At 44.0% G+C, this 72,089-nt stretch overlaps 1 protein-coding gene across 2 annotated transcripts; it reads right to left on the reverse strand.

Annotated features, from left to right (window-relative positions):
• Nucleotides 1-18,078: 18,078 nt before the first annotated feature.
• TIMD4 (T cell immunoglobulin and mucin domain containing 4) lies at nt 18,079-57,335 on the reverse strand. Of its 2 annotated transcripts, XM_047775068.1 has the most exons (9): nt 57,230-57,335; nt 51,547-51,885; nt 48,836-49,111; nt 46,554-46,634; nt 45,442-45,522; nt 24,154-24,200; nt 21,608-21,701; nt 19,797-19,836; nt 18,079-18,256 (listed from the first exon to the last, which is right to left on the reverse strand). In XM_047775068.1, the coding sequence occupies exons 1-9, from the start codon at nt 57,285-57,287 to the stop codon at nt 18,184-18,186; spliced, it is 1,089 nt and encodes a 362-aa protein (XP_047631024.1). In that variant the 5' UTR covers nt 57,288-57,335; the 3' UTR covers nt 18,079-18,183. The 2 variants fall into 2 exon arrangements, with proteins under 2 accessions (XP_047631024.1, XP_047631113.1); XM_047775157.1 differs by lacking the exon at nt 45,442-45,522.
• Nucleotides 57,336-72,089: the final 14,754 nt, after the last annotated feature.

The following is a 72,089-nucleotide window of genomic DNA, read 5'->3' on the forward strand; positions in this document are numbered from 1 at the left end:
ATTGCTGTGGCTCGGGCATAGGCTGGCAGCTATAGCTCCAATTAGACCCCTAGCCTGGGAACCTCCATATGCCGTGGGTGTGGCCCTAAAAGAAAAAAAAGACAAAAAAATAAAATAAAAATTAAAAAAAAACATAATACATTGACATTAGCTTTCAGGCTCTGAATATCACCATTACCAGGAAAACCAATGATAGCCATACTGTTCCACCTGCTCTCTGGAAGATTCCCTGAGAGTGTGAATCACAGATCAGCTTCCTGGTCACTTCTACCCACCTACCAGCTCTGGTTCCTCCTTACCAGAGGAAAGGGTAAGGTGCAAAGCCCCTTAGCACCCCTCTGCTTCAGCATAGGCTTCCAGCTTTTGTTCTCTACTTAAGGATCCCCAGTTCCTCCTAAGACACTGTTTAAAGTCTCTTTAGTAGGCTCACATCCCTATTAAAGGACAGCACTGGTCTTGAAATCCACATTCCGGACTTGGAAGAAAGCAGGACTCAATTATGGCTATTTTGCTGGTTCTCTGAGAAGGAAGTAAAAAGAGAGCATCGCACAGCAGGATGTTTGCTGGGGCATAGTTCATGTTTTGTTCTTCCTGTTTGTCTCACCATGCCCCCCAGACTAGGTGGTGGGACCCTTGTTCTCCCATATTCCTGGAGAAGTCTGTGTTGGCAAGTTAAGAGAAGTTGTCCTCAGAATATCCTTAACTTGTGTTTTCAAGGATCTTGTAATCACTGGCAAACTTGGAGGGTGGCAAGAAGAGCAGAGAGAGGGTAGTGCCCATGTGATGAAAAATTTGAAGCAAGAGAAAAAAAAAAAAAAAAAGAGGAGCTGCCCCAAGAATGGGCAGGAGATGGAGATAATCCACAAAGTAGTAGAGACCTCTGCTATGTGCTGTTTAATGAGGCCTGTTGTTGGAGAGGGGAACACAGCTGCCTGGAGAGACCAGGGAAGCTGGAGTCCAGTCAATGGAGATTCCGCCTGGGAACACAAATATTCCTGGAACAAGCTTGGCACAAAAGCAACTCAGCCATTTGTCTTCAAGAGACCCCACTCTCCCTACTCAGGCTTGGTAACAGAGATTTCTGGGGCAGCCATGGTAAACTGAAAATAACGGAGTATGTCCCCCACTTTCTGGCAACAACTCATGTCTCCCAAACTTAGATGTGACCCCTGGGAAAGGGAGTGGAGCCTCCAAAAATGCCTTAAATGTACTTTCCCTACAGCCTCCCAGGTTATAGGTTTAGAGTCATTTAAAGAATATGAAATACCTTGAATTTTTAACCTCTGCACTTATTGTTTAAATTTTAGTTCCATCACAACTGTACAAAGTATTGTGAAGGGACTCAAAAGAACAATTTCTTGGAGTTCCTGTTGTGGCACAGTGGTTAACAAATCCGACTAGGAACCATGAGGTTGCGGGTTCGATCCCTGGCCTTACTCTCTGGGTTAGGGATCTGTCATTGCCATGAGCTGTGGTGTAGGTTGCAGATGCGGCTCGGATCCCACGTTGCTGTGGCTCTGGCATAGGCCAGTGGCTACAGCTCCAATTTGACCCCTAGTCTGGGAACCTCCATATGCCACGAGAGCAGCCCAAGAAATGGCAAAAAGACAAAAAAAAAAAAAGAAGAAGAACGATTTCTTGCCTTAGTGCAAGTCCTATCTAATCAAGAGATAATACTTTGATTTCTTTTGATGATGAAAGGAATTATAGCCAAGTAGAAAGCAATGTGATGACTTCTCATGTCATTTTATCTCTCCGTATCTTACTTTCTTCCCCTGACAAATTGGGATAATAACATGACTTCATAAAGATTACTGGTAGAATTCTAGTTCCATATGCAGATGGCCATATTAAGTTTTTCATAACCATAGGATTTGTAGAATTTATTTAGGATATAGGTTAGAAGCTCGGGTTCCAGTATCAGAGCATCTGTCTCAGTTGAGACATAAGTTGTTTACACCCTGGCTCCATGTGAGTCTGTGTGGTTCTGCGAAAGCTAGTTACCCTCCCAACACTTCAAATTCTTCAACTATAAGATGAGAATAATAATAGCAGCTAGTTTAGAGGTAGGGGTGAGAATTAAATAATATAACCCATGTGATGTTCCTAGCAAAATGCTTGATACATGCTAAGTGTTAATTAACTATTATACATTGAGGAAATTGAGATATAACATTTTACAAAATTAAACATATCATTCAAATGTTAAGTCATCATTATTAAATACATGGCATTTCAGCTGGTTTGAAAAGAAATCTTCCCATGTTTTAAAAGAAATTAAACATCTGGACCTAAAATACATATAACTATAACAATGAAAGGAGAAAAAAAGTCCATATCTACAGAGGGGGACTATTACTTATTTAGACCTAAAAATAATGCAACACTATAACATAATTCATATCCATTTTCCATAAATACTCATGAGATGACTGAGAGTTAAAGTATAATACTCAAAACTTCTTTTTCACACATACTTCTGAATATGAAGATCTTTAAAATTAAACAGTTTTCAATGAAATATCAGAAGGATAAATTAGGGAAACAATCCCATTTACCATCACATCAAAAAGAATAAAATACTTGGGAATAAACCTACCTAAAGAGACAAAAGACTTGTACTCTGAAAACTTTAAGATGCTGATGAAAGAAATCAAAGATGACACAAAAAGATGGAAAGACATACCATGCTCCTGGATTGGAAGAATCATCATTATCAGAATGACTATACTACCCAAGGCAATCTACAGATTCAATGTAATCCCTATCAAACTACCAAGGACATTTTTCACTGAGCTAGAACAAAATCAAGTTTGTTTGGAAGCACAAAAGACCCAGAAAAGCCAAAGCCATCCTGAGAAAGAAAAATGGAGCTGAAAGAAATCAGGCTTCCTGACTTCAGACTATACTACAAAGCAACAGTCCTCAAAACCATATGGTACTGGCACATAGACAGAAATATACATCAGTGGAACAGGGTAGAAAAGCCCAGGATTAAACCCAGTGCCCTACAGTCAACTCATCTATGACAAAGGAGGTAAGAATATACAATGGAGAAAAGACAGCCCCTTCAATAAGTGGTGCTAGAAAAATTGGACAGCCACATGGAAAAGAATGAAATTAGAACACTTCCTAACACCACACACAAAAATAAACTCAAAATGGATTAAAGACCTAGATATAAGACCAGATACAATAAAACTCAGAGGAAAACATAGGCCAAACACTCTCTGACATAAACCACAGCAACATCTTCTCAGATCCACCTCTTAGAGTAATGACAATAAAAACAAAAATAAACAAATGGGATGTAAATGTTTCTGCACAGCAAAGGAAACCCTAAACAAAACAAAAACACAACCTACAGAATAGGAGGAAATATTTGCAAATGAATAGACTGACAAGGGATTAATCTCCAAAATTTATAAATACCTTTTGCAACTCAATACCAAAAAAATGAACCACCCCATCAAAAAAATGGGCAGAAGATATAAACAGACAAATTCTCCAAAGAAGACATATGGATGGTCAAAAAACACATGAAAAGATGTTCAACATCACTCATTATTAGAGAAATCCAAATCAAAACCACTACAAGATACCACCTTACACCAGCCAGAATGCCATCATCAAAACATCTACAAACAATAAATGCTGGAGAGGGTGTGAAGAAAAGGGAACCTTATTACACTGTTGGTGGGAATGTATACTGGCGCACCCACTGTGGAAAACAGTAAGGAGATTCCGCAGAAAACTAAACCATTTGATGTAGCAATCCCACTCCTGGGCTATCCAGAGAAAACCATGACTCAAAAAGACCCATGTACTCCAATGTTCATGGCAGCACTATATACAATAGCCAAGACATGGAAACAACCTAAATGTCTACCAACAGAGGAGTGGATAAAGAAGAGGTGGTACATATACACAATGGAATATTACTCAGCCATTAAAAGGAAAGAAAAAACAGCATTTCTATCAACATGGATGGACCTAGAAATTATCATGCCAAGTGAAGTCAGTCAGATGGTGAGATGCCAATATCAAATGCTATCACTTACATGTGGAATCTAAAAAAAGGACACAATGAAATTCTTTGCAGAACAGATATTGACTCACAGACTCTGAAAAACTTAGGGTTTCCTAATGAGACAGGTTGCGGGGTGGGGAGTTACACTGAGGATTTGGGATGGAAATGCTATAAAATTTGGTTGTGATGATCATTGTACAACTGTAAATGTAATAAAATTCAGTGATTAATAGAAAAAAATTAAAGTTTTCCTTCTTCTACCAGGCAGATGATACAAAGGTCTAATCAATAATTCATTTAGGCAAAGAAACTCATTATTCACCCAAGGCTATGATGAAAATCCTGTCAGGAAAACTTGTTTTGGCTAAACAAGACAACTTTATTTAGTGTAAAGTGAATAATCTAATGCTCTATCTATCATTCATTTCAGGATTAAACATTATGGATCCCTCCATTAAATATACATCCCACGCCTGGACATGTATGAACTTCTCTATTGCTTGACCCTGAGGGATGGCCAACTCAGTCTTCTTGGAGTCTCTTTGAAACTACCAGTCCAGAAGTTCGGTCGTGGCTCAGTGGTTAATGAACCTGACTAGTATCCATGAAGCCTAGTTTGATCGCTGGCCTTGCTCAGTGGGTTAAGGATCCAGCATTGCTGTGAGCTGTGGTGCAATTGCAGATTCGACTGGGATCCTGAGATGCTGTGGCTGTGTCATAGGCTGGCAGTTACGGCTCTGATTCCATCCCTAGCCTGGGAACCTCCATATGCCATGGGTGCGACCCTCAAAGGACAAAAGAAAAAAGAAAAAGAAACTACCAGCCCATTGGGTAGAACAAAAGCTAAATAAAAGAGAGTTTTGGAGAAGCCAAGAATGTGGAGATGGAAGTCCTTAAGCCAGTCTTTCACATAACCTAGGCATCCCCTCCATACTTACTCTGAAGTATGATTACTCTGTGTGAATACCACTGTTAATGGGGAGTTGACTACCCATTTTAGTTAAAACTCTTTCCGTTTCGAATGGCAGGAAACCCAATTTGAACTAACTTGAGCAAAATAGGAATTTAACTCTTCATATCATGGAGCATGAATAGTCAGTCTAAGCTCATACTTACAGTCTTGGCATAATTAAGACTCAACCAACATCACAGGGGTTTGTTCTTCATTCTCATATATGAGCTCCACTTCCTTGCGAGTAGACTACCCTGGAGGGGGCACAGTGGCAGCTGCAACATTCAATACGACTCTAAAATAATGAAACAGAGGAGAGGTATCAAAGGAATCAGTCCAAATGGAAAAGCAGAACAAATGGTTGCTACTCTTCACAATATTTGCACTGATGATTATTCTAAGTTAACCAAGTAAAGCATTCCTTTGGTTAGATAAAAATTGGTTTTTGGAATTCCCACTCCCAGTCCTAAATTTGGCTTCTAGAATCTCATAGAATAAGACCACTTCCTCTTCCCAGTGGCAGTCCTTCAAGTCTTTGTAGACAAGCATCAAATCTTATTTGGTCTACTCTCCTCCAGGTTAAATGAACATACCAGGAAATAGACTTATTGGATTGAGACTAAATAAGGTAAAGTAGATACTAGAACGTTATTGTAGAACTAAATGTAACTTGTTTCTTTATCTTTGTTTCAAAGAAAATGGTTTTACTAATAAATTTGATAATGATTAGCAGTTGGCAAGGCTATTGGGGAACAAACATTTTCAAGGACAATCAGGAGATTAGGTAATTTAAATCAACCATCCAATTGAAGACACACACACGCACACACACAAGAAACCTGAACAAAATATTTTAAAATATAAAAAAACATCAAAGATGGAGTTCCCATCGTGGCTCAGTGATTAACGAATCCGACTAGGAACCATGAGGTTGTGGGTTTGATGCCTGGCCTTGCTCAATGGGTTAAGGATCTGGCATTGCCATGAGCTATGGTGTAGGTCACAGATGTGGCTCAGACCCCATGTGGCTGTGGCTCTGGTGTAGGCCGATGGCTACAGCTCTGATTCGACCCCTAGCCTGGGAGCCTCCATATGTTGTTGGAGCAGCCCAAGAAATGGCAAAAAAGACAAAAAACAAATAAATAAAAATAATAAAATAAAAAACATTAAAGAGCTGGAGTTCCTCAGCAGTAATGAACCCAACTAGTATCCATGAGGATGTGGGTTTGATGCCTGGCCTCACTCAGTGGTTAAGGATCTGGCATTGCCTTGAGCTGTGGTATAGGTCACAGATGCAGCGTGGACCCTGCACTGCTATGGCTGTGGCATAGGCCAACTGCTACAGCTCTGATTCGACTCCTAGGTGCTACGCTAACAAAAAAAATCAGGAGATCCTGTGGTGGCTCAATGGTAACAAACCCGACTAGTATCCATGCAGCTGCAGGTTAGATCCCTGGCCTTCCTCAGTAGGTTAAGGATCCAGCATTGCTGTGAGCTGTGGTGTAGGTTGCAGACATGGCTCAGATCCCACATTGCTGTGGCTGTGGTGTAGGCAAGTAGATGTAACTCCAATTCGACCTCTAGCCTGGGAACTTCCATATGCTGCAGGTGTGACCCTAAAAAGACAAAAAAAAACAAAAAACAAAAAACAAAAAACAAAAAACCCACCACCAAATGAGGTTATTAAAAAATCACCATTAGGGGAGTTCTCCTGTGGCTCAGAGAGTTAAGTATTCAGTGTTTGTCACAGCAGGGGCTCCCATCATTGCTGTGGAGCAGTGTAATCCCTGGCCCAGGAACTTCTGAAGGCCACAGTGTGGGCAAAAAACAAAAATCAAACAAACAAAAATGCAGGTAGTAGTTTTCAACTCACTGAATCAGTACCTCTTGGGGGTTGGACCCATGTATATGCCTTTTAGTTATTATTTATTTATTTATTTATTTTTGTCTTTTGTCCTGTGTATGCCTTTTAATGTGTTCCCAGATGATTCTTAGGCTCTCTGAAGTATGAGAACTGCCAACCAGGAGATATTCAGGCAGCTTGAGATAGACCAGAAACCCCCAGGTTCAACATGAGCACCCTGGATCTATCCTCACTGGGGGCCATGCAGGTCCTTCCAGCAAGATGCAATAAACATAGAACTTGCTGGGGCTGGAGAGGGAATTACAGCAGCAGCGTCTTCCAGTCATGGAGTGCCCACCCTGTGCCAGTGCTCTCTGGTTGACACTCACTTAAGAGGAAGGTCTCAGTATCGTGTCTGATTTACAGGTGATGAAGCTGGGACTGAGAGAAGCCATGAAACTTGTCCTGGGCACCTGATCAGGCAAGAGAAGCTTGAGGTTCTGGGCATTTGATGGCAAAACTTGTGCTCTTTCCCCATATCAACATGTAGCAAGAATTTCCAACCATTGTTTTAAAAAGGTAGGGAGTGGAAAGAGATGTTGTAGCTTTAGGTGATGGTGGATCTTTGGTTAATTCAAAAACTTTTTCACCATAGCATGCCCAAGGCAGTATGGAGAAGCAAGCCTCAGCTGTCTTTCCTAATCATCTTGATTCCCTAGCCAGAAGGTATTGTCAAGTTGTGTAATCTTTTTTGCCTTTTTTTGTTTTTTTTTCCATCTCAGCAAAGAAGGGTCTGAGATTAAGTTGAGGAAGAGATTGAAAACCAAAGCTCAGAGGAACAGATTAAAATGATGCAGAGGCATCCTGAATCAATTGAGAAAAAAATGATAGGACTTTGTTGATGGAGCTGCTGAAGGAAGATAAGATGCAGAAGGCTTCTTGGAAGGAGGTGGGTGAGGGAGGAAGAGAGCGGAGCAGGGGGAGGAGAGATAAGCAGGTGGAGAACAGAGATAAGAGGCAGCAGAAGGGCAAGGCCAGGGAGGAAGACCGCAGGAAGGGGTTCTCTGCAGGCTTTCCAGGTCATTTCCTTTCTCTTTGGCTTATGACTCTCAGGGCCCATCTGCAAAGGGAGGGAGGGGGCCATATTATTGATAGACGTTACCTGTTCAACCTGCACCTGAATGCATGGCCTCATTTGGTGGTAAATCCAAAGGCAAGTCTCCTCGAGAATGTGAGACCCGGGCCCAAAGCCCACCTGGCTTCAGGTCCTTTGCACTTTCCCCACTCCCAGTTCCTTGTTGGTTGTATTCCGGCAGACCTAGCCTAGGACACCTGATCTTACTAAGGCGACTGAGAATAACCTACATGTCCCAGTGGAAGAGACCTCTCCACCTCACACACCAGCATCCCCACTGTGAGATCATCAAGGGGTCAGAGCACAGGGTTAAGGCCCTGGGCTTTGGAGCTGCTCCAGAGCTTGAACCTCGCTCAACTGCAGATTCAACTGCAGGCGAGCTGCTTTATGTATCTGCACTTCCATCTCCTCATCTAACAAACCAGACGAAAACGGACAGCTCCCTCGTGGATTGTTATGATTAAATAATACATTTAGGGTGTGTACAGTAGTGCCTGGCACACACAAGTGCTCCTATCAAGTTAGCGATGACTGCTGGCCCTGTTGGTAGGTTCATGTGCAAAGCCAGGGGGCACACAGCAGCCACCCCGTGAAATGGATATTGACCCCTTGGATCAAGGAGTCAGGACACTTGATTCCACTTATTTATTTATTTTTGGTCTTTCTGCCTTTTCTAGGGCCGCTCCCTCGGCTTATGGAGGTTCCCAGGCTAGGGGTCTAATCGGAGCTGTAGCCGCCGGCCTACACCGCAGCCACAGCAACGTGGGATCTGAGCTGCGTCTGTGACCCACACCACAGCCCATGGCAATGCTGGATCCTTAACCCGCTGAGCAAGGCCAGGGATCGAACCCGCAACCTCATGGTTCCTAGTCGGATTCGTTAACCACTGAGCCACGATGGGAACTCCAGGACACTTGATTCTAGTCCTGTCTCCCACATCAAGGGAGGAACACACACTGTACTTGACATCTCTGTGCTTCCACGGTTCTGCTTTATAAAATGGACATAAGCCCTTCCTCTGACAGAGAGTGCTATGTGTTTGAAAATGCTTAGCCAAGTATGAAAGGGCACAGAACTACAGAAGTGGTCATTTCCATTGCTCTAACCCTGCGGCTTTACAGAGCTGATGACTCTCTGTTGAGCTTACCAAATTTCACTGTAGCTTAAAGTTTTTGATGTAATTTGCCTTTATTTCTTGGGACTGAAGGTTCCCACCCCCCACCTCTGTGGATTCCTGACACTGGCATCAAAGGCAGAGTTCCTCAGCTCTGTGCCAAATTCCAAACTCTCATTCTTTGTTTAAGCCCTTCATTCTTCTTGCCTCTCAGGTACATTAGACGTGATTCAAATTTCTGTATTGTGCATTTAGCATAATAAAGATGCAAATGGCTTTGTAGACTATGAGCTGCCTGGGAAGAGGGACCAGGTCTGTCTAGTTCATCGATGACCCCAGCACCCAACAGGGCCCTCTGGCCCATAGGGGACACCCAGTGTACTTTGGCTGGATATGTGAATGCAGTAGAAATCAAGACTGTTCACCCAACAGCCATTCCTAATTTCTTGCATGCTAACTGATCCCAAGTCTTGGCTGAATGGCAATGTGCAGAGCCTTGGGGCTGAGTAATGATTCCTGTGATTTAGTCCCAGGCATCTCATTCTCCCTTGCCTGTGACCCAGTGAAATATATGGCCAAAGAAATATATGGGAAATCCTCAGGTAACTTCAATGAAATTTTTCCCTTTTTGATAAAAGGTACGAGTCATATTAGGAGAAATTTCCATTTTCCATCTACCTCTTCCTTCTCGCTTGGGATGATTTTGTGTGAGGGCATATAAGAGCTGTGGCAGCCATCTTGCGACCATGAGGAAAAAGCCAAGAAAAAAAAAAATCACAGAGACTCTAATACCTCATTTCCAACTAAAGAATGTTGCTTCCCATCCAGCTATACAAGGATCAAGTTAGGCCCCGGCAGCTGCTGTCCTTTGACACACCCTAAGAGAAGTTCAGGGTGGAGATCAGGAATGAGGCAATCTATGCTCTAGGGGAAAAGGCAGAACAGGACTTCAGATAGGCAGGTATTTTCAGGAGAAAAATTTTATGAACCTAGATTCTCTCATCTTCCCATACTTAGAAAAGCACGAAAAACATTGTTAGCCATCCTCATAACTAGCAGTGACTTTTTACAAAGATGTGTGTTTGGTTAAATGTCCTCCCTTTGCCAAAATCATACATAAATATGATCTCCCATTCTATTTATGTACCAGAGGGCAGACAACTGCCTTTTTACCAAGGTTCTTGCTCTGCAACATAGGTTTCCACTTAACCCATCCTCCATGTCTCTCTTATAATCTTCTTGCCATCTCCTCATTACCCCTCTGATGCCTCTAAACAGATTGATAACAACACTTTGACCCCTCCCAACGTTCCTTCTCTGTTTATCTTTTCGGTTTTCTCATTATCACTTTCCACAGACCAAATATCATATCTTGGTTTTTAATTACTTTAATGGGCCTCGTCCATAGTAATTGGGACATTTAGGTCATTAGCTTGTCTCCTCAGATCTTCGTGAGCAATTTTATTGATCATTTCTTTGAGCAAAATCACGTGGGGGTACTAGACCCACATAAACTTGTAACTGAGGCTAAGAGTTAGCCTGATTAATTAGCAACATTACTTCCTGGTGCAAAGCTGCCCTCCCTTTGGAATAGTGGTTTGCAAACATGGCTGAATATTAGAATTACCTGAGGTGCTTGAAAAACTCCTGATATGTAGGTCTCCCTCTTGCCAATTACACCAGGCGTTCAGGGGGGAGTTGAGTGTCAGGATTTTTAAGTTCCCCACATGAGTCCAACAGAGAGCCGAGTTTAAAAATCAGTACTTTGGACCAGGGCTTTTCAATCTTTAATGTGCATGTGAGTCACATAGAGACCTTGTTTAAATGTAGATTCTGCAGTTCCCATCATGGCTCAGCAGAAACGAATCCTACTAGTATCCATGAGGACACGGGTTTGATCCCTGGCCTTGCTCAGTGAGTTAAGGATTCGGCGTTGCCAGGAGCTGTGGTGTAGTTTGCAGGCCCAGCTCGGATCCCAAGTGCTGTGGCTGTGGTGTAGGCCAGCAGCTGTAGCTCCATTTTGGCCCCTAGCCTGCAATTTCCATATGCCACAGGTGTGGCCCTAAAAAGACAAAAAATAAAATAAATTGCAGAACACAATTCAAATATCCTTTAAAAATAAATGCAGATTCCGAGGGTCTGGATGGGGACTCCTGCATCCTTTTGCAGGTTAGGGGGGCGGCAGTGGCAGCATGCAGAAGTTCTGGGGCCAGGGATCAAAGCTGCAGCAACCCAAGCCACAGCAATGACAACACTGAATCCTTAACCCACTGCACCATTGGGGAACTCCAAATATGTTGCATTTCTAACAAGGTCCCAGATGATGGCAGTACTGGTCTGAGCCCCACATTTTCCCCAGCAAGGGTCTAGAATCTAGGGTTTATAGTCTTTTTTTTTTTTTTTTGTCTTTTTAGGTCCTCACCCATGGCATAGGCAAGTCCCCAGGCTAGGGCTCAAACTGGTGCTGGAGCTGCCGGGCTACACCACAGCCACAGCAATGCCAGATCCAAACCACGTCTGCAACCTACACCACAGCTCACGGCAACAGCAGATCCTGAACCCGCTGAGCGAGGTCAGGGATTGAACCTTCAAATTCAAGGATACTAGCCAGATTAATTACCACTGAGCCACAATGGGAACTCCTAGTAGTCTATTTTAGTGCTGGATATGACATTAAATTCCTCTTGGGTCTTTACACAGTCACAGAAAAAAAAAAAAAAAAAATCCCTGCAATAAAGTCATGAGCGAGGGCTGTGAATTATACAACTCACAAGTTGTTTTTGATCCCTAAAAAAGTTTTGGACTTGGGTTGACAAATCATCCCAGTTTGTCAGGGATGGAGGGGGATGTTGCATGCAAGGATTCTGAGTTTAAAACTGGCACAAGTTGGTCACCCCAGTTTACGGCAGCACCCCTAAGATAATATCATCCAAGCTTTGAACTTTCACACTCCAATTCCTCTTTGGGCGGGGGAAGGCATCCACCAGAGGGTCAAGTGTGCACTGGGAAAAATGAGGGAAAAAATGCTGAGTTGCCTGCCCAGCAAGAACTTCAAGAATGTGATTTCAAAAGGATAAATAATCGGCAGATCCAGGTGGAATTAGAAAATTCCAAGAACAAAAGGACGACGTGACCACGGAGCTAAGTCTAGAGTACAAGGTTGAGGTCTCTGCTCTAGTACCGCTTTCCTGTGTAGCCTGGAGTGACTTGTCCGCCTCTGGGCCTCAGTTTCATCCACTAAGAAATGGGAGTTGAAGGACACAGAGGGTTCTTTCTTGCTGTCCCAACCCCCATACTTTATGCAACACAGACAAAGGTACAACTGCAGAAGAGCACATTTTCAGTACAATTAGAAAGTGCACCCCCCAAAAAACTGCACCCACCTTCTGTTTTGCAGGCAGCCATCTCCAAGGCTCCCCAAGCTCCTTAGCAGTGGCATTAGCATTCATCATATTCCGGAAAACTTCCCTTTGCTGTCCTTTGATGCTCAGAGAGCTGAGAACTCAGAGCGCTTTTTTTTTTTATTTTTAAGACGGTAACATGTTCACAAATCTAAATGAAACTCTATTTCAAACCCAGTCTTTCGGTTACAAGTGGCTTCCTCCTTCTGCTCTGGCCTCCACCCAGGGAGCCCACATCTCAACTTTTTGTTTTCTTAAGAGAGACAAAGACTCTCCCCAACCACCCATTGCTGGATTCCTCTTAACCTTTCATTAAGCCTGCTGACAGCTGGCTTCAGCGCCTCATGAGTTAGTTCAACGCAGCCCCGTCTCAATGGGTCCCACCTGGCTTCATTAAAGCTCCTGCCAGCTTCTCCACTAGCAGCTTCCTCCGCAAATGCAAATAAGATTCTGAGTAAATAATATGGAGACAAGGGAAGATTGAGCTATAAAGGGGTTGGCATCAGAGCACCACCCAAACGCTCAGGTTGCCATGGACCTGAGTAAGCTAAAATCTGTTTCGGACCCAACACAGGTTAGTGCTTCCATTTCATAGACATGGAGCGCGCACTGTGAAATACAGGGTGTTGCTTAAAAGCACGGAGTCCTTTGGGCCTGGTTTCAGACCGGGCTCTATCACAGGGGCTAGGACTATGTGACCTTGAACAAGTGTCTTCACCTATTGCTGCTTTTTTCTCAGGAATAATTTATCCGTATCACTGGGTTGCTGTGAGGGTTCAATGAGAAACTTCCTTGACACACTTGGTAGAGCACCCAGAACATAGCAAGTGCTCCTTAAGGATTGGATGTTATCTATTTCATTTAGCCTAGAAAGGCCAAGTTCAAGGTTGCAGAATTAGATTGCTCTAAATCCTCAAAGTTCAATTGTGGTCCCACTACATAAACATCAATTATAAGAGACATGTCTCCACCAAAGTCCTTCCTTGTAGAAATAGAAACACAATGCTCATGCCATTCTACTGCATTCCCCAGGTGGGTTTTGTCTCCTTTAGATTTTTAAGCTCCTTAAGGGAAGTGGTACTCTCTTCTGGGGTCCCATGCATCCTGACTAAACAGAACGGGAAAGAGGAACCACTACCCCTCTGATCAAGGAACCTCAGTGTGATAATTATATATCCATTAAGTCGTTTTGTGAATCCTACCCCCTTCCCCACCCCCAGACCTTTGAGTCTCAAACTGGCTGCCTTGTAACAGTCTGTGGCCACCTCCGGCTTGCCGAGGACATGATTTGGCTAAGTGTGAGTTGATAGCATCTGTAGCTGGACATGCAGCATTCCCTCTCAGCACAGCTGTGTCACTTCACTCCGCTGGATCATCTGCCTGGCCACTGAGGGCACCACCCCAGCCTCAGGCAGGAACTATGGGTGCTTCTTTTAAGCCCTTATGCGTGGAAAACAGGAGACAGGAATCTCACGTCTGCATGTAGAAGTTTCCTCTGCCACCGCATGGAGAACAAATTGCAAAGGGAAAGGAATGGAATTGGTGAGTATAGTTAGAAGCTACTGTAGGAGTCCAGGCAGAGAGTAATGCTAGCTTCACTGAGGCCTGACAATGTCACCACCTGGACCTTGGCCAATGGCTGCTGGCAACTCCCGCACCTCCACACAGATACACCTATCACCACCGAGACCTGTTTAAGGGAGAGTCTTTCCTTAAAATGCCAACCCTCCTGTTAGGGATTATTGTGCTGCAATCGTTCTCAAATTCTAACATGGCTTGCGCATTGTAAACACGTGGAAGCCTTGTTAAAACATTTCTGGGCTCCAATGGGGAGTTTCTGAGTCAGTGGGTGTGGGGTGGGGATGAGAATGTATGGCTGTCAAGTTCCAGGTGATGCTGAGGCTGCTGGTCTGAAGTGCAGCAAGAGAACCATGTAGTTTCAGCAATGGTTCTCAGCCCTGGCTGGACATTAGCACAACTTGGAGCATTTAAAAAGAAAGACGGAGTTCCCGTCGTGGCGCAGTGGTTGACGAATCCGACTAGGAACCACGAGGTTGCGGGTTCGGTCCCTGCCCTCGCTCAGTGGGTTAAGGATCCGGCGTTGCCGTGAGCTGTGGTGTAGGTTGCAGACTCGGCTCGGATCCCTCATTGCTGTGGCTCTGGCGTAGGCCGGTCGGTGGCTACAGCTCCAATTTGACCCCTAGCCTGGGAACCTCCATATGCCGCGGGAGCGGCCCAAGAAATAGCAACAACAACAACAAAAGACAAAAAAAAAAAAGAAGCAGCAAAGGGGTGTATTGTTGTGGGGGAGAAAAAAAATAAAAAAATAAAAAGAAAGACATAAAAGAAAGGAATGGAAAGAAAAGAAAACCAGATGACCAGGCCATGCCCCAGGCCAATTACAAAAAATCTCTTAAACGGTGGACTCAGGAATTGATGTTTTTTTTAAAAAAATTCCTTCTTTAATTGCAGTGTTCAGCTGAGGTTGAGAGCTACTAGGCTAGAGGCCGCTAGAAGCCATTACCAGTTCTAAAATGTTACAACTATGATTGAAATGTTTCCCCATCTGACCAAGAAGTTTCAGAAATACACTTGGGGAAAGAATGAGGATGGCCTCTTGCAAAACACAAAGATAATCAATGAGCTGATATGTTCTGATCAGGAGGTATGTGCTGTCATCTTTTCCAGTCAGACCCAAGTCGGTGGTGGAAAGGTAGGAGGTAGATGGGCTCCTGGGCTGAGAATAGTGGGGACTTGTTGGGCTGAGTGCATTGGGCCTTGCTTCTCTTTGACACGTCGAGGAGAAAGTTCACGGCAGGAGCTGAGCTCTACTGTAGTAAAAATGTAAGAGGACCACTTGAATCACTCTTGGGGGTCAATGAAACCTCCCTGATTAGATGTGTGAAAGAAGACCCCTGGGGGTCAAAATAGGAGGGGACACCAGGCCCTAAAAAGTCCCATTAACCATCCCATAAGTCCTTGCTCTGGAATCCATCTTGGCCAAAAGATGCACATGCATAGGGGGAGGGCCCTGGGTCCAGTCAGGTGGGAGAAATAACACAAGATAATGGGCCAAAGGAAAACAGAGACCCTGAAGACCAGTCCCGTATAAGTGATTGAAATCACCTCACTGAGGAGCTCCCCATTCAGGAGGACTTTCCCACTCCCACTTCTCTTTGGAGTATAAATAAATAAACTTCTTCTCCGTGTGCTCTCCCTGTGTCTGTGATGATAAACTTTGCACCTGTTTTTTCAGTCTTGGCCTCCTTGAAGCATTCTTGCTTTCAACAGGGGCAAGAATAAGGGCCACTGTGCTTTTTGCCTCTAGCCTCTTGTTGGTCTAGCAGCTGGGACTCCTGGTTTTCAACCCAGCCTGGCCAGGTTCAAATGCTGAGCAGGGAATTAAGATCTTGCTTCAAGCCATTGCTCACTGATCTCTTGGAGATCAGTGGCCTTGATGGTGGTGGTTTTAGGGGAAGATGGGTAGGGAATATGAGCCAAGTTAGGGTGAAGGGTCCCACTGACTCACAAAATATTAAAACCCAACTCTATATGAGGTCATCTCGTCTCACTCCATTTTGCAGATGGGAACACTGAGGCCCCACACCCAACTCTAGAGCCATCCACCCCACCCCCACCCACCCCAGTTTCCAAATTTGACCTTGGCATGCTGGTCAAGTCATTGCCAGGATTTTCAGTTAAACATAGAAAAGAAAGTTAAGGCAAATAAAAAAGCAATTCATGTGCTGCTAATTATTTCCTGCAGAGCCCAAACCTGCCACATGGCTTGCTACCAAAAGAGTGAGGCTGAGGACTTGCTGCCCTGGGCAGGTACTTTTCCAAGCGCTCAGATGAGAGGGTTTTTGGGGTTTTTTTGTTTGTTTTGTTTTGTTTTTTAAATTAACTGCCAGATCCATGTGAACTAATGGTTGGAGGAATCTATGAGATGTACCGGTCAAGTCATAAGACTGAGTTGTTCCTGGCTAAAAAGTAACACCAAGAGAGTAGAAATATAAAACATAGTTACTTTGAAAGATGGTGTGCTTACTTTATTCAGGAAGCTGCTGCCCCAAACATGCCAGGGATATTCAGGCAGATTTCTTTCCGCTCTGGTTGACTCTGCACATCTCTGCCCAACCAGAGGCCTCTCACTTGGATGCACATTCTTTCCATTCAGTGTACAATTCCTCACTTTATTTTTATTTATTTATTTTTATTTTGTGTCTTTTCTAGGGCCGCTCCCGCAGCACATGGAGGTTCCCAGGCTAGGGGTCTAATCGGAGCTGCAGCTGCCAGCCTATGCCAGAGCCACAGCAACTCGGGATCCGAGCCGCGTCTGCAACCCACACCACAGCTCACAGCAATGCCAGATCTTTAACCCACTGAGCAAGGCCAGGAATTGAACCCGCAACCTCGTGGTTCCTAGTGATTCGTTAACCACTGAGCCACGACGGGAACTCCCAATTCCTCACGTTAAACTCTCTGCCATGGTTCTTCGTGCTACTAGCTCAGAAAGGGTTTAAATAAACCTGTTCCTACCGAGGAGCCAATTCCCATGAAATGTATTTAGAGAAACTGATCTGGATCCCTCACTGTCACATCCCTGTGCCAACTTTGGTTGAATGTCCATGTCCGTCACCACATTCTACTCTGATGAACTCTTGGTTGTTCCCAAAATTAAATTCCCAAGTAAGAATTAAGATGTGACACCATGGAGTTCCTGTTGTGGCTCAGCAGTAATGAACCCGACTAGTATCTGTGGGGATGCGGGTTTGATCCCTCCCTCCATCAGTGGGTTAAGGATCCAGCATTGCTGTGAGCTGCGGTATAGGTCACAGATGCAACTTGGATCTCACATTGCTGTGGCATAGGCCAGCAGCTACAGCTCCGACTAGACCCCTAGCCGAGGAATTTCCATGTGCCATGGGTGAGGCCCTAAAAAAAAAGGAAAAAAAAATTGATACTCTGGTCACCTCTAAAGATACTCAAACATGAACAGAAAATAATAGAAAACCTAGGCATTTTAGAGGTGAGTCAAAATGATGGGATTCCATGTCCTTTCCTGCATTATTGATGGTAACCAATATATAATATATATTATCAATGATATTGGTGATGATCAGTAACCTAGGATGCTCACACCATACCCGGAGTGGAGCACTGAATTCTTCAAGCTGGGAATAAAAGGAGAGATACAAACACACAGAAGGCAAAAGGCAACTAGGATAGGAAAGGGACCAGAATCATGTCTCCAAAACAAGGCAATTTGGAGAAAGATGAGATTCTCCTTTGGTATCTGGAGCACTGCTACCAGGTAGAAGAGAGTTTAGACATGTTCTGTGTGAGCACAGGAGTTCAGGTAGGACCAAGAGGCAGGTGCTATCTGGAGACAGATTTTAAGTATTACTGCATCTCAGAAGCGCCCTGAGATTGAATGGACTTCTTTGAGTGTGGTAGTGAGTTCACCATCACGGATGGCATTCAAGTATAATGTGGACGATCACTCCCTGATTATAGAGATTAAAGCATGAGGCAGAGAAGGTGTAGTCTCTAAAATACCATTCAGTTGTGAAACTAAGAGAAGAGAGGATCAGTGACACGAATACAATAGTTAAGACTTTTTTTTCCAAAAAACAAAGCATTCTAAGATTTGTTTTGACAACATATACGTCATACCCCCATCCTCAATCCTAAGAAAAAGGGGCATGCTAGAGTGTGAAAAGACCGTCTTCATCTTCTCTTCCGTTGAAGACATTTTTACCTTCTCCTTCATTGTCTAGCCTGTAAACAAAGAAGAGAGACTGATGATGAGAGACCTCAAGACCAAAAACAAATGGATGCTGCTGAATGGATGCTAAACACAGAAGACAGGAGTTCCCATCGTGGCTCAGTGGTAACGAACCCAATTCATATCCATGAGGACTTGGGTTCAATCCCTGGCCTTCTCAGTGGGTTAAGGTTCCAGCATTGCCATGAGCTGGGGTGTAGGTCACAAATTTGGGTCAGATCCCGCCTTGCGCCTTGTGGCTGTGGTGTAGGCCAGCAGCTACAACTCCAATTTGACCCCTACCTAGGAACTTCCACGTGCTGGGAGTGCAGCCCTAAAAAGACAGAAAACAAAACAAAATAAAACAAAGCACTTAAACAAAAAAAGAAAAGGACGCAACCAGAGGCTGTTATAAAAGGTATCAGAATCTATCCAGTCTAAGCCTCTAATTTCACAGATGGGAAAACTGAGCCCTCAGGGGATAAAGGGCTTTTGCCAATCTATTATTAGCAAATCTATTATTTGCCAATCTATTTATTTATTTATTTATTTATTCATTCTTTTTAGGGCCGCACCCATGGCATATGGAGAGTCCCAGGCTAAGGGTCCAGTTGGAGCTGTAGCTGCTGGTCTAAGCCACAGCCACAGCAACTTGGGATCCTAGCCGCATCTGCGACCTACACCACAGCTCACAGCAACGCCAGATCCTTAACCCACTGAGTGAGGCCAGGGATCGAACCTGCAACCTCATGGTTCCTAGTCAGATTTGCTAACCACTGAGCCACAACAGGAACTCCGCCAATCTCTTTAGAAGAGAGAATTTAAAGTTTCTGTATTAGCAAGATATAAAATCATGATTTAAGTGTGTTTATTTCCTCGGAGGATCTCCAAGTGCGACTTTGAAAAGTTACCTTGCTAACTTTCAGGTTCCCTGATTGTTATTATTTATATGTTAATAGATATTGTGATATTGAGGCAATTATTTAAATGAAAGCAAGGTCTTCATTGCAGTTTATACCACATCTTTTCATTTCTTTTCCAAAAAGCTATATAACAGGACAGATAATCAAAATCTCTTTCCAGAGACTCTCCAAGTTATTCTGAAAACAAAGCAAAACAAAAAACTGCTCCCATGGTCTAATTTGGCAGAGAAATTAAATCCCAGGAGTGATATTACATTTTTTTTTTCATTTTCCACACTGCCAACTCTCCTCCCAATTAACTCCAGTTTAACAATGTCCTTTTAAAGTGGGTTACCCAGAGTTGAACAAACAATGTGTACAATGGCATATCACCTTCTTTCTTCTGCATGCCATACTTCTGTTAATGCAACCTGCCACTGTATTTGCATTTTGGACAAATACCACAGTGATAACTAAGACAGAAGTTAATATGAGCTGAATCCCCACATCTTTTTCACCTCTAATGCCACATCTCTCCAACCCTGCATTCAATCAGAACACAAGCACAAGTCATTAAACCACTGAGTAGTGTCTAATCATTTGTAACAGCTTGTTACAATCATTACAACAATCAGTCATGAAGATGAATTACCTTGTGTGTTTCTGGAAACAACTGGTCTTCAGGACTTTCCCTGAAAAGACAAAGTCCTGTTAGAGACAGAGTAGCTGTGAGGATATGAAATGCTGAGGGGAAGCCCAGAGGTAACATATGAAGAGCAGAGGCCGTTCACTCGTGGGAATATAGGAAGTGCATTTGGCAAACAAAGCCATTCCTTTCCCCAGATTAGATGATTACCTCTTTAGGCCCCAAACTACTGCCTGTCAATTACAAAGTTGTCCCAACATTGTAGGCAATGGTATATGTGAGCTGCTTTATTCTTATACTTTTTTTTTTTTTTTTTTTTGGTCTGCATTCATGGCAGGAAGAAGCTCCTGGGCCAGGTATCAAACCCTAGCCACAGCAGGATACTAGTTGAGTTCTTTACCACTGAGCTGCAATGAGAACTCCAAGCTGCTTTATTCTTGAGTGACTTGAATCCCAATACTCACCTGGGTTTTCATATATTTCCTTAGGAGATGTACCCAGAATTTCCAAAACCGTAACATGCCCTTGTATGAAGGCTAATGGCAGGCTTCCATGAAGTTCCAAATTTCCTTCTGTAGAGTTCACTAGGCACAGGTGTGGAGAAACCCAAGTTTCACTACTGTCGCTCAAACAGGCTGAGATGGTTACAACTGGATAGAACTCCTCACTGACTAGCAGTTTCTGTTACTGACTACAGAACATTTTTTCCCCTTTTGACAGAACCGGGTGTCATGTGCCTATATTTTGTGCATGACTTCTCTTTACAGTGTTTCTGTGGCATGCAGAAGTTTCTGGGTCAGGGATTGAACCCACACCACAACCGTGGCTGGAGCCATAGCAGAGACAATTCCAGATCCTTAACTTTCTAGGCCATAGGGAATTCCAAAACTTTTTTTTTTTTTTTTTTTTTTGAAGGTGGGAGAGATACAAGAAGGTCATGGACCAGCTTGAGAATCGAATGACAATTATGGACTCTGCCCACTGAAAGATATGGATATGAACCATGCAAGTACTTTTCACATGGTTTCAAAGGATTTACTGTCCCCCTGGGGTTTACCTGTGGATGCTAGTTTAAGAGGTTTTTTGGGTTTTTTTTGTTTTTGTTTTTTTGTTTTTGTCTTTTTCTAGGGCCACTTCCTCGGCATATGGAGGTTCCCAGGCTAGGGGTCCAATCAGAGCTGTAGCCACCGGCCTACGCCACAGCCACAGCAACATGGGATCCAAGCCGCGTCTGCAACCTACACCACGGCTCATAGCAATGCCAGATCCTTAACCCACCGAGCGAGGCCAGGAATCGAACCCGCAACCTCATGGTTCCTAGTCGGATTCATTAACCGCTGAGCCACGACGGGAACTCCAAGAAGTTTTGCTTTCAGGTAACGAATAAGAAGACCAGGATGACTCATGGCTCTTTTCCTGGGCCAATCCAAGCCAGAAAAAGGCTGGGCCAGGGTTTCCTCTACCCCAAGACGGTGGTAAGAATAGCTCTTCCCACTGAAGGCTGTCAGGAGTATGAAGTGAGTTACATAAGTCAAGAATATAGCAGCAGCACCAGCACAGTGTCCAATAAATAAAGGTGCTCTTATTTTATGTTAATTTTCTTTCCCACAATATAAACTCTATCAGGGGCATGATGTACAAAGATTTCAGCATCTTAGGGAGACTGAGTTTACCTGTTACTTCCTTGACGGGCATGAGGGCAAGGACAGAAATGAAACTCTAAGGAACAGGGCAAGGGGCAGGAAGCAGAATCCATGCACGCCCAGAGCCTTCTGGAGTTTCCCAAGCTTCACCCCACCTGGTCCTGCCCCCCTTACCTCGAAGGAAAAATGCCAGAAGAAACACCAGCAGAACGAATCCCAGGGAGGGAGCAATGATCATGAGCAGGTCATACTTCTTGACCATTTTTATCTGGTGAGACACAGGGAAAGCCGGTGGGTCACTCATTTCTGAACATTACCTCTGCCTGAGTTTCCTGCCGTGATCACACCTTCTAGCAGCCAGCAGCCTCAGTGCATCCCACCGCCTTTGGCCTGATGTGTCTCAAGATCAAAACAAAGTCAACCTTACAAATTGGACATTTAAAAAAAAAATGGGAAAATATGAAATATTTTAACCAGACCCCAAAGTTTTCCTAAGTCTTAAAGATGGGACAGAGGGGCCATAGGATCTGAAGATTAGAAAAAAATAACTGCACTGTGAGCTGTGCCCTGCATCGTCCAATCTCTTTGCTAAACATCGCCAACGTCCTTTCAGCTCCACCTACCGCTGGGCATGAGTTTTTCTCCTGACTGCCTCGGAGTTTTATTTATTCATTTATTCATTTATTGACTGATTTTTAGGGACACACCTATGGCATATGGAAGTTCCCAGGCTAGGGGTCGAATAGGAGCTGTTGGCTGGCCTACAGCACAGCCACAGCAATGCAAGATCTGAGCCACATCTGTGACCTACATCACAGCTCACAGCAGCTCCAGATCCTTAACACACTGAGTGAGGCCAGGGATCGAATCCACATCTTCATCAATACTAGTTGGATTTGTTTCCACAGTGCCACAATGGAAACTCCTGATTTCAAGTTCTAGAGGTGATAAGATGAAAGAAAAAGTAGAACTCAGTTTCAAATTTCCTGCAGCAGTGGTTCTCCAAGTGTAGTCCGGAGATCCCCATGAGAGCAAAATGATTTTCAGAACACATTATTTGTCACTTTTTTTTTCTTTTTTTAGGGCTGCACCTGCAGCATATGGAAGTTTCCAGAGCTATAGGTGCTGGCCTATGCCACAGCCACAGCAACACCAGATCTGAGCCACAACTGCAATCTACACTGCAGCTCACCGCAATACCAGATCCTTACCCACTGAATGAGACCGGGGATCCAACCCACATCCTCATGGAGACACTATGTCAGATTCTTAACCCACTGCACCACCATGGGAACTCCCAATTATTTGTCGCTTTTGCTGTCATTCTTTCAGAGAATGACATACAGTGGAGTTTCCCAGGGGTTACCGTCATGTGACATGTGATGTGAAATGTCAATGCCCTGATGATATAAGATGCAAGAAGAAATGAGAATCTCTGTCTACTATTGAGACAGACATTAATGAGACTTGCAAAAATGTAAAACAATGCCACTTTTCTCACTAATATTTTTTCATTAAAGAAAATGTTATTTTTCGTAAAACACTATTTATGTTACTATGTAATGGGCTTGTTATACTTGGGTTTTTTCATTTTTGTTTTTTTATAAATTTCATCGGCATATAGGTAACTTACAGTGTTGTATTAGTTTCAGGTATACATACAGCAAAGTGAATCAGCCATGTATATATATATATATATATATATCCATTCTTTTTCAAATTCTTTCTCCATATACCTTATCACAGAGCACTGAATAGATTTCCCTGCATTATATAGTAGGTTCTTGTTGCCTATCAATTTTGTATATAGCAGTGTCTATTGTACTTGTTTTTAAATGAATTCGTTTTAAAAATTGTTTTAATTTTTATGACTATAAAGGAATTCTAATATCATTTTTTTGTTTGTTTGTTTTTGTTTTTTTTTAATGGCTGCCTTCCAGACATATGGCAGTTCCCTGGGCCAGGGATTGAATCTGAGCTGTAGCTGTGACCTATACAGGATATTTTAACCACTGTGCCAGGCTGAGAATGGGACCCTCACCTCTGCAGCCACCTAAGTTGTTGCAGTTGGATTCTTAACCCACTGCATCACAGCAGGAATTCCAATACCAAATCCTTTGAGGAGCACTGCTCTGTAGGCAGCATCTAGTTTCCAGGTGGCTACACCACCTCCCTTTGGCCAAGCCAGGCTCCATCCCCCCCATCTTCCTGTCCCTCCTCCAACACAGCAGCAAAGGCAACACAATAACCTCTTGCTGATGAGAGAGAAGGGGGAAAAGAAAGAAAGGATAGGACCTTCACATTTCTTTTTACAGGTGTCTACCCTACCTGAAGGCTTTACATAAAGCACCTTGAATCACTTTTGTAATAATAAAAATGAATGAAGGGCACACTCAGAAAATAAGAAGAACGCTGGTGACAGCTGTTGATTCTGTAGGATGCTGCTAATCTGGGGCCACCAGAGGGACCACATAGTGATTTCAGTATTTTCATATGTTTTTCTTTTTTTCTTTTCTAAGCATCTGTACATATAGAAGTTACAATATCAACATTATCTCTGCCAAAAGCACAAGTCTACAAATTCCTTCACTGTGTCATCCCAGTTGTGGTGCGTTTTACCCTTAGAAACATGTGCTCCCCCTGGCCCATTTCTGCAAAACTCTTCTGTGCATTTCAAAAATCTCAGTCATATACTTCCAAATACTTCACAGAAAATTTACCTGTTCTGATTCAACTTCATTTTGCAGAAGAATTGTTGTCTCAGATGCTGGGAAAGAGAAAGAAAAGAAAATGTTTATATTTCCTGTGGAGGATAAAATGCCACCTCCTCAAAGAGACATTTCAGTCGATGTGTTTAATCTTTTAATCCCAATTTTCCCTTTTATTTTCTTTTTTGGCCATGCCTACAGCATGTGAAAGTTCACGGGCCAGGGATCGAACCGGCACCACGGCTACTGCAGTGACAACGTCAGATCCTTAACCTGCTGCACCACAGAACTCCCTGACTATCCTTTTTTTGTATAATTTATGCACATTTGTTTTAATACGGTTTTATCTCAAGCTCATCTACTATCCAATATCATCACACGGAACATCTCCTTTTACGGATGGGGAGAATGAGGCAATAAACCAGTAGGCAACTGCATCTAAATATTCCTAAAGTCTCAGCAATGTATTCAGGACTTTTATCCAGCAAGAACACTTGCCAGTCTATCTACCAACAAATATTTATCAAGCATTTATTATAGGCCCTGCACTATGCTAACTGGGTCAATGGAATGTACAACTTAGTACAGAAAACCACATTTAAACAAGTAATGGGAGTAGGTGAAAAAACAGTTGTGCAAAAATCTAAGAAGAAATAGCATGTGTTTTCCTAGGGGTATATCATAAGGATGGATGACCTCTTTTAGGGGGTCAAGGGAAGCATCCCTGAAAATGTGAAATTTAAGCTGAGACATGGAGTCATTTATTTGTAACTGATAGTTGACTTCAACAAGGGAAACACTGAGATCTACCCAGGGCTAAGTTCTGTTCTGGGCGCTAAGAATGCAGAAGCATGGCCCCATCCTTATGAAATCTATGGTAAGTTAGACAATGGAGACCAGAGGGTTGTTTCAGCCTAACAGCCCAAGGGGAAGGAGGCAGCGTGGACAGGCTGCTGGGGAGGGTGTGCTGAGGGAGAGGCACTTAGCTCCGTGGAAGTACAGTGAGTTCTAGTAGAATTAAGCTCCATGGGAATTCTCCTTGTGGCTCAGTGGGTTAAGAACCCAACTAGCACCCATGTGGAGGTGGGTTCTATCCCCGGCCTCGCTCGCTCAGTAGGATATGATCCGGTTAGGAGGATAAGAGAACAGCCAAGATGAGATTATCATCTGATTCCAGGTCTGAGATTCAGGGCTAGAATAAGGGGAGGGAAAGCAACAGATTCCAGAAATGCTTTGGGAGGGAGCTGAGGAGGATACGGACATCAAATGTGGAATAAGAAAGAGGTAAGCAGCCTTCACTAACTTGAAGCTTCCTCCTTGAGACCCTCAGCCATGGCTTGAACTGTCCCCCAAGACTGGGAAGAGCAAAAGCAGCAAGGAGGGGGAGAAAGGCGAGGAGCTCACATTTAGAGGCCTGTGGTATAAGATACCAGAGAGACACTGCAAACATGATTTGCATAACAAGCAGTTGATGGCTTTGAATCTGAATGGACTCAAGAAGAGGTTGGAGCTGGAGATGCAGATTTGGGAGTTATCAGTACCCAGGAAGCAGATAACATTCTTAGTGTATCTAAGAAATCCAAGGGTTGTACTTCCAGAGAGAGAGAAGAGCAAGAATCCTGAGAAACCCTGGCAGTTTTAAGATAGGCAGAGAAGGAGGAGGAGAAAGAAGAAAAATAGAGGGGCAGGGAGCAGGAGTTCCCGTTGTGGCTCAGTGGTTAACAAATCTGACTAGGAATCATGAGGCTGTGGGTTCGATTCCTGGCCTTGCTCTGTGGGTTAAGGATCTGGCGTTGCCGTGAGCTGTGGTGTAGGTGGCAGACGCGGCCTGGATCCTGTGTGGCTGTGGCGTGGGCTGGCAGCTGTGGCTCTGAGTAGACCTTAGCCTGGGAACCTACATATGCCACAGATGCAGCCCCAGAAAACACAAAAAGACCAAAAAAAAAAAAAAAAAAGAGCAGAAAGTGAGAGCAGTGTCCCCATGTCCAAGAGGGATGCAAAAATCCTGTGTGGAACACAATCACCAAGATATGGAAGCAACCTAAATGTCCACTGACAAAGGAAAGGATAAAGATGTAGTACGTAAAGGAGTTCCCGTCATGGCTCAGTGGTTAACGAATCTGACTAGGAACCTTGAGGTTGTGGGTTCAATCCCTGGCCTTGCTCAGTGGGTTAAGGATCTGGCGTTGCCATGAGCTGTGGTGTGGGTCACAGACACGGCTCGGATCCCACATTGCTGTGGCTCTGGTGTAGGCTGGCAGCTACAGCTCCAATTTGACCCCTAGCCTGGGAACCTCCATATGCTGAGCGAGCGGCTCAAGAAAAGGCAAAGACAAAAAAAAAAAAAAAAGATATAGTATAATATACAATGGAATACTACTCAGCCATAAAAAAGAATGAAATAATGTCATTTGCAGCAACATGGATAGAACTAGAGATCATCACACTAAGTGAAATAAGTCAGAGAAAGACAAATATCATATGGTATCACTCATATGTGGAATCTAAAATACGACACAAATGAACCTATCTACAAAACGGAAACAGACTCACAGACATAGAGAACAGACTTGTGGTTGCCAAGGGGGAGGGTATTGGAGGGGGGTGGACTGGGAGGTGGGGTTAGCAGATATAACCTCTTATACATGGAGGGGATAAACGAGGCCCTGCTCTATAGGACGGAGAACTTTATCCAATGTCCTATGACAAACCATAATGAAAAAGGATATTTTACAAAGAATGTGTACGTATATGTGTATATATATATAATTATATATAAAAACACAGATTAATGCAACATCGTAAATCAACTATACTTCAATTAAAAAAAAAATCATGTATGCCATAAAACTTTTCCATAGAAGCAGAACCCAAAGCCACACATAGACAAAGCCCGAATGCAGCAAATATCTAGGCTAATAATTATTACAATTGATCATGACCCTCAAGTTTCCTCACACAGAAGGCAAAAGTAGCAATGTGAACGTTTCCACAGAAAAGAAAATCATAGACTTGGAGAATAGACTTGTGGCCACGGGGAAGGCAGGGGGAGTGGAAGGGATGGGGAGCTTGGGGTTAACGATGCAAACTATTGCTCTTGGAATGGATTTACCATGAGATCCTGCTGTGTAGCATTGACAACTATGTCTAGATACTTACATCGCAACACAACAATGGGAGGAAAAGGTTTGTATACACGTATGTGTAACTTGGTCCCCATGCTGTACAGCAGAAAAACATAAAAAATAAAAAATAAAAAGAAGAATCTTTAAAAAAAAGAAAGAAATATGATGGGTTTTCTAAAGCACATAATTTGGTACAAGAACACTTATTTAACAATGAAAGTGACTTGTTGAATGCCTAGGAGCACAAAACTCTGGAGGGGGAAATTCGGCTTGTTTTCCTATCCTACAACTCAGTTAATGTTGTTTTTTCTCCCAGCTATTATCCCTCAGAGCTAGAAATTGCAGGTAAGTACTCAAAATTCTTACCCTGTTCTGTCAAAATCTTGTTGTATTACAATCATTTGTGATGGATAAGCCTGAAATTGAAACCATCAAAGAGAAAAGCCAGCTTGGGTCAGTTTTGTCTGAGCTAATATGTATTTTAAATTGGAACTGTCTAAGGGGAAAGGCATTTTGCAAACACAAACACTGCGGAGTGATATCAAGCACACTTTTTCTTCTCTATCTCTTCCTCCCCCTCCTCCTTCTTCTCCCCATTCTGAAAACCCAAAACCCAAAGGGGAACCCCTAGAGGGCTGCAGTGTTGTATACCAAACAGCAACAATAAATACACATTGATGATAACTTGTTTTCCTCATAAAACTAACGATGCTAATGGCTGGGGGGTGTGGGTGAGACATGGGAAAGACGATTGTTTTTTCATTGTCCTCTGTGTCCTCCCGTCTCTTGCATTTCCAAGGCCCTAAATTCTGCCACAAGCACATTCATGCAAAGGCAGAAGCCTCCCAGAACTTTCAAGAAAAGCAATTCTGTGAAAGAGGAGCTGTAGGGGGTTGAATATCGTTCTCCACCAAACCATGTCCAACTTGAACCTCAGATTGCAACCTTATCTAGAAAGAGGGTCTTGGAGCAATGGGACTGGCAGCATCTCTGCAGTACCAGGATGCAGGTTCAATCCCCATTTCGGCACAGGGGGTTAAGGATTCAGCAGGGCCGCAGCTGCAGCGTAGGTCAAAATTGCAGCTCAAGTCTGATCCCTGGCATGACACGGGAACTCCATATGCTGCAGGGTGGCCAAATCAGAAAGAAGAAAAAAGAAATAGCGTCTTTGCAGATGTGATTAGTTAAGGATCTTGAGATGAAATCAATCTGGATTTAGGATGGTATCTTTCCAGGAACAGAAGAGGACACGCAGATACACACACACAGGGAAGGTCATGTGAAGACAAGAGGCTGAGGCTAGAGTGAGGCTGCCATCAATCAAGCAACCTCTGCAGCTTGATTGCTCCAGAAGCTGAAAGAGGTGAGGAAATACTCTCCTCTAGGGCCTCAAGAGAGAATCTTGCTCTGCCGACACCTGGACCTCAAACTTCCTGCCTCTAGCACCATAAGAGAGTAAACTCCTGATGGTTTTTTTTGTTTTGTTTTGTTTTTCTCTTTTTAAGGCTGCACCTGTGGCATATGGAAGTTCCCAGGCTAGGGGTCAAATTGGAGCCATCTGCTGGCCTACGCCACAGGTCACAGCGACACTGGATCCTTAACCCATGGAGTGAGGCCAGGGATCAAACCTGCTCCTCATGGATACTAGTTGGCTTCTTAATTTGCTGAGCCACAACAGGAATTCCTAAATTCCTGTTCTTTTTTTTTTTTTTTTTTTTTAGGGCTGCACCCCATAGCATATGGATGTGCCCAGGCTAGGGGTCCAATTGGAGCTGTCGCTGCCAGCCTATACCACAGCCATATCAACGCCAGATCTGAGCCGCATCTGCAACCTACACGGCAGCTCACGGCAACGCCAGCCCCTTAACCCACCGAGAGAGGCCAGGAATCGAACCTACAACCTCATGGTTCCTAGTTGGATTCCTTTCCACTGCACCATGATGGGAACTTCCCTAAATTCCTGTTCTTTAAAGCCACCTGGCTTGTGCTACTTGTCAGAGCAACCCTGAGAAATTGATATAGGAAATTGATTTATGAAGGAAGATGAGAGTGGCCTTCAACGGGGGAAAACCAGCCTGAGGGTCAGGCAATGGGTGCTGAGCACATTTAAGAAGACTCAGTAGAAGTTGCTGTCGTGGCTCAGCAGAAACAAATCTGAGTAGCATCCATGAGGACACAGGTTCAATCCCTGGCCTAGCTTTGTGGGTTAAGGAGCTGTGTTGTAGGTCACAGATGCAGCTCAGATCTGGCGTTGCTTGTGCCTGTGGTGGAGGCCAGAGGCTACAGGTCTGTTTCAACCCCTAGCCTGGAAACCTCCATATGCCACAGGTGCGGTCCTAAAAACCCCCCCAAAAAAGTAAATGGAATCGAAAGGCCTGGCATTAAACTCCAAAGAGCACTAATGTAATGTAAAATTCCGTTGAATGTTGAATCCTCAGGAACAACCCTGAGTGGCAGACATCAACCCACACAGCCAGTGAAAGAATGGATGGCCGAGCAATGCAATCAGGTCAGACAGGTCGTAGGTGGTGCAGCTGGGATTTGAACCTTGTCTGGTTGACATCAACACCTCTGCTCTTAACAACCTTATTACACCAGAGTATAAGCCTAACGGTACCCCATAAATAGCCTGTCCCCCTGAGGCAAAAAGGAGTGCTCAGCTCATGACTGGCATTGAATCTAGAAAAGAGGTTGGCCCAGAGCAGGGGTCTCCGGAGAGGGCTTGGTGCTCACCTGGAGGAAACAAAGCCACCTTCTGCGTGTGGGAGAATGAGAGCTTCTGCTAACTTTTTTTAATGCTAATTTAATTTTATTCCTATTTCTTTTTTTTTAAATTAAAGTGTAGTTGATTTACAATGTTGTGCCAATTTTTTTCCCTTTTTTTTTATGGCCACACTGGTGGCATATGGAAGTTCCTGGGCTAGGGGTTGAATCAGAGCTGCAGCTGCCTAGGTGCCTTCGCCACAGTCACAGCAACACAGGATCCAAGGAGCTTGCAGCAATGCCGGATCCTTCACCCACTGAGCAAGGCCAGGGATTGAACGTGCATCCTCACAGACACTACATTGGGTTCTTAACCCACTGAGCTACAGTGGGAACTCCCCCATCTCTTTTTTTTAATTAATTAATTTTTCTTTATTCTAGTTGATTTATAATGTTGGGCCAATTTCTGCTGGAGAGTAAAGTGACCCAGTCGTAATACATATTCTTTTTCTTGTATTATCTTTCATCATGTTCTATCCCAAGAGATTAATTTTTTTTTTTTTCTTTTTAGGGCTGCACCTGTGGCACATGGAAATTCCCAGGTTAGAGGTTGAATCAGGGCTGCAGCTGCCAGCCTATACCACAGCCACAGCAAGGCCAGATCCTTAATCTACTGAGGCCAGGGATCAAACCCACATTCTCATGGATATTAGCTGGATTCTTTTAGGACCTACCTGGGGCATATGCAAGTTTCCAGGCTAAGAGTCGAATCAGAGCTACAGTTACTGGCCAACACCACAGCCACAGCAATGTGGGATCTGAGCCACGTCTGCGACCTACACCACAACTCATAGCAAGGTCGGATCCTTAACCCACTGAGCAAGGCCAGGGATTGAACCCGCATCCTCATGGATACTAGTTCGATTTGCTTCTGCTGCACCATAATGGGAACTCCACTAGTCCAGTTCTTAACCTGCTAGACCACAACAGGAACTCCCCAAAGAGATTGATTAAATTGAGTCGGTCCGTAAAACCTTTATCTGGGAGGGGATATATTTCAATACGTACATGTTCATACGAAAGTGCATTCGAACAAATTTTCAATAAGTGTTTTACTACTGCTAACACCTTATGAATCTGATCAAGAGAGGAAGATGAGTCACTTGGAGAGGATGGTAGCCAGAATAATGATGCTCAAAAGTGCCCATGTCCTACTCTTCAGAATCTGGGATCCGAACGTGGCAAAAGAGACTTTGCAACGTGAGGAAGTGGAGGGTCTTAAGATGGGAGATTATCCAGGCTCTCCAGGCCACCCAATTCAATCAGAGGATCCTCACAAGAGGGAGGCCAAAATGCCAAAGTCAGGATATGAGATGACAGAAAAAGTCAGACAGAGAGGTTGGAAGATGCTACCTGTTGACTCAAAAATGGAAGAACAGGCTGAAAGCCAAAGAAAGTAAGGAGCTTTTAGAAGCTGGAAAAGGCAAGGAAGTAGATTTTCCCCCTCGAGAATTCAGGAGGAATGCAGCCACACCAGCACCTTGATTTTAGGACTTTTGACCTCCAGAACTATAAGCTAAATCTCTGCTGGATTAAGCCACCCCGATTCTGGTAATTTGTTGCAGCAGCCAAAGAAAACTAACACAGAGACATTGGTCCCTAAACTCGTCCAAGATAACTGTGGCTCTGGAGATGGAGACAAAGGATGAAAGGAAGTCTGACTTTTTATTTAAATTTTTTTTGTATGCCTTGTACTTTTGACATGGATATGTATTATCTATTTGAAAATAAATTAAACCGTCTTAGTAACAAAAGAATCTTAAAATTAATCATGTTTTTCCTGGGTCTATGTACTCACTAAAGCTTTAGATTAATATGAGATTTTCCTAGAAGAATGTATTTATGTGAAAAATACCTAACTACAGACACCCTGGCAGCTAGCGTTCTCACTGTAAGTTAGGCAACTGGCTTGCTGGTGTGACAGGCTCTCAAGTTCTTGGTACACAGAAGTACTCTGACCAAATGGAATTCCTGTAAAACTTAACCCCAGACCTCAGAGCACAGTGAGGCTGCCACTGGGCCTCTCTCAGCATCTACCACCACTAAGTATTTCCCCCAGACTTCCTGGCTCTGTGAAGTTTCCTCTCTCTGAACCAGAGTTTACCCATCTGAAAATGCTGATATTTCACCAATTGCTCTTCCAGGTCTTTTTAACCTTTATGTCTCTGAATAACTTTGTATATCAAAGAATTTGAAGGATCTGAGAAAATTATCACTACATAGTTATGTTTTTAAGGATATAAAGCTATCCTTAGTATATGGAATGACTATGCAAATACTTTGAAATATATATACAAACACATGTCTACCTCTGGCTCCCCAAAGAAAACAAAAAGAAGTGTTAAAATGCTAAATACATCTGACATTGAGTGGAAACGTAGGCAATTCGATTTTTTTCTTATTAGTATTTTTGTATAATTTCTACACGTTCTCAAAAGTGAAAATTTTAATTGTAAACTATTCTGTGTATCACGCATTAAGTACTGGAAACTGCAAGATGCCTTAGTCAAGGGCAAACTTGTAGGGTATGTGTCATTTCTCTGAAGCAAAGCCACAGTGATGTCCCAAGCAAAACTTTGAAGATAGCTGTTAGAAACTCCCCCACAGCCAGAGAAGGTTTTCATGGTGCTATCAGAATCGGGAACCTCCTTAGATCTGAGAGTCCTGACATGAAGGCAAAACAGGATATATTAGCTCCTTTTATCGGTCAAAAATGGTTTGTTTTTTCTAAATAATGCGTGCATATAAAAAACTGGTGAGGGAGTTCCCATTGTGTCTTAGAGGGTTAAGAACCCAACATAGTCTCCGTGAGGATGCAGGTTCAATCCCTGGCCTTGCTCAGGGGGTTAAGGATCCAGCACTGCTGTGAGCTGTGGTGTAGGCCGGCAGCTACAGCTCCGATTCCACCCCTAGCCCAGGAACTTCCATATGCCGTGGGTGTGGCCCTAAAAAGACAAAAAAAAAAAAAATTAAAGACGAACACTGTATCAATAAAAACACACCATCATTACCTTCTAAGGACTTCTCATCTCAAGGGTAGGGGGCAACATTCAGTGATTGTTCTGCAAAGTAAACCTGTTGAAATAAACTGACACTTGCCCTTCCTAAGGAAGTGTCCTGTATCTGAATGGTTTGGATCAAGGGCTGCAAATGACAGCCTAGGGCTAAATCCAGCCGGCAGCCTGTTTTTTGCATAGCCCATGAGCAAAGAATTGTTTTTGCATTTTTAAACAGTTGGGGGGAAGAAAACTAAAAGAAGAAGGCGTAACACAGGAAAACCACTGGCAGTTCACATCTCATTGTCCCTGGGTGCAGTTTCATTGGCACGCAGAGGCACCCCTTGCATGGGTGTGGTCTCCCGCTGCCGTTGCGTGCCCAGGGCAGAGGGGAGCAGCTGCAACAGGGACAGCAGGGCTCGTAAGGCCTCAACAATGTCCTATCTTGGCCCTTGGCAGAAGTTTGCCGATGACTGCAAGTTAGTCTATGGGGCAGAAACAGCACCCATGGAGTCAGGGAATTAAATGTGTTATATCTGAGACCAATTTTAATCTTAAACCTTCAGACCTTCAGACCCCAGGGTGACAAGAGGCTTCCCTGCAAGGTGGTTTTTGTGCCTAAGGTGGTGGACTAGGCCCCCAATTCTCACTGAAATAAAAAACATGTGCTTGGGGCAGTTCTGGAATGGCGCTGAATTTTCAGACTTTGGGAAAATCTTTTGAGACTCCATTTTGAATGACACCCCTGTTTCCAGACCATTAGCAGAAATTTGCTTCAAAATTACTAGGAACCTCCTGTCAGAATTAATTTATGGTGCACTAGTGAAGACCTGACATAGGGATGAGCCCTTCATGTAAATTATTTCATTTAACGCTTACAAAACCCATTTTTACAGATGTATAAACTGAGGCTAAAAGAGTTTAAATAAATCACTCCCTCGAGGTAACACAGACAATAAAAGGAAATTTGAACCCAACTCTGAATGACTTCATATATGTCTGTATTGTCCTCTTAGGACATATGGAAGTTCCCTGCTAGTGGCTGAATCAGAGCTGGAGCTGCCGGCCTACACCACAGCTGTAGCAGCACCAGATTCAAGCCACATCTGTGACCTACACCACAGCTCATGGCAACTGCCAGATCCTTAACCCACTGAGCAAGGCCAGCTATCAAAGCCATGTCCTCATGGATACTAGTCAGGTTTGTTACCACTGAGCCAACATGGGAACTCCCTGAATGACTTTATTTATTTATTTATTTATTTTTTGTCTTTCTGCCTTTTCTAGGGCTGCTCCCGAGGCATAGATTCCCAGGCTAGGGGCCGAACTGGAGCTGTAGCCGCTGGCCTACGCCAGAGGCACAGCAACGTGGGATCCTAGCTACGTCTCCGACCTACACCACAGCTCACGGCAATGCCAGATCCTTAACCCACTGAGCTAAGCCAGGGATCAAACCCACAACCTCATGGTTCCTAGTCGGATTTGTTGACCACTGTGCCACGACCACTGTGCCAACTCCCTGAATGACTTTAAAAAAATCATGATGTAACCACTCAGAGAAAAGAAAAATAACGTATTAAATCATATTTGAAAACAAAACTATCTAACCACTAGGCTTCACACCAGAAATCAACTCGAAATTGAATCACCACCTTCTCAGCGTGTACATTTTAAAACTCATATTACATATGTTGACTCATCACTGAATTCATAGAAACTGGGACTCATCTGTCTCTACTTTTAAAACAAATTTAGTTTTGAAATAAGTCAATTCAATGATACAATCTTCACACAACCCTGGAATTTTAAAAGCAACCACCCTTCAGAGAAGTTTCTTTGCTTTCATCAGAAACAGCTGGCTTATGCTGCCCTCTTGTGGATCAGTTAGGGTATGGTCTTAAAAATCCAAAAGAGGGCAAAAGAAGCCCCAAATCAGTCTGAATATTTTAGATTTGAGAGGAATTCAGAATTATCTTCTCTGATTCCTTTTTCTTTCCTAATCAAGGAAAAACATCTAAAAATCTACAGAGACAGTTTTACTCACTCAAGGTTTCACAGTAATGAGTAACAAAGGAAGTGACAGGAATCCATATTTTCTGACCTTATCTGGTAGGTCTAAGGCAGATCTAGAATCCCAAAACAACTTTTGAAAATAGAAAACACATTTAATGCATTCACATACTTCCTTTAAATTTGGGGAATCTCCTCATGTTTTGGGGGGGGGGGTTGCTTTGTTTTGTTTTTGGCCGCACCCATAGCTTCATGCCCAGGCCAGGGATTAAACCCACGCTACAACAGCTCCCCAAGCCACTGCAGTGACAAAGTCGGATCTTTTTTTTTTTTTTTTTTTAGGGTCACACCCCAGGCATATGGAAGTTCCCAGGCTAGGGGTCTAAGGGGTCTAACTGGAGCTACAGCTGCTGCCTAAAACACAGCCACAGCAACACCAGATCTGAGCCGCCTCTCTGACCTACACCACAACTCACAGCAACACCGGATCCTTAACCCACTGAGCGAGGTCAGGGATGGAACCTGCAACCTCATGGTTCCTAGTCAGAGTCATTTCTGCTGTGCCATGATGGGAACTCCAAGGCTGGATCCTTAAACTGCTGCACCATGAGGGAACTCCAGCATGTTTTTCATATGTGAAATGATCAAAAAGAGCACTATGCCTTAACCTACAGAGCATTACATACGTGAATCAAGTGTTCCTTAGCTCCAAGGGAAAAACCATTTAATTTTGAAAGAAAACAGCAGACATTGCTGGCGCCCAGTGCAGCCCATAGAGAGTAAGGAATGATAGAATGACTTCCCATCCATGCAGATGAGGTAACAGAAGGAAAGCAGAGGCTCTAGAACACCGCCATGGAAGAGTCACTCAGTTCCAAACTGTGCCTCCACCTTCCACTGCCTCCAAGGATACCCCAGAAGTGGAAAATCTCCTCATCCCGGAGAGAGCCCAGAGTCACCGCCCTCAGGCCCCTGCTCTCACAGGCCGACACGCGAGGGTCTCAGGGAAGCAGAGACAAGCCCTCCTCCTCATCCTGCCCCATGGGACTCCTTTCTGAGGGCAGTGCTAGCCTGCTCTGCCCCCACCAGATGGTCAATAAGGCTTGATGGGCAGGTGGCAAGGTACACGTTTCACAAAGAACCCACTGCATTCTTTTTTTTGGGGGGGGCTCTTTTTAGGGCTGCACCTAGCCTATGGTGGTTCCTAGGCTAGAGGTTGAATCGGAGCTGCAGCTGCTGGTCAACACCACAGCAACTTGGGATCTGAGCCGCGTCTGCGACCTATACCACAGCTCACCGGATCCTTAACCCACAGTGCGAGGCCAGGGATTGAACGTGCGTCCTTGTGGATGCTAGTCAGGTTTGTTACCGCTGAGCACAATGGGAACTCCAACCCTCTGGATTCTTAACACCAGGAGTAATAAATGGATACTGTGCACCAAGCACTCACTAACCACCCATCACAGTGCGAAGTATTGTCTCACGGGATCTCAGAGAGTGTTCTGCCCTGGGCCCCATATTGTCCTCCTGTTCTCACAGTGGGAATCCTGTGGCCTAGAGACGACAGGCAGCTGGTTCAAGTGACATAGCTAGGAAGGGAGACAGCAAACCTCAAAAGCAGCGTTACCCACCCACAGACCCCAAGCTCGTATCCTCTGGGCTCTGGGGCCTTTGGGAAATGCAGCAAGGGTTCACACACTTGCCGTGAAAAGATCAGTGCTGGAGAGTGAATGCCCATGCTACTTCATGGCACAGGGAGAAGAGGATCAGCTGGAATGGAACCCCAGCCCTCCACCACAGGGGTGGGTGCAGTTTCTGGAAGGAAATCCCAATGGTTATTCCTGTTGATGGTGAGCACAATGGAAGCAGCTGAAAATGCTCAGAGCATTTTCTCATTTATTATCACATTTGAACTTCCAAATCAATCTGGGGTTAGCAAACCTGAGCGGAATTCTTAAAAGAAGAGGAAACTGAAGCCCAGAGAGGTCCCCTATCTCGCCCAAGGCTTCATAGCTAGGGATGATTGCTGGTAAATGGCAGAGCCATGATAATCTGATTCCAAATTCCACTTCTGTTGCCCGCTGCTGTGCTGCGGGCATCACAGAGGTCAGGAATCCACAAATGCGGGTAGGTTCTTGCCAAAGGGCATTGATAACTTTATTCACTGACTTTTCCACAGCGGGGAGAAAAGACGCCTCATTTCCCTGCAGAGCTCGCCGAGGTCTATCCAGTGAGCCTACCCTCGTGTGAAACCAAGGATCTCTGCAGCACCTGACCTGGTATCACAGGAACATTTTGGCCTGAAGAGCGGGCACCCAGGTCCCCTGGTTAACCATCAATGAGGGCCCATCTTGGGGCCATTTCAATGGCTGGTCCCCAACTTTGCTTTCACCCTCTGTACCTCTTACCACGGAGATGTCTCTCCTAAGCCCTGGCAGCCGGCTTTCATTTTATCTGGTTGACCTTTCTGAAGGTGAGCTCTTTGATGACAGAATTTCAGGGATTCAATTCCAACTTTATTAATGAAAAAAAAAAATCATCGGAATGGTTGATAGACTATAACGCTATTGTGAGAAGAGTCATGAGAATCCACTTTTTGTCTTTTTCCTTTATCCCCAGACTGCCAGAGTCCAGCCTGTGAACAGTGCTGGGCATGAGAGATAAAACAAATCAGCTAATGCCTCAATGAAAGATGTTGACGTTGAAACCAACTGCATCCAATTTCTTTCCTCCTAACAATGGCATTTGTGAGTGAAAATGAGCTTTGCTTTGTTCCTCTGCCTTTGTCTTACCTTCTGCTGAATGTGCTCTGAGCATGGCAATGCCTCCTACAGGTTCTTTAAGCCCTCGATCAACTGAGGACCCAGAAAGTGCCAAGTTCTGATGGGGCCTCGACTTTGCCTTCAATAGAAGAGTGCAGCCGAGGGGGAAGAGCTCTGACCGGGGGGGCCAGAAAAGAGTCTTACATAGGCCCTCTTCTCTGAACTCCTTTCATGCCTCAGTTTGCTTCTGTGCAGAATGAAGAGGCTACTACACCAGCAAGCCCTAATGCCTTCTGGGGGCTTCAGTTTCTTGGACCCATTCCCAGAGGTCCTCATGCTGTGAGCCTTGGAAAGAGTTGGGCCATCGAGTTGTTGACTCAGCGCCCTGGCGGTCCAGTCAATGGCTGGGTCTGGAAGAAATGGACCGAATGATCTCAACGGTCGAGGTCCTGGGCCTACCTCCCTGGGAGGTCGATGTGGGATCGGATTGTTCTTCCATCTTCCCTTATGCCACCCTCACTCCCCTCTCTATCTCCCCTTCTAGACCAAATCTTACTTTGCCCATCTTTGACCCCCTCCCCTTCTCCTCTACCAGGATGAACCTTCTGCCTCCACCCTGCCTCTCCTCCAGATATTCACCCTCCAACTCCTAGAAAGAACTCCTAACATTTATTTTCCAACAATCACTCAGCTTTGGCCTTCGGGGTGTCCACACACAGAGATCACACGGTGCACTTCAATCAAGTCCTTTAAAAAAATCTAGGCCACTCCTAGCTCCCTGTCTTCGTGAGATTAAACTAGGCTGTTAAACAACCTCCAAAGATTTTATGCTCTTATCAAGTTCCTCTGTCTTTTTTTTTTTTTTTTTGGCTGTGCCCACAATAGACTCAGGTACTGGGGCCAGGGATCAAACCTGAGCCATAGCAAGAACTGAAGCCACAGCAGTGACAACGCTGGACCCTTTGGCCTGCTGTGCCACCAGGGAAGCCTCCCTCTGTCTTTGATCTGCTGTCCTCCCTTGTCTGTTCACCGTTCTCTGCTTGATGAAAGCTTCTTCTTCTTTTTTTTTTTTTTTTTTGTCTTTTTAGGGCTGCATCTGAGGCATGTAGAGGTTCCCAGGCTAGGGGTCAAATCAGAGCTGCCACTGCAAGCCTACACCACAGCCACAGCAATGCAGAGTCTGAGCTGTGTCTGTGACCTACACCACAGCTCACAGCAATGCTGGGTCCTTAACCCCCTGAGTGAGGCCAGGGATCGAACCCACGTCCTCATGGATATTAGTCAGGTTCATTACCACTGAGCCAAGATGGGAATGCCACATTCTCCTTCTTAAAGAGCCCATTCCAAGATGATTAAGCATAATCACCCCGGCCCTCCCATCCATGGGAGAATCCAGCTCTCCCTTCTTTGGGCCACAAAGGCACCTTTCATACTTCTGTCCCCAAACAAAGCCCACTGAACGACTGTGTGCTCCGCACCAGTCTGTCTATCCCACCAATTTAGAGCAGAGGTCAAGCCTGTCTATCCCACCACTTTAAGGTCAAGACCTTCTCATTTTTGTATGTTGAGCCATGCATGAAGAAGCAACTTAAGCCATGTTTAGCAAATGACAGATATGAAAGGCCCTTACCAAATACCATGGTACCTATTTCCGTGTATCCAAACCAAATGCCCAGATAAAGAGCTAAAATCCCATCTCTAGCCACTTGTCCCTCTGAGACTCCTTTGATTCCGTGGAAAGGCCAGCTTGCTCTGGACCATGAAGCTGGGGCTGGTTTTGTACAACAGAATAATATAGAAAGAGAACAAATGCTCCTAAAGCACCCGATCCTCACTTCCCCACCATCCTAACCCTGGGGCCAAGAAAAAGCTGCTAGAAGAATCTCAAGGAGGGGAGATGTTACCAGAGGAATCTTCCCCCTCTCCTATTTTTCCTGGGTTGACAGCCAAGTCCTCATGCCTCTCTGGGTGGATTAAATTTGAAAATTATGGAGTCCCCATCGTGGCGCAACAGAAACAAATCCAACTAGGAACCATGAGGTTGTGGGTTTGATCCCTGGCCTCGCTCAGTGGGTAGGGGATCTGGCGTTGTGGTGAGCTGTGGTGTAGGTCGCAGACATGGCTCAGATCTGGCATTGCTGTGGCCGTGGCGTAGGCCAGCATCTGTAGCTCTGATTAGACCCCTAGCCTGGAAACCTCCGCATGCCATGGGTGTGGCCCTAAAAAAGCCAAAAAAAATTTTTGAAAATTATTCTACAGCTTGGACGTCATACTGCCAATAAGTATAATGATCCACCCAGGGGCTGAGAAAAAGTGAATCCTAACACTTCAGGAGCAAATGTGAAAATCTGCCCCCAGGGAAGCTCTGCGGGGAGATAGTGGCTGCCAGTCCTGGGACAAAGACCAAGAGTTTATGGGGTCAGCAGAACTGACCTTGGATCTCAGCCCTCTCTCAAATCGCTGCCCATTTCTGGGGCTCAATTTCCCATCTTCTTCCATTTCCCAGTTTTCTGCAGATACCACCACCCCAGAAGTTCATGGGCCCAAGCTGAAAACTCCTGAGACCTGGGTGTGAGTCTCAACTCTGCCTCAGCCTTGCTGTGTGACCTTGGGAAAGTCACTCCACATCTCTGAGCTCCATTCCTAGGCAGCCATGGAGTGGAGGTGAGGATCTGCCACCCTGGCTAGGGCCTCTTCAGATGATGTCTACATAACATGTACCTTAAAGTAGAGAGAGCCCTGGAGCAGCAGGAGTTGTCTTATAAAATAAATAATGCAGGAGTTCCCTGGTGGCCTGGCAGTGGAACGATTCAGCATTGTCACTGCTGTGGCTTTGTTTCAATACCTGGCCCCGGAAGAGGAAATTCCACATACTGTGGATTCAGCCAATAAAAAAAAATAAAAAATAAATAAAATAAAATAAAAATAAAACAAATCAGGAAGCCCTTGCGTGGCAAAGTGGACCACAGCTCTTTTTCAGGCATAGTTGGGTCTCCAAGCCTAAATGGCAGAGAGGAGCCTCACGAGGTTGAAAGACGTGAGAAGGACAGAACAACTCAGAGGCATCAGAAGATAAACGATGCCTACCCACAGGAATTAAACCAATAACTGCGAGTTCTGTACCCCCCTGTGAAAAGGAGCCAGTGAGAAGCTTTCATGATCACAGGTTCATTCTAACACTGAATAGAGAATGACTCCCATGAGATGTTTTTAAAAGCTTTTGTCACTTCCCCAAGTTTGGAATTTTGTCACTCATCGGCTGCTTCATGGGTGTGATAAGCAGTTTAAAAAAAAAAAAATCATAAAACCAAAAAGTGAGTCTGTACTTAGAAGGGACAGCAAGTCAGCAGGGAGGTGGTACTAGTTGCCTCTGGTTCCCCTGCCAGCCTGGCTTGAGGACGAAGGTGTGAGTAGAAAGAGCAGAAAAGATGGAGAAAGGAGAGGACGAGACCCCGTCATGAGGGCTCATGAACCAGCCAGATGCGCCAGGCATTTTCCCATGCATGTCCTCCCTTACCAGCCCTGGAAAAAGTATATGCCTATTATCTCCACTGAGCCCTTGGAGGAAAGTGAGATTTAGGAAAGAAAAGAACAAGAATCATAGATTGTAAAAGAAAAAGAAAAAAAAATCATAAAATGATGGGATTGGAATACAACCCTGAGCCTTCACTCTCCCCAGTAGAAGTCTTTTCACCCCGGCTCAATGCTATCAGAAGACGGAGAAGAAAGGACCAGAAAAAAAGAATGTGGGATATTGGTGAGGCATAATCAGCAGAGGACTTAATCCCAAGCCATCTCATTTTATTTAGGAAATTATGTGGTGGTGGGGTTTTCTTCACCCTGGCTTCAAAGTCCCCACCCAGTGGAGATGCTGGGTCTTTAGAGAGCAATTTGGGACCATTTCGCACATTCCTGTGGACAAGCACGAAATGAAATGAATCCTTGGGCTAGTTGGAGTGATTTGATTTCCAAGCTTCCCAGAGGGGTAAGAATTGCTATTCCCCCAAATAACTGCCTTACCTGGAGGGGGAGAAACCTAGGAGAATTTTTATTGTTGTTATTATTGTTTGTTTGTGTTTGAATCACAGTTCCTGACCATTTGGGGCTTTGTAGAATTTTTGGAGAATCTAGACTTTTCCCCCAGAAAAAAATGGGCGTGCACATAGACACAGTCACAATTATACACATATATAATTCCAGGGTCTTCATGCCATCTCCCCAGTTCATTCCAAAGACAAATCCCATCTAGGAATCCATGGACACAGTTTAATATAACATCCCTGAAACCTGGGTGTGAGTCCCAGATCTCTCTCTCTGCCTTGCTGTGTGATCTTGGGCAAATCACTCCACATCTCTGAACTCCATTCCAGGCAGCCATAGAAAGGAGGTAAAGGATTGCCCTTCTAGGTTATGCTAATTTTAGGGAAGACTCATTCCAACAAGCTCCATTTGGAAGATTGAAAGCAACCCTCAACCATGAAGGTCTTGCCATCCAAAAATTACACAAAGAAGTGAGGAGGAAACTGGGGGTATTTAGCCCCCACAGAGGCGTGCAGGCTCTCTGAAATGGGTTGGAAGCATTTTTATGTGAATGAAGAAGTAGTCTCATTCTTTAAGTGGTTCCAGAGGGTTGATGGGGAAGGGGGGCGGCATAGCACAGTGATAAAGTGGCATCAGAGTTGAGTAGATATGGGTGCAATTCAGGTCTGTCAGCTACCAGACAAGTTATTTGACCTTCATGAACCCTAAAATGGAGGTGATAATGCCACCTCACTCATAGGACATTGTCGAAAATCAAATGAGGTAATACATGTAAAATCCATCGGGTTAAAACAAGGACAGACCTCGGCGGCTGTTAGCTCCTCTAATAAACTCTCTGACCCTCCATTTCTTTGTCATAAAATGGGATTTTATCTGTACCCGACTAGAAGGTCACTGTGAGAGTTAAATAAGATGCTTATGTAGCACCTAATAGAAAGCTAAATCCTCAGTGGGTGGTAGGTACCATGATTATTACAAATGTTTCATTACAAAAACCAATGGGAAGAAAGAATAAGTGACAAGAACGTGATCTTTTTTTTTTTTTCCTTTTTGTTTTGGTTGTACCTGTGGCATACGGAAGTCCCCAGGCTAGGGGCCAAATTGGAGGTATAGCCGCTAGCCAGTGTCACAGCCACAGCAATGCCAGATCCGAGCCACATCTGGGACTTACAGGATGTGGCAGTTTGTGACCATGCCTGATCCTTAACCCACTGAGCAAGGCTAGGAATCGAACCCCACATCCTCATGGATACTATGTTGGGTTCTTAACCTGAAGAGCCACAACGGCAACTCCAAGAATGTGCTCTTTTATTTCAGACAGAAAGGTAAAGCAAAATAAAATAGTATCTAAGAGTATGGAATCAGAGCTAGACTTCCTAGATCTGGCACTCAAGGGCTGTGTGACCTTGAGAAAGTTACATAAAATAGAGATAAGAGCATCTGCTAAGAGGGGTTGAATGAAGTAGCTCACGAAAACAGGTGACACTGTGCTAGCACATGATATGTGCTCAGTAAACCCTGGTGTCTTCCACAGTGAGCAGATGTTACACAGAGACTGATACACCATCCTGTAACAAGCTCCTCTTCAGCAGCACTGCTTCTGGGTATCGCAACAAGTGCTCTCTCTCCCAGGATTCACCAAGGAAGAGTGCAGTGAAGTTATTACAGATACTAGAGAAGAAGGTAACACATCAGATGACCTCTTATTTCCTCACAAGTCAATGTAAAGTAATACAAGATTTAGTGGAATAAATGATAATGTTTGGAAAACTCTTTGCCCATCCTCTATCCCCTTTCCAGTTGCTACTTTCCCTTCTGCCAGAAAATACCGCCCCCCCCCACTTTTACCCCACCCCATGGACAAAGAAGTTTTCTTTCTTGGTTTCTGTTTTGTTCTTTGCTTTTGGCTGAGCCCATGGCATCCAGAAGTTCCTGGGCCAGATATCGAACCCGCACCACACCAATAGCAGTAACAACACTGGCTCCTTAGCCCACTGAGCCACATGAGAATTCCAAAGAAGTTCTGGATCCTCGGCATCTAGTTATTGACACCTAGTCCAGATTTCTCATCATCCCACTGCAGGAGTCAGCGCATGCCAAAGCTTTTCATCATGAGATCACCCTTGCATTTCATCTTGATTTATAATCTTCCTTCAGAACCTCTCCCCTTTCCACTCACTCTTGTCTGGCCCCTCTAATTCCATCTTCTGAGCCTTTGTCAAATGCTGTTACATTGCCTCCTTCACAGATTTAAAGGATGGCTGCTTTCTGACTAATAAACACAGAGAAAGGCACTCCAACTCTCTGTTAATCAGGACAACAAAAGCACGAGATGACATTTTCTTCTCAGCAGATTTTTAAAAAAATTAAAGAAATGGTCACATTGAGGGTAGGGAGGATATGGGAACACAGATAGTCTGTGGGTGGGAAGATAAACTGGCACAGCCTTTCTGGAGGACAATTTTGAAATAGCTATTACATGGGAAAGCACCCGTTTCGTTCAGCCTAGACTTTCTCCCTCTTGGTCACTTCCCTAGCTGGAGAAACACTTGCATAAACACCTAAGGCAGCACTCATCTACAAGGATGTTCACTGCAGACTATTCATGATGATGAAGCACTGAAATAACCAAAATGCCCCTCGATGGGCGATGGCTACTATCAATACCCAGAGTATAAATTACTGTAGAGCAGGAATTCCTGTCGTGGCTCAGCAGAATGAATCTGACTAGTATCCATGAGGACACAGGTTCAATCCCTGGCCTCACTCAGTGGGTTAAGGATCCAGCGTTGCCCTGAGCTGTGGCGTAGGTCACAGACTCGGCTCAGATTCTGCATTGCTGTGGTTGTGGCGTAGGCCAGCAGCTGGGGGTCTGATTAGACCCCTAGCCTGGGAACCTCCATAAGCTACAGGTGCAGCCCTAAAATGACAAAAGAATAATAATAATAATAATAATAATAATGATAATACCATAGAGCAATTTAAAATAATGATGTAGATCTACATGGGTGAAAAATGAAAGTGGTTCAATGTGTAATATTATGTGAATAAAATGCAGAAGGCTGCACAGAGTATGAGAGCAGAATTTAAAAACCCACATGGAAAACAAGTCGGTATACTTTCCTACCTATACCAACACATAAGGGAGTAGAGAAAGGTCTGAGAAATAATTCTCTTCAACTAATATCAGTGATTAATTCAGGGGAGGAACTGGGATTAAAGAAACGGAGTCAAAGAGAATCTTACTGAGACTGTTTAGAAATGTATCCCCAACAAAAATACACTCGTGTACTATTTGCCTAATTTAAAAATCGAGTCATATTTTGAAAAAACAATAGTGGTTTTCCTACTAAAATTCTTAGCTTCAGGTCAGTGTGGCTGAGGAAGAAGGGGGATTCTAGCAGAGAGGTTTCAGAAGTGGGACCAGCCAGGGAGGGAAGGAGCCAGCACTGATGCTGTGAGCAAGTTTCACTTTCATCCCAGCTGCGGGAGGATGTAGGATGTGACCACAGTGGGACCCAAAGGGCACAATCCCAAGACACGCAGATGACAATTGTTCCCACAGCCACAGACAAACCACTGGCAGGAGCACAGCCCCCCTACCTCTGGTTTGAGAAGTCACTGAATCCCTCTGTCCCCACATCAATGTCTGGGACGTTGACTGGAGAATCCAGTCTCTGGTCTCTGGGGAAAAAAAAAAAAAGGAAAGGAGAAAACAAATTGAGGTAGAAGCCTGCCTTACTCTTTGAGGGGTCCCACTGCCCCCTCATTAAGAAGAGTTAATGTTTACTAAGATTGAGTACATGCCAGACATTGTTCTATATAATCTATATGATTTCTCCCATATACTTCTCAAAAAGAAACACGGAGTGGATGTTTTATTATTCCCATTTGACCAGTAAGGAAGCTAAGGCCCAGAGAGATCAAGTAACTTTCCCACAGTCACACAGCAAAGAAAAGGCATGATTTGTACCCAGCCAGAATGTACACATGAGGCACTCTACTGCCTCTTTACATCGTATTATCACCAGCCTTGATTTATCGACCCCACAGATGTCTTTTTTTCCTCTGCTAGAGTGTAAGCCCCATTAAGGTAACAGCTACCACAGGCATGCTTACTAATGTGTCAGGCACCCATCTAAGTTCTTTATATCCATGAAGTCACACAACCTACGCCAGAGACCCACAGGATAATCAGTCAAAACTGATAGTCAAGCCCAGGCAGTACCCTCGAGCACCTCCAAGGATGTGAATTATTTTCAGGGTATTCTCTGCCCCTGGGCTCTAGCAAATTCCTAAAGAATTCTGGCCAATGGATAAAAGGAGAAATGAATAAAAGAATTCTCCCCCCACTATAAAAAGTCAAGGAATCAGGTGAGTACACCCTTCGGGGTTTCAACAGAGAAGATTGGTATGCTTGGAATTGGGATGAGATAGCAGAACACGACCCAGTGGAAAGGCAAACACTCTAGAGATGTGCTTCCATGGAGAAATGCAGGAACGCATCAAGGTCAATGGGTCTCTCTCTCTCTCTCTCAAATCCAGAGGAACTCATGAGCCACAAATGCAGTCTTGACACAAATTCATCCCCTGTGGGCCTCATGGCACGCAGGAGCCAACACTTGTCGCTAGCCATCTGAGCCAGGGACACTCTGTTCAATGTTTCCCTGCAGTCTAAAGGAGGAGGAAAGACAAAGAGAGCCCCGTCCACATACCTTTGGAAATGAGTGAGGCAGTGTCTGTAGAAGTCACCTCAGTGCTTCTTTGAGAGGTTTTAGAGAGGACAGTTTCTGATTCTGGAATCAAAAAAAAAAAAAAAGCGTTGATAAAAGGCAACTAAAAAATAAGTGTTGGTGCTGAGTGGACAGATTGGAGCTGTTTTGATAGTTGTTTGTGCTTTTCCATGTCTATTTCAGATTTTCCTCCAGGATGGTAGGTCATTCTTAGAACCAAAGGGGGGGTTCCCTTCATGGCTCAGTGGTAATGAATCTGACTAGCACCCATGAGGACGCAGGTTCGATCCCTGGCCTCACTCAGTGGGTTAAGGATCCAGCGTTTCCATGATCTGTGGTGTAGGTCACAGACGTGGTTCAGATCTTGTATGGCTATGACTGTGGCTGTGGTGTAGGCCTAGCTGCAGCTCTGACCCCTAGCCTGGGAACTTCCATATGCCGCGGGTGTGTCCCTAAAAAGATAAAAGAAAAAAAAAAAAAGGAATCAAAGGGAAAAACTGCAAATGCTGTATTCTAAGATGATGGTTTTAAAGACCAAAGGGATAGAAAAGATTGGCTTAGCATTCATGGACTTTAGGTGACCACTCAGATTATAACAGAATTAGCCAATTCAAATTTGTCAAGTTGTTTAAATTAATCTAGGCCCCATCAGGGCAGCTGAAGCGCCTAAGCCTTCAATCTATCTAATGATTATTTTCTAATATTCTTACCTCAGAAATCAGAGCTTTGATAACCTTCCATAAGTAATAGAACCAGTTATTCAATGAGGGGTCCAAGATGCAAGATCAAGAAAGATTCAGGATGAAATTCCTGTCATGGCTCAGGGGTAAATGAATCTGACTAGCATCCATGAGGACACAGGTTCAATCCCTGGCCTCACTCTGTGAGTTACAGATCTGGAGTTGCTGCGAGCTGTGGTGTAGGGAGCAGACATGGCTTGGATCTGGTGTTGCTGTGGCTGTGGTATAGGCCACGGCTACAGCTTCACTTCAACCCCTAGCCTGGGAAACTCCATATGCCGTGGGTGTGCCTTTAAAAAAAAAAAGAGAGAAAGTTTCAGGAGGAAGGAAGGGAGAGAGGGAGAGGGAGAAAGAGGAAGGAAGGAAGGAAGGAAGGGAGGGAGGGAGGAAGGGAGGAAGGGAAAAGAAAAGAAAAGAAGAGAAAAGAAAAGAAAAGAAAAAGAAAGATAATTCACCATCAAGGTATATTTTAAGGCATCTGGAGGTCTTTCCTCAACCACTCTCTAATGGCCAGGAAGAGATGTAACCCCTGGCAGTTTGAAACTAGAGTCTGACCCAGGGTAACATTTCCTGGTTCTTTACTAAGCATCTCCAAACCTCCTGGGAGGTCAACTGGAGAACCAAAAATGATGACCTTTCAAAAGCACAAAGGAAGAAAACAGCAACAAAAAGGAAACCCTAAAACAACAAAAAAGAACAATTTAGCAAAGCTACACACACACACACACACACACACACACACACACACACACAGAGTTATGGATTGAATTGTGTCCTCCACAAATTCAAGCTGAAGCCCTAAGTCCCAAGTAGCTCAGAAGGTGACCGTATTTAGAGACAGAATCTTTATTTTTTTTTATTTATTTATGTTTTGTCTTTTTGCCTTTTCTTGAGCCGCTCCCAAGGCATATGGAGGTTCCCAGGCTAGGGGTCCAGTCAGAGCTGTAGCCACTGGCCTACGCCAGAGCCATAGCAACATGGGATCCAAGCCGCATCTACGACCTACACCACAGCTCACGGCAACGCCAGATCCTTAACCCACTGAACGAGGCCAGGGATCGAACCCGAAACCTCATGGTTCCTAGTCGGATTCGTTAACCACCGCGCCACAACGGGAGCTCCAGAGACAGAATCTTTAAAGAGGTCATTAAGATACAATGAGGTCATATGGATGGGCCCTCATCCAATATGAGCAGCATTGTCATAAAAAGAGGAGACCAGGTCACAGACACACAGAGAGGAGACAGCCATCTACAAACCCAGGACAAAGATCTCAGAAGGAACCAACATGATGACACCTTGATCTCAGACTTTCAGACTCCAGAATTATGAGAAAGTAAACTCCTGTTGTTTAATCCACCCAGTTTGTGGTATTTGTTCCGACAGCCCTAGCAAACTAACATATACACACACACTCAAGAGCAAGTCGCTGGGCTGCCCCATTCTGCAGGGGGACCCTCTTCCAAGGCATCCAAGATATGTGTGACCAGCAGAAGGGAGAGAATGCCCAGGTGAAACAGGTACCTGCAGTGAGGAAGGGCCTTTCGGTAGGTGGTTCATGGGTCAGAGGAATCGTGTCTTCCTCGGGAAGGAAGCCTGAGGTTGTCAGAGGGCACATAGTTGCTGTGGTTGTGAGGGCATTGGTGGTTCTGATCTGATGCGGTGCTCTGGTTGTGGGGTCAGGCGTAGTCACGGCTGTTGTTGGAAGCACAGCGATGGTTGTCGCCACAGCAGCAGAGGTGGTGGTGGTGGTGGTGGTGGTGGTGGTGGTGGTTGGACGACGGGTGGTTGTTGTGGGGGCTGTAACCAATAGAAGGTATGTCTGAGGCCAAGTAGAGATGAAGAAGAGGGAAACAACACAGATATACCTGAGATCCATCCATTTCTCTGTGTTTCTCCTGCTCACCTGGTCCATGTACCTGGACCATTAAGAGGCCGGTGATAATTGGGGTTCTTAGTTCCAGTCTTGCCCTTTCCATCCTTTCTTCACACATTGGCTAGAGTAATCTTTGAAAATGACACATCTAATTACATCACAACCCACTTAAAACTTTTTTTTCACTGGGTCCTCCTTGCCCGTGAGATAGAGACCTAACCCCCAACCTCACCCACAAGAGCCCACCTACTCTGGTTCTTTCTTTCCAATTTCAGGCTTCCACTCTCTTCTCACTTCCCCAACCCACTGGCCTTTCTTCAGTGCTTTCACCATATTAGTGACTTTCCAGTAGAAGAAACTTTGTCCTAACTGATTCCTTGTCTCAGTCTTCTTAGACCGACGCCTACTTAACCCTTGAGTCTCAGCTAAGAGGACAGTTCTGCAAGGAGGTCTTCTGTATTCTATAAAACAGTGGTTTTTTGCACCCATACTTGACCTTCACAGCACGTGTTACAGTGCCTAACAACACATTTATTTGTTGATTATTATTGAATATCTTCTATTCCTAGTACACTGTAAACAGCATGAAGGAAAAGCTGCTATATATTCTGTTCTCTGCTACAACTCTAACAACTACCACAGTGCTACACATAGTAGTCATTCTGAAAACATTGCATGCATGCGTAAATGAATGGTCACATCAAAAGTGAGCCTAAGCAAAACTACAGTCAAGCAAAATGCATAAGCTCTAGAGATGTGCTGCACACATCGCACCCATAGTTAACAACAGTGTTATTGCACACTTGAAAATTTGTGAAGAGCATAGAGCTCATGCTGAATCTTTCCACAACAAAATAAAATTAAAATCTAAAAAAAGCAAGCCCTGAGAGTGCAACATAGGGTGAAAAGGGAACCTCTTTCAAATATTAAAGATCAGTTCATGCCAGCCCCCACTCACCCCCTAAACACTTGAATTTGAGTCCATTAGCTACAGTTATTCTACAGATACCACCATCTCTTAAATATGCCAAATGTCCATAAACACTAATGGACGAGAAAGACATCATTAGTTTCAAGCGAACTTAGAAATGACTTTACTGAGTGTTGAAGTCAACCAGTATTTCATAAAATAAGACTTGGTTAGATCAGGCTTGAAAAGTAAGACTTGGAATAGCTTCACGTAACTTCACCAAATCTGAATAATACCTTATCTCACAAAGTTGCTTTGAGCAGAAAATATACTAATGCTTATGACAGTTCTCTAATTAGAAGCATTCACATCCGTTGTTCTCAAATTTTAGAGCGCATGAAAGTAACCTAAGAAACTTGGGAAGCCTCTGGCCAGCCAGACCCCGCCTTCCAAGATGCCAGACCAGTGAGGAACAGAGCTTAAGAATCTTCATTTTTGGTGCAGGCTGAACACAGCTGACTTTGAGTGGCTCTGTTCCAGACAGGCTGGAGAGGTGATTATTGCTGCATAATTCAACCATAGGCTGCCCCCCATGAAGCTCAAATCTTTAGGAGTTCTGCCATGTTGCAAATTTCATCAAAAGCAATTGACAGCAACAGAAGGAATGATCACCTGAAAACCGACATGACTATTGCCCTGTCCTTTCCCCTCTGCCAGTAATTGCAGACTATTGCCTCATGGACTGAAGCTAACCCAAAGCCACATTTTATTTCCTCCACCTAGTGGTTTCTTTTATTATTATTACTTTCTTTTTAGGGCCACAGCTGTGGCATATGGAAGTTCCTGGGCTGGGGGTGGGGGGTGGGGTGTAAATCAGAGCTGCAGCTGGAGCCACAGCCAAAAACCACAGTAATGCCAGATCTGAGCTGCATCTGCTACATATGCTGCAGCTTGAGGCAACACCCGATATTTAACCTACTGAGCGAGGCCAGGGATAGAACCCGCATCCTCATGGACACTATGTTGGGTTCTTAACCCACGGAGTCACAAGGAGAACGCTTATATTTTTAAAAATTTTGAAGTCCTTGCCAACATTTGAAAACCCATCGAGTTCACATAAAAATTAGGAGATCTGTAAACCCTGGGTCCAAATTTCTGCAAGATGAAAATCCTCTAAATAAGAAGCAGCTGCCCTCTTCAGACTGGCCCTACAATTCACTGGTCCCCTTCCCCGCCCTCTCCCTCCACCTTCCACTCTGTCACTCATTCCCGTGGGCTTCTTGGCTCCATTGGCTCCAGATAGTGTCTCCTCTAGTCATAAACATGCCTCGTATTTAATCCACCCTCTCATTGCCAAAGAAGCTGCAGCTCCTCCAACATCACCCCCTGAATCCATGACCCGTTAACCCGAACCTCTCCCTCCACAGGCAGGAGTCCTTCTGTGCTCACCTCTCAGCTCCAGGCGAATATTTATCTTCACATCGTTGAACCAGCCAGGCACCTCGATGCGGCAGCAGTACACACTGCTGTCACCTGGCTTGGTGTTGTAGATAGTCAAGGAGACATCCCCTCTCTGGATATTCCCCAGAAGGTCATATTTGGCCGACTTCCTCGACGCCACCTTCTTCCCTTCGGCGAAGAGAAGCAGGTCATTGCATTTGGATTTGGGACACGGGCCTCTGCCCCAGCACATGCTATTGCTGTTAGGAGACCAGGATGAGTACATACAGGGCAACGTCACCGACTGATCCAAAAACCCTGTCACGACGATTTCTGCGGCAGTTGAAGCTGCGAGAAAAGATGAGAAAACTAGGTCGTGAGGTACTAAAACTCTCAAATAAGCTCACAAGGATGGTGCAGATTCATGCTTCTAGGAAGATGAAGAGAGTCACAGTGTATAAGTTTCTTGAGCCCGAATTCTACCAGGCCCCTCACTGTTCCTAAGCTCTGAACTCACAACCTTCTATCCCGCAAGTGGAAACAGTTGACTATCTGAGTCTCTGACCTCATGGCCACAGCAGATTCACTGACTTAAAAACTCAGGATCTTGAGTTCTATGCAACAAGCTAATCGGTTGCATGGATCCATCGGTCCATTGCTAATTGGTCAATGGACCAACCAGATCCTTTAACCCAGTTCCACTAACTCACAGAAACAGGTCCCAAACAGCATCTTCCCATGGCAGCTCAATAAGCAGTGATCACATTCAGCTGAGTGCTTCCCAGGGGTCTCCCTCTTCCTTCCAACCCAGAGTGTGCTATGGCAGGTAGATGGGCCCCTGAATTATATAACATTGTCCTCCCCTCCTTTTGGCCCTAGACGTAGAAATTCATTGCTCTGGACCATTTGTATCTTGCTAGAGAATATAAACGTAGGTGGCATTCAAAGATTTTTTTTTTTCGTCTTTTTAGGGTCGTACCCACAGCATATGAAGTTCCCAGGTCAGGGGTTGAATCAGAGCTGTAGCTGCTGGCCTACACTACAGCCACAGCAATGCCAGATCCGAGCTGCATCTGCGACCTACACCGCAGCTCACATCAACGCCGGATCCTTGGCCCACTGAGAGAGGCCAGGGATGGCACCTGCGAACTCATGGATGCTAGTCAGATTCGTTTTCTGCTGGAGCCATGATGGGAACTTCTGTAGGAATTCTTTAGAAAGGCAGCTGTGATACAAAAATGCTGGAGGATTAGGTTTACCATATTAGCTATGTGAAATGGAATATAATCACCATATGTAAAATGACGTTTCTGTGTTTCACAATTTCAGCTGCTCATCAGCATGACCCAGGGAGCTTACTAAAAAAATACCTATTTTTTTGCCCAACCCTTTCCAGCCAAGCCCCATGGAAACATACATAATCACATTCTCTACGTTATGCTGGCGTCACTGAGGACTCACTCAGTGTTTGCGGGCCACTGGGCAATCTCTTCTAAGGTCATTTCCATCTCTGAGAGTCAGTGAAACATTTTCACGGCTGCAAATATTAAAAGCTCTGGTTTCACTGAGCACCAGTGATCATCTGAACCAACCATGCTTTTGAAAGGAGAGACAGACTTGTTGTACCTCTGGATGATATCTGGTCCCTTCTTAGATATCTAGATCTCTGCGTCTCTTCAAGAAACCCTCCTGTAAGACTCTCCGCTCGCTAACTCTGTTAACCTAGTTGGCTAAGTTGTATAAGACACGGCCAGCGGCACTGGGTTCCTTCCTGACCCAGGTTTCACCAACTTGCAGCTACCCCTCTTGGAGAGAAAGTGGGCACAAGCCATAAAGTTACCCTGGTAGTAAGCCAAACGATGTGCTTGCTGGGCTTTTCAGAGTTGGCTCTCACGATGAAAATTCATTCCAAGTTCAGACCAGACTGGTGCCTTCCCTGAATTCATCATCTCTTTACCTTGCCACAGTGGGGATGTTTCACAGACTATAAAGGCTCAGGAAGCCCATTTTGCCCCCCTCCTCCCCGAGAAGCCAGGGAAAAAAGAATTGTCATCACCCACGGCTGTGTGAGCATCCCAGAACACGTGCACCTAAAACTAGCTTCTAAAATATGAGCTTGTGGAGTTCCCGCTGTGGTGCAGTGGTTTAAACATCTGACTGCAGCTGTTCTGGTCTCTGAAGAGGCATAGGTTGGATCCCTGGCCCCTTGCAGTAGGCTAAAGGATCCAGTGTTGCTGCAGCTGCAGCGTAGGTCAAACCCTGGCCCAGGAATTTCCATAGGCAGCAGGTGCAGCCATAAAATAAAATGTAAAATAAAAAATATGAGATTGTCCCTAAGAATATTTGGCAAATTAATACAAAATATGTGACAGTATTATTTCTACTGGAGATTCAACAGCTTATTTTCCCAAGTATCACAGTATGTAAGGAGGCACCCTACTACTCCATAAAGAAAGACTCTATAGAAAAACCGGCAAAGGACCAAATGGGCCATTTTTAATAAGGAAATATAAGTGGTCAGTAAATTTCACCTATTTCACTGGCAAACATTTAGAACACTGAGACTATCAAGTGTTGGCCAGATGGGGACCTAGGAAATGACTTCTCCTCCTGGAATAAACTGAGTGAAATGGCGTATGAGTTAGTACAGCCACACTCTGGGGCAATTGGGCAGTTTCGATGAATGTCCAACACGCTTGTGAGATAGCTAAGCCTGAGCAATTTCATGTTTTGTTATCCGCTCTAGAAAAGCACATATGCATGAGGACACCTATTTGCAAATGTTTCCTGCAGCGTCATACGTACATGAGTGGAATGCAGTGTGTATGTGGGGAGTGGCTAAGCCATGGCAGGGTCATTCCATGCACATATATGTACGGGATTAATAGAATTAGACAGATTGACATCAACTGGCATGAAAACCCCAAGCTTTTTTTTTTGTCTTTTTACGGCCGCACCTGTGGCATATGGAGATTCCAAAGCTAGAGGTTGAATTGGAGCTGTAGCTGCTGGCCTATATCATAGCCACAGCCACTCAGGATCCGAACCATGTCTGCAACCTACACCACAGCTCACGGCAATGCTGGATCCTTAACCCACCGAGCAAGACCAGGAATGGAACCTGCGTCCTAATGGATGCTAGTCAAATTCGTTTCGGCCAAGCCACGATGAGAATTCCCCCCAGCCTTATTAATGCATGAAAAGGGGAAATTTCAAAATGATGCATAAAATACACAACTCTTTTTACAAAATAAAAAAAAAAATCAATTTTCAGGTTTTTGCAGGTACAAACTTAATGAAGGTAAATGTATAGGAAAGTGGCTGGTGAGACACACACCCAACTCGTTGTGTCAGCAGCTCTTCGATCAGAGGAAAGAGACTGGGCTTAAGGGTCGTAGTCAAAGGGATTTTAGCTTTGCAACATTTAAACCGTCTCACCAAAGTTTTCTGTATTACTCATTGGATTAAAAATTATTATTGAAAAAAGGAAGAAGGTGTGGCAGAAAAGCACTCGTTAGGCTTATGTTGGAAACCTCATTCTGCCAGTTACTGCTTTTGTGTTTTTTGGAGGAAAGCCACATCAATCCTGACCTCATTAATGTCTTAAGACAGAGGGGATAGATAGCGCTTGCCTCAGAAACAGTTCTCAAGGTCACACCATATGAAGTGTTAAATACCACCTGAAATTAATAAACAATTAGTACAAGTAATCAGGCATTTCAGAATTAAGACATAGGATTAGGAATTGTTCCTTCCAGAGGCAAAAATATCCTGGAGCAAAGGAATCACTGGCATCCAATCAATTTCCCTTTTCAGGAATTACCTTGGATTAAGGGGTACAATCTGAGTTCTGGGGCCAGCTTGGTTCCCTCTCTAGCTGGTGACCTTAAGCAAGGCCCTTTCCTAATCTGGGCCTCAATTTTATCATCTCTAGAGTGAGAGGTTTGATGTGAGAGGTTTGATTTGGCATCTTTTTTTTTTTTTTTTTTGGCTGCCCCACAGCGTATGGAGTTCCCAGGGACTGAATCCAAGTCACAGCCAGAGCTGTGGCAATGCCAGCTCTTTTAATCCACGGTGCTGGGCCTGGGATGGAACCTGTATCCTTGGCGATGCAGGGATGCTGCTGATCTCGTTGTACCATAGTGGGACCTTCGGATTTGGCATCTTTTAAGAGCACTTCCATCTGTGATCCTTGAGGAGTCTGAGCAGTCACTGTCTTCTGAAATGGTCATTTTAGGGAGTTCTGTTGTGGCTCAGTGGTAACGAACACGTGCGTTTGAGCTCTGGCCTAGATCAGTGGGTTAATATATCCAGCATCGCCATGAGCTGCGGTGTAGGTAGCAGACTCAGCTCGGGTATGGTGTTGCTGTGGCTGTGGCGTAGGCTGGCGCCTACAGCTCTGATTTGACCCCTAGCCTGGGAACTTCCATATGCCGTGGGTGCAGCCCTAAAAACCAAAAATAAATAAAATAAAATAAAATAAAATGGTCATTTTAGGAAAGGCACAAATGAAAAACCAGATCATTCACCAGGTGCTGTCTTCTTCAAGGAGGGCTGGAGAAGCCCACTCAATCAGTGTCCAGCCATAGCAACAATCGGCATAACAAAATAAAACCCTCCACACCTCCAGTCTCCAGGACAAGACAAAGACCAGTCAAAAACAATGACAAGGAAAGGGACAGGAATTGCTTTCTTTCCATCAACTCCTACAGGGTATCCAGGAGAGAGGCAGTAAAGTGACCCATTACGACAGGGTGACATGTTCTCTAATGGGGGTGGGGACTCCAGGGAGGACAGGAACTCATAGCAGAAACACGTAGACCAGTTTGGAGGATCTGCATGGTCAGGAAATGCCTGACTGAGGTGGATACCAGAGGGTGCATGGAGTTGTAGAGGAAAGCAAGGCACACAGAACAATACGACGGAGGCCTGTTTTCCTTGGAATGCAGGTGTTTTCTCACGCAGTGCATTTGAAAGATTCATGTGCAGACAACTATGAACTTTTAAAACGGCAAGGCACACTAGATATTGGCTAGTCCTAGAATCACGGATTGTTAAAACTGGTCTTATCCATGTCCCTCATTTCATACATGGAAGGGCCACAATCACCAGTGTCCATGGTTAGTGACCAAGATGGGACTCCAGCTCAGCCCAGAGCATTCTGCCCTATTGCAGATGCAGTGAGGACATTTGCATCGTCCCAAACCTGGGAGAGATGTGCGGAAAAGGTAAACCTCACCTTGACACCTGATCCCCAGTAAAAGAAAACACACCAAGAAGCAAACAAAAACAAAAGCAAAAAATAACAATTATAACAAGAGCTCTTACCAGAACAAATTCCCCTGGCTCTGACGGTGCTAGCAACACCGGCAAAGAACATGTCTTTTCTCCATTTTGTCTGACCCCTTATTTCTGTGCCTCTTCTTAAATTGCCATTTCTGGTATGAACATACTTACTCCCCAGCCTTAAAACCCCCAAACCAGTCTTAAGATAAACCCGTCTAGCAAAGAAAGGGAGAGATCTTTCAAAGAAGAGAACTTAAGTGGATGGAGGAATAAAACAGGCTTCGGCTTTTTTATGAGGTCCTTATCAAGCACAGAAACCCATCACAGGATACCACACTTTCCAGGGCTTCCTGGATGGAAAGACTCAGCACACTTACTCAGATAAAGACGCCATGAGAACACTTACTCAGACAAAGCCGCCAGAGCTCAATCACCAGCCAGAAAATCAGAGGCCCCTTGGACATTTTGACTGTTGGCAGGGCCCAGGAGTCTGTCTGTCTGTCCAAATTCCATTTCTTATACTCCAGATAATGCTGACAGGGCGGGACCTTCTGGTTTCATTTCTCTTTTGCCTCATCATCTTCCCTTTCCTCCCTCCTGAATGGCCTCCCTCATCTGGGATGTATTATAAAATGTGCTGAGCACTTTTGTCCTGGCCCCTCATGCTTGTGTGCAAACGTGGGGGGCGATGGTGTGGGTGTGCACGCACCGCTTTGCCCACTCCCATAGGGGATTTCTTCCACATGCGCGAGCATCGGTGCGAGCGCTTGTGCGGCTGCGCACTTGCAAACGGTGCGTCCGTCGCTGTCCTCCCGGATGCCATGCAGTTTAAATAAAATGCGCTTACCTCTCCCACTGGGTGGTTTATACAAAGGCTGCTCTTGAGAGCCAAAGGAAAGCTAGATGGGAATTAGGTTCTGTTGCCATTCTGGGTTTTCCCACGCCCAGACCCTTGGGCCCCGGGCCCTGATAATGGAGAAATGAAAGCAGAACTGTCATCAGCCATCACATAAATCAAAACCACCATTAGAGTTTATGAGGCAAGGAAAGGAGAGGTTCTATAGAGGACGCCTATGGTGAGAGTTTGAGAGCAGGCTCAGGTAACACAGGAGCCCAAGGTCTAGACCCAATTCCATCACCTGTCAGTGAAACCACGTGATGAGAAAGAACACAAAAGACAACTCATGAAGCAGATTTCAGGGTCTGAACTAGATGGGATTTTTGGCCCTTCCGGACCCTGAAGATTCCATGAGACACTCAGGACCACAGAACTAGTTAAAGGAGGAATCAAAACAAGGCTCACCAGCCCGATGTTGTCTTCTAAAACATATGTATCCCATCATCCTCATCATTGTTAGTGGTTGAATGATTAGTTATATGCCAGGCACTTCGCTGCATGACATGGATATACTATTTCATTCTCACAACCCTAAGAACTAGACATTATTTTTCCCATTTAACAGATAAGAAAACTGAAGCTTAAGGAAGCTAAGTAAATAGCATTCACAGCAAAAATGCTGTAGAAGCAGAAAGAACGCAAGCCCAAGAGTTTCTGAACCCAAAGCCCCTGATCTTAATTACTACCCTCTCCTTTGATCTGTGACCCTAAGGGCAAGCATACCAGTGGCCAGTTGCTACTTAGCCCCAGAGAGGGGATTTAAGGATGTGCAAATGTTCAAGACTTTTTTTTTTTTCGGTAATCCCATTTAACTGTAACTAGCCAAATGAGCCTTAAGCCTTTCCATTTCTCATGCTAAAGTATTGGTGAATATACAAACACTGGGTGAAGGAGTTCCTGTCGTGGCTCAGTGATAACGAATCCAACTAGGATCCACGAGGATGCGGGTTCGATCCCTGACTTCGCTCCATGGGTTCAGTATCTGGTGTTGGCTGCAAGCTGCAGCGTAGGTTGGAGATGCAGCTCGGATCCAGCCTTGCTGGGGCTGTGGTGTCGGCTGGCAGCTGCACCTCTGATTTGATCCCTCGCCCAAGAACTCCCATATGCTGCAGGTGCAGCCCTAAAAAGGAAGAAAAAAAAAAGTCCTAGTGGTAACAATAGCATCTTCTGAAAGAGAAAAAGAAGAGAGAAACCGTAAAAAGGAAAAATCGGAGAAAAAGAAAAAGCGCTTAGAAATTTAAAAGATTATACTTACTCCCAAATTTTATGGAAAATTTGAAAGATAGTTTAGGAAAATTTCCAAAAAATACAACCCATCTATAAAGTCAAATTGCCAGGGGTGTTTCAGAGTATTAAAAAGGAAAATAGAGAGTAGGAAATTATTATTATTATTATTATTATTATTATTTTGTCTCTTAAGGGCCACACCCATACCACATGGAGGTTTCCAGGCTAGGGGTCAAATTGGAGCTGTAGCCACTGGTCTACACCACAGCCACAACAATGTGGGATCCCAGCTGCATCTGCGACCTATGCTGCAGCTCACAGCAATGCTGGATTCTTAACCCAACAAGCGAAGCCAGGGATCAAACCTGCTAGTCAGATTCATTTCTGCTGAGTCATGATGGGAACTCCAAAAGTAGGAAATTATTAAAGAAAATGTTTCTTAATTCTCATAACTAAAAGACATGAGGCCCCAGATTGAGAAGGCCAACTAAAGGCTAAACTTCATGAAAAAAAAAAAAAAACACAAAGATAATATATTATCATAAAATATAAGAACATTAGACATCAGGAGAAGATAGTAAAAGATTCCAGAGAGGAAAAAAACAAAAAACAAAAGCATATTGCTTTGAAAGGATGTTGCTGTGAGCACAGGGTTTAAAAGAGCAAGAGTTTAAAAAATAAAATTAAAAAAAAAATAAAAGAGCAAGAGTTTATATCCTGCTATATAGCACAGGGAACTATATCTAATCACTTGTGATGGAACATGATGGAGGATAATGTGAGAAAAAGAATATATGTATATTATAACTGGGTCACTTGGCTGTACAGCAGAAATTGACAGAACATCGTAAATCAACTACAATTACAAAATTAACAATACCACAAAAAGAAGGGCATCTAAATAGCCAAGCTAGAAAATAATTCAGGAATGCTTTCCTAATTCACAGGGGACAATGATTTTCAATCTAGAATCCTTTCCCAGCCAAATTATTACTCAAATGGAAGAGTACAATGAAGACTTTTTCAGATATAGATAGATTCAAAATTCTCCTTCCCCCTTTCTTAGGAAGATATGGAGGGAAATCTATAATAGAAAATTCACCAGAAAACCAAAAATCATGGGATCCAGAAAAGAGGACGTCCAACATAGGAAAATTGGAGAAAAGAAACTGCATAGCAGACCTAGAGATAAACTGTTTCCGTTATCTATTGCTACATTACAAACCACTCCACACTTAGTACCTCAACAGCAGTGTAGTATTACTTTTCATGACGCCTTGGGTTGATTATGCTTAGCTGGGTTGTTCTCATTCAGTTGCAGTGACTGGAGATAGAGCTAACTTAGGACTAAACTGGACTGTTTAATGATAACTGTGTTCAATGATAACTTGTTCATTCACATAACTGATAACCCAAGATGCCTTTTTTACTCCCATGTCTAACAAGTTGATAGAATGGCTTGAAGAGTTATGGGCTGGACAGGCAACTGTCTCTCTCCACATGGTACCTTGGATTTCCTTATATTATGGCAAAAAATTCTATCACAATAGATGGATTTCTTATATAGTATCTGGCTTTCTCAAACATGAGCATTCCAACAGGGTCAGGAAGAATCTGCAGTGATTATGACCTAGCCTTAGATGTCTTTCAATATCATTTCCACAGTATTCTTTTGGTCAAAAAGTTAGAAGGCTATCCTGGATTCAAATGGAGGGAACAATACAAAGGTGTGACTACCAGGAAGTTCACTGGAGGTAAGGGGGGTGTTGCTATAGCAACCAAAGGAGAGGGAGCCCAAAGGCAGAGGAATAAGATTTGGGATGATAGGGGAGGGTGTAATTGACAGATTACCTTATGCATTTAGATATTCTGAAAATAGATTTGATAAATCTTTGACATACAGGTTAGAACATTTGGAATGAAATTCAATGGAAATTAGGAACTTAAGAAAAGGGGGAAATGAGGCAATTATTTTAACCAGGAAAGATAAAATGTTGTAAAGGAAGGAAAATGTCATTTTAGTCCACTTTTTTTTTTTTTTTTGGTCTTTTTAGGGCAGCACCCTAAAAATCTCCATCGTATGGAGATTCCCAGGCTAGGAGTCTAATCAGAGCTGTTGCTGCTGGCCTATGCCACAGCCACAGCCACACCAGATCCAAGCCTCATCTTCGATCTACACCTCAGCTCATGGCAATGCCGGATCCTTAACCCACTGAGTGAGGCCAGGGATCGAACCCGAAACCTCATGGTTCCTAGTCGGATTCATTTCCACTGCACCACGACGGGAACTCCTGGTCCACTTTTTCAATGTGAAGGAATGGTCATGGTAATATAAACTCTGGCTGGTGGTTTAACACAAAATTGTAGGAGGATTACATTGGAAGATGGACAGACAGAAAGTAGGATGGTGGTGCAAGAGAGTTAAACCCTATTTACCCTTATGGGAGGTCAATCGTTAATATCCAAGTTAATCGAACAATCAGTATCAGCATAAGCACATTATTAGTAACATGGAGGTAGAAATCAGCATCAAAAAACCAAGGAGTTTCAGATTACATTTTGTGGGAAGGACTAGGAAAGGGATTCGCTATATTTTCAGTAATAAGCCTCCTTTTGGGGGAGGGGTGGCTGCACCCACGGCATGCAAAAGTTTTCAGACTGAGGCTCAAACCTATGCCACCGCTGTAACCAGAACCACAGCAGAGACAATGTCGGACCCTTAACCCACTGAGCCACCAGAGAACTCCAGTAATAAGCCTTTTAAAATAAAAAAATTAGTCTAAATAATTTAGAATTATTTGTATATTATTTAGAATATATTTATTTTAAAACATGTACATATTGTGTATACCTAGCACTTCTATCTTACTTTCTAATACTATTCTCCAATAAAAGGAACTAGAGCTCCTTGAAAAACTGGCTGATTCTACAACTGAGGCAGAAAATATTTAAGATGAATCTGGAGCATATTGCAGTGCTAAAAAGGATGGATGTGCTCACACACACACAAAATCCACAATTTAACAGTAGTATTATTAAAGGGACACAGGGACAAATGCAACAGTTCCTAGTGACCAAAGCTGGAAAACTGAACAACAAAATAAATAACATAGTCCTGGGTTACAACCCAAAGTATATAATAAATATCTCTGAGTTCATACTAATATAATACATAATTGAATCTACAAATAAGTGGAGCAGAAGAGAGAAATCTTCACAGAAAAATTCCAAGTAATTTATGTGGGTACTCCCTTCTCAAGGAGGTAAAGCAAAACTCCCACTCCTCAAGTGTGAGCTGGATACAGTGACTTTCTTCCAAAAAAATAAAAATAAAAATACAGGCTGTTATAACTTAACAGTGGATAAATCTGGCAAACCCTGTCTCAGGATCAACTTCCACAGAAGTCTTCTTAGTAGAATGTGCTCTTGATGGGATGAGGCAAAAGGCACTTCACCTCTGCAGACTGCTCCCAGGAACCCACAGCCTAAGTCTAGTTGTGAGAAAAAAACATCAGACACAACCAAACTGAGGGGTGTTCTACAAAATATCTGACAATTCTTTCTCAAAACGGTCAAAGTCATCAAAAACAAGGAAAGTCTTAAAAAAAAATTGTTGCAGGTGGAGTTCCCGTCATGGCTCTGTAGTTAACGAACCCAACTAATATCCATGAGGATGTGGGTTCGATCCCTGGCCTCACTCAGTTGGTTAAGAATCTGGCATTGCTGTGGCTATGATGTAGGCCAGCAGCTACATCTCAGATTGGACCCCAGCCTGGGAACCTCCATATGCCACAGGTGCAGCCCTCAATAGACAAAAATAAAAAAAATAAAAAAAAAAATTTGTTACAGCGAAGAGGAATCTATGGAGACATTATAACTAAATGTAGCAGGGTATCCTGCATGGGATCCTGGAAGAGAAACAGGACACTGTAAAAACTAAGGCGCTCTTGAGTTCCAGTTGTGGCTCAGTAGGTTAAGAACCAGATATAGTATCCATGAGGACACAGGTCTGATCCCTGGCCTCACTCAGTTGGTTTAAATATCCAGCATTACTGCAAGCTGTGGTGTAGGTCACAGATGTGGCTTGGATCTGGTGGGGCTGTGGCTGTGGTGTAGGCCTGCAGCTGAAGTTTCAATTCGACCCCTAGGCTGGGAACCTCCATATGCCTTGGGTGTGGCTCTAAAAAGAGAAAAAAAAAATTTTAAAATAAAACTAAGGAGATCTTTGGAGTTTGGTTAATAATAATTATCAATGTTGGTTTGCTAATTCTAACAAATATACTTCCCTAATATAAGACTTTAACTATAGGGGCAACGAGGTACTGAGGATGTAGGAACTCTGTGTAAATCATCACAGTTTTTCTGTAAATCTAAAGCTGTTCTAAAATAATGTGTTTTTGTTTGTTTGTTTTTTAGGGCCGCACCTGTGGCATGTAGAAGTTCCCAGGCTAGGGGTCGAATCGGAGCTACAGCTGCCAGCCTACACCACAGCCACAGCCATGTGGGATCCAAGCCTTGTCTGCCACCTACACCACAGCTCACAGCAGCACTGGATCCCCAACCCACTGAGCGAGGCCAGGGATTGAACTCGCAACCTCATGGATCCTAGTCGGGTTCATCACCACTGAGACACAATGGGAACTCCTAAAATAATGTTTATTTTTAAAGATGCACTTACACATTTATTTTTAGAAATGAAAATGTTAATAGCACTTTGGTTTGCGGAAGGGGTCATGCTGGCAAGAGATTAAGCTTGATTTTCTTCTCTTCCTAAAATAGGATCAATGGACAGGCTTCAGGGAATTTGCAAACATCCCAATACTGGATGCTTAATTTAAATGCTGTAGTAAAGCATGATATTCTTTGAAGAGGATCCCCAGATCCCTAGGTATTTTGTCTTTGCCACCTTCTTTTTCTGTGTGCGGAGTTCACCGCTGGAGAACCAGATTTCCCTCCTTCTCTGTCAACAAAGTTCAGGTGGTGTGGATTTCATTTGTGGCCAGGGTGATTGGCTGAAGGATGGCCAAGTCACTCAAACAAAGCCAAAGATGCAGTCTTGTCACATTTACTGGAACTTTATAGAAGTAGGGACCTCCCTGTTTTCTATTGGTCTTTGGGCTACGAGGATATAAAACTGAAGCCAGTGTTAGTCACTGTGTCACCAATGGGGGAAGCCTGCCAGATAAGAGAAGAAACCAGGCATAAGACAAGTCAAAGAGAGAAACCCCAGATCTCTGACATGTTTTGAGCCCCTGAAACAAGGCATATCCCTGTGTCAGTCAATTCCCTTTAGGGTTTCAGCCAATTTGTGTTGAGTTTTCTGTCATTTGGAATCAAAAGATCCCAAGTATAAATTCAAAAGGACCTCTACATAGTGGTGGTTTGGCTGGATGACTAAAGTTTCCCCAGTCCGAATAATTTACACTATTGTCTAGTCCAACTACTGCTTCCCTAGACACCTGCTACACCCAATCTGTCAATCATGCTGCTAGTGCTTATCAATCTATTACACTCTAGACTTGCGGAAATTCTGCTAAGCTTTGGGCTCTGGGAATAAAGACAAGTAAGGCATAGAGTCTACTCTTAAGGACCTGACAGTTTCAAATCTTTAAGCAGAGGAGGTGTTATCAGATCCCATTTTAAACACAAAGCCCCTGGAGCCAGAGAGGATAAAAGTCTGCTGAGTAATAGCAAATAGAATTCCCGGTTTTCCGACAAAGGGCTCTTTGGGGTAACCCATAATTCCTCCCTAGTAAATGGGGTTAAATGCAATCCCACCTCTCATTTTGATTTGTTCATTTCTTCATCAATTACAGCAGAGGTCAGCACAGGGACCACGTCCAGCCCATTATCCATCTTTGTCAACAAAAACTGTATCACAACACAGCCCTGCCCATTTGTTTACATATTATCCATGGCTGCTTCCACACTGCAATGGCAGAGTTGAGTAAATGCAACAGATGCTGTAAGGTCCACAAAGCCAAAAATGTTTACTGTCTGGTCTTTATAGAAAGAAACGTCCAGCCTCTGAACTATATATTGAGGCCTTGCTATGGGCCACGTCCTAGGCAAAGCAGAGACTGCAATGTTAGACTAGCTGTTGGGTCCTCAGTAACTCCTAGGGGGAGGCAAGCAAGTTTGCAGACAGGATAGCACATTGTGAGACAATGTGATAGGGAAAGGACAGAACACTATGGGAGTGTTGGGGAAAGATTTCTAGCACAGTCTTAAAGATAGAAGAAAGTCAAGGACATTTTCTAAACTAGACTTAAAGGACAATGGAGATGATTGTGGTAGGACAAAAAGAATTTCAGTCAGTATGAGGAGCATATAAATTCATCGGTGATCACTGAAAGGCACACTGGACTAACTGAAGAATTTCAGCTTTTCAGGTGTTTATAATATCATTTAAACTATGTAAAGGTGTATATTATAGCATTTAGAAGTAAAAATAGATTTTAAATGTTCTCTTCAAAAAGTCTTTAAAAAAGGAAACGTAGAGGATAAAATAAAATGCAAATCAACTCTGAGACTATGTAGTGATCCAAGGATTACGACTGATGTGTATGTGTGTGTTTATTTCACTACAGCTGGGCCTCAAGTCAGGAAGGAAGAAATTGGAAGTGCCAAGTGAAGGGGCTGGAATACAGGCTGCGATCAGACTATTAAGGGCCTGAAATGCCACATAAAGGAGTTTGGGCAGTGTCCTAAGGATAAAGAGGAACCACCCTTTTTTTTATGGCCTTGCCCACAGCATATGGCTGTTCCCTGGCCAGGGACTGAATCCAAGTCATAGCTGTGACCACAGCTCTGGCAATGCTGGATCCTTTAACCCACTGTGCCAGGCTGGGGATCGAACCCACACTTGCACAGTGACCCAGGCTGCTGTAGTCTGATTCTTAGCCCCCTGTGCCACGGTGGGAACTCCACCCATCTTTTTTTTTAAATTGAAGTATAGATGGGATCTACATTTTTTTCTGTATGATCATTGAGCCTGAGAGTAAAATGTATAAAAAAAAAAAGAATTTCACAATTGAGATCATCTTCATTAAAATTGTGCTCAGAACTAAGTAGTTGTAAGATCTGTAAATCCCCTCCAGCTTGTATAGTCATGACTCTTGAGGTCAGGAAATAACTTTAACCTGATCAGGGGGCTGTTTTATGGGTTCTCTTAGTGGGAGGAGAAGGATAGCCTTTCCTACTTAGTGTCAACTATGAGGACCCACTCAGAAAGCTTCCTCTCACTCTATGATCCTTGCATCAGCTTCCTTACTTTCTGTGATTTCCTGTGAGATGGGAAATGAGACTGCCTGGGTTCCATCCTGAACACATACCGGCTACGGCCATGGGTAATTTACTTAAACTTCTCTGTGCCCAGGTACCCCTCTATAAAATAGAAACAGTAGTACCTACATCTTGGATGGCTATAAGTACAATATGAGATGGTCCATGGAAAGCCTTTAGTAGAGTATTAGGCAAATGGTGAACACCTAACAAATGTTAGTTATCATTCAAGTAGTTGCTACTCCGGTAGTGTTAGAGGAGCACCGAACACAGAATGGCCTTTGCAGGGGTTATCTTACCACTGTCTACTCAATCTCATTTCCTTTGTGGAGCAAACAATTCCTCAGTCTGTGTGGAGCCAGTGGAGCATCTGAGTGGGTGGCTATAAACAAACATTTTAACCCATTCCTTTGTGGGGATTGGTACAAGGCAAAGAAAATAGACGGGTTTAGTTGGAGAGGTTTCTCTTAGAAGAGAAAAGCAAGTGAAAGATCACTAATTAACCCATCCATCAAAGCCTGCTACAGGTGGTCAAGCCTGTACTTGCATACTTTCATCCAGGTGGTCCATTCTACTTCCATATAAACCTAATTGTTAGGGAAATGAAAAGGAAATAATATGCACTAAGCTGCAGCTATTGGCTAAGTACTGTATTGTTCACATGCATTGCCAACCACAAACCTGTAAAGAAGCTTTCCCTTTTACGCTATGTATACAAGGAAAGAGGGATTGGAAGTCAAAAATTTAAGACACAATATAGCTTTTATCATCTAGTATAAGTTAGAGCTGCTTTGAGGACAAGGACAGAGTATCACTCATATTGCCTCAGGGCAGAGATGACTCCTTGACAAGGGCACTCACGGTCTGGAATCACTAGCCCATCGGGAACCCCCAAGGCATCACCTGCTCTGCTCTTCTCTCAGGTATCTCTTCCTGCTCCTCTCTGAACCTCTCCCCTGACCAGCACGACTTCAGCTTACTCATGGTCCATACCATACACGCCAGCCCCAAGACCCCTCTGTGATCCTCAACTCAGCTCGCTGACGCAGTCTTTCTATTATAAATCCCAGAGTCCTGACAGAGAACTGCAGTCCCTCCCATCTTCATTTCCCAAGGCAGGTCTCAGTGGACAGTTCATTGGCAGGCTAGCCCAGGATCAGCCACATCCATGAGAGGGAAAACCCCACTATGCAAAACATATTCATTTCATTTGCAGTGTGAGCCATGAGGACTATGGATGGGCTCCATCCCTGAAAAGTGGCTGGGGTGAACCGGCAAAAACTAAAAACTCTAATACAAGTAAGAATTCTTTGTCAGTAAAATAGTCAGTTGGGTCACTTAGGAATCCATTCACCTGTTGAGTAACAGAGAATCCAATTCACAGAAGCCCGAACATAAAAAGGGTTTGTGTTTCCTCTAACAACAAGAAATCTGAGGTAGACAACCCATGAATTCAAAAAGTATCAAGGACCCAGGCTCTTTTCGTTATGTTCCCCTTGGTTGATTTGTCATGGCAAGGTCACAGTAGGGCCAATGTGCTTCTGGACATCAATTTCGTCTTTGGGAAAGGAAAAGAGGACATCATAAGGTCTTTTCACTTCATCTTTGGGAAGGGAAAGGAGCACAATAAGTCTTTCCTTGATTTTTGTTGGGGAGAGAAGCCCTGCTAAGCAAGGATCCCCCTTATAATTTATCATCCAGAACAAAGCTACCGGCCAATTCTAAAACCCAACCTATGAGATATCTGTGACTGGTTTAGACCAATCAGGGACGTCCTTGGAGCCTGGGGTAGGAACTCTGAAATCAAGAGATGGGATATGCTGGTTTCCAGAAAAAGTTAGAGTTCTATTAGGAGAAAGAAAGTCTGTTAGTTGAGCAAAAACCAGTTTCTGTAACAGAGCACTCTGCTAAGACAGGGGACTGTGTACATGCACCCCCTACAGCTGGTTCAATGCTTCTAATAGATACGTTCTTATTGAGTGAGTGAATGAAGAAATGAAAAGAGAGAGACTCATACTCATTACAGAGAGAAACTCATACAAAGTAGAAAGGAGACTGGGGTGGCTGTCAGGAGTTATAAATATTTCAGAAATCTCTGTGAGATCTTGTCTCACCTCTCTGAACTGCCACTTTCTTCATCTGTAAAATAAGATTGAATAATCCCTTCACCATAAAGTCGATTTGGGCATTAAATGAAACTACGGGTAAATCCTACTTTTTTTTTTTTTTTTTTTTTTTTGCTTTTCAGGGCTGCACCTGTGGCACATGGAAGTTCCCAGGCTAGGGGTCGAATTGGAGCTGCAACTGCTGGCCTACATCACAGGCACAGCCTCGTGGGATCTGAGACTCATCTGCAACCTACCAGCTCAGTTCATGGCAATGCCAGATCCTCAACGGACTGAGCAAGGCCAGGGATTAAACCTGCAACCTCATGGATGCTGGTTAGATTTGTTTCCGCTATACCACAATGGGAACTCCCATATTGGTAAATTCTTTGAAGTCATGAAGAATTGGGAAATACCAGTTCAATTCACAAGCAACGAAAACCAAGATAGTAGGAAACTGGCATGAGTTAATAAGCCTTGGAAATCATTCTTACAAGGGACCTCCACAAATAGAAAAGGAGAAATGGAACCTGGCCGGATACATGTTCTGATTGGTTCAAGAGGTCACTGTTACATCTACGTTATCCTCTGAAGATGAAAGAGAGTTTCCATCTGAATAATATGGGAAGTGCTGACATCTTGGAAACCTAACTCATTCTTCTAGCAAGTCTACAATTTGGGTTAAGAAATTGAAAGTGAGAGAACTGAGTGTTAAGAAAGAAAAAGTAAACTCCCCTGGGGATATCTTAGTTGACCCAAATATAGGGCCACGGAAGGAAGCAAATACGAAAACAAAATTGTACTGTTCTAGCCTGCTGACTTGTTTAACTGCAATATAACAGAACGTAACCTAACATCACCACAGTTAAGGGGACACAGCAGCAAGGAGGGGTTAAAACATTCCTTTAAATGAGATAGTCCATGATTGGAGACTCTGACACTTATTAGTCACATGGCCTACCATCCTAGACCCCTTTAGCCTTGTTTCTCCATCAGCCTAGATCTGTGGTCTTCAGATCGGGCTGTACCTTGATATCACAAGGTGAACTTCAAAAACATGACCAGCTTCTACCCCAGACATTGTGATTTCATTGGTCTTGGGAAGGGCCTAGGCATTAGTATTTTTTAAGCCGAATGTGCAGCTAGATTTGAGAACTACCTGTCTAGACTTCCTTAATGTTATTTAACTGGTTCACCCTTCAACACTCTGAATCTTCTCTGAAAAGTCTTCCTGAACCCAAAGTGCCCACTTGAGCTCCTGGGCACATGTGCAACCTGGGCACATCTGGATGTAATAGAAAATCTTTTTTTTTCCTTTGTAATTACAGCTGCACTTGAGGCACACGGAAATTCCTGGGCTAGGGGTCAAATTGGAGCTGTAGCTGCCAGCCACAGCCACAGCCAAAGCAGATTCAAGCGGCATCTGTGACACAGGCTTCAGCTTGTGGCAACCCAAGATCCTTAACCCACTGAGCGAGACCAGGGTTCAAACCAGCATCCTCATGGGCACTATGCTGGATTCTTAATCCACTGAGCCACAATGGGAACTCCTAGAAAACCTTAAAGGTTAAGATTACCGATTTCCATATCTACTTTTGACCCGGAGTAAGATCTCCTAGAACACAAGGACTGTATTAAAATCTTCATGTAGCTCCAGCACCCATCCCAGATCCTGGCATTACATTATATATCAAAGTTTATACCCAATAAATGCCTATTTATTTAAACAGAGAAAAAGCCCACTTGATTAAAAATAAGAAACCACTAGTGACATTTGAGAAAACCGCTTTAATAGGAAGGTAGAACCATAAAATTAAGAAATAAATCTTGAAATTGGATCAAGGAGTAGGACCTGGTACTTACCTTCTCCCACAAATACATAAAAAGAGTCTACATGTAGCACAATTCTCACAGAACATCTACTAAATGCTGGCAGAAAAACCTCAGACTTCCAAAAGGGCAAGGAAACCACCAAATACCTGGGTAAGACAAAAGGAAAAAAAAAAGAGAGAAGAGGGAAAAAAGAGTCAGGATGGGAGCAGCACCCTCAGGAGGAAAGGACTGTGAAAGAGGAAAGGATTCTGCACACTGGGAGGCCCCTTGACTGGAGGGAGATCAGCCAGCACAGAGGGAGAGACTCGAAGCCTCGGAGAAATGCACAGCAGCCAGTCAGAGGAAGGCAAATCAGAGAGTCACACAGGTGGTCATTGTCACCACCCAGTCCACCACAGGCTGAGACACTCGGGCAGGGGCTGGGTGCTGACACTCGGGCTGTAGTGATCGGTCCTGGGAGAGGACTGGCGTTGGCTGTGTGGAAACAGACAAAGGGGGCTAAGGAGTGGTGTGTCACAGCTGAAGGAGTGCGAGAGGAGCCTGGGCCCACCAAAGAAGCAAGGTGCCACTGTTGGGGAGTGCAAGGGGTGGGGGACAGACCAACAGAGGAACTTCTTTCTCTGTGCACAGGGATCTCAGGCAGCAGGATTCAGATTATGCAGGCTGCAGGGGCAAGTGCAAGCTGCCACAGCCATCTCAGACTCTCAAGGTTGACTTGGCCCACCACCACAACGGAGGTTCCCACAACTGGGCATCACCCCCTGCTCCCACCACAGCTGGAGTCACTGCTTCAGTGGAGGCTCTGTGACCCAGCATCACCCATCAACCTCCTTCCCCTGGAGTGTACATGAACTGCCACCACCACCTCTGCTGAGGGCCCTGCAACCACACATCCCCTGTTGCCCCCACCTTACTGGGAGTTGCTGCTACCACCAAGGGCCATGCAATCAGGCATGCCCTGCAACCCCCACCCCTCCAGGGATTATGACCCCTGCCAAGGGCCCCATGACCAGGCACTGCCTACAGGAACAGCCTGTTGTTCCACCTCCCTGGGAGGGCATATGGACCATGAACCAGCACACTCCCATCAAGGGGATAACAGCCTACACACACTGAGGTAAGAGACTGCAAGCATCCAAACCACAAACAGCTCTCACTCCAAACAAACAAACAAAAAAACCTAAAACCAGTAAATTCACTCAAGATAACCACGGGCACTCCCACATAAAAATAGCCCACCAAAACTAGAATAGATAATTATTTCCTTTAAACTCACAGAGTAAGAGAAATAAAAGCAAAAGGAAGAAGCAGAGGAACCATTCCCAGTTAAAAGAATAGGAAAATTCCCCTGAAGGAGCAAGCAATGAAACAGACACCAAGTGCAAAAAGGAAGTAATGAAAATATGGAAGGAATTTAAAAAGTCTATTGACAGAAATGCATATTTATCTAAAAAGGAACTAGAAACTATAAGGAGGAGCCAAGAAAATTAGAAAATTTATTTGCCGAGATGAAAGCTGAACTAAAAGCAATAAATAGCAGAATGACTAATACATGGGAATGAATAAGTGACTTGGAAGATAGAGAAGGGAAATCATCAATCAGGACACAGACAGAAAGCCAAAGGAAAAAAAATTAAAACAATATAAAATATCTATAAGACAATATGAAGTGTGCTGATCCACACAAAATAGGGATCCCAGAAGGAGAAGAAAAAGAAAATGGGATTGAAAATGTATTTGAAGAAATTACAGCTGAAAATTTCAAAATCTGAAGAAGGAAACAGATGTCTAGATACAAGAAGCAGAGGGTTCCCAAACAAGATGAACCCAAGATAATAAAAATGGCAAAAGGTAAAGATAAGGATAAGATTCTAAAGGCAGCAAGAGAAAAACAAAGAATTAATTACAAGGGAACTCCC

The sequence above is a fragment of the Phacochoerus africanus genome, chromosome 1, assembly GCF_016906955.1.
Source record: "Phacochoerus africanus isolate WHEZ1 chromosome 1, ROS_Pafr_v1, whole genome shotgun sequence".
Classification (NCBI taxonomy): domain Eukaryota; kingdom Metazoa; phylum Chordata; class Mammalia; order Artiodactyla; family Suidae; genus Phacochoerus; species Phacochoerus africanus.

Bases quoted from the DNA above. Each gene is read 5' to 3' on its own strand.
- TIMD4 (XM_047775068.1), bottom strand. From the start codon at position 57,287: ATGTCCAAGGGGCCTCTGATTTTCTGGCTGGTGATTGAGCTCTGGCGG. The intron at 45,523-46,553 runs GTATGTGGACGG...TTTTTTCCCCAG, and splicing joins TGCCTCACTCATTTCCAAAG to AGACCAGAGACTGGATTCTC. The intron at 21,702-24,153 runs GTAAATTTTCTG...GTGTCTCACCAG, and splicing joins ATGAAGTTGAATCAGAACAG to ATAAAAATGGTCAAGAAGTA.